The following is a 71827-nucleotide window of genomic DNA, read 5'->3' on the forward strand; positions in this document are numbered from 1 at the left end:
GTTTACTTAAACAAAACATTGCTAAATCACTCAAGCCATTTTCAGCTCTGGAAAGACTCCCCAAGTAGGATTAGCAGGAATTATTAAGTGACAACTGATTACTTGCTATTCTTTCTTTTAGAGCATTTTATTTAATTGGATTTACTCAAAAATGGGTTGGGAAAATAAAAACATTTCTCATTTCGAGAGGCCTCAGCAAATGCGCGTAAGCACATTGATTTTCATCCTCTCTCATGCTTTACATTTATTTTCTTTGACAAAACCCAGTAAGCTTCACTCACCGAATTAATGGGAAATCCCTCTCATGACGTCTAACAGACAAAGCCAGTCCTTGTCAAATCAGTCTGCCAAATCAAACTTTCTTTGTCAACAATCTAACTTTTTTGTACTGAACAGAGCATTTCCTTGCATTACTGTGCATTTCCTTGAGAATCCTGCCGTGGATACACAAGCAAGGAGTACGGGTTGTATCCTGTTTGGAGCAAGGTGCCACCAACATGCCCTTTTTCTTTGGCCACCAGAGATTAACCAAGCATCCCAGACCAGAGCCAGGTACAGAAGAGGGCAAGTCATACAATTAACATTGTCATATGCTCCCTGTCTGGCTTCAGAAGAGCTCAATCTGGGTCTAAAGATTCCATTTCAAGGCTAGATTTTATGTTAACAGACATCTACACGGTGGGGAAGGTTCCAGGAGCTGCATCTGACAATGGCTTTCTACTGGCAAAGTCCCCAGGTGGGCAGGGCATCACTAGACAAAAGACAGGTAGTGCATACATACGTGCAAATACATGTGTCAGTGTATGTACGCATGTGCGTGCACGTGTGTGTTGTGTCTGTATCTTCTGGTCTCTCCTTGTCTCTTAAAACCACAGGATTTAATCATGGAGCTCCCTCTGATGACCTTATCTCTTGGTAACATTGTAGGATTAAGTGTCCAACCTCTTTCTATTTTACAATGGGAATTAAATTTCAATATGTGAACTTTTGGGGGACACACCCAAACCATCTCTAAACCATAACATAGACTAATATTCCAGATTGTCCCTTATGTGCACTTAGCAGGTATAAAAGGCACTTTTCTGTCACTGGGACCAAACCGCCAACACTGACAGCTTAAAGGAGAGGTTTATTTGTTGCAGTGTCCGGTGGGGTCAGTACATGGTTGGCTGGCTCCAAGGCAGAAATATCATGGTGGAAAGGCCTGGTGGTGGAGAACTGCTCAGCCTGTGGCAGCTGGGAAGCAGAGAGAAAAGGAAGGAGGAGGAATGGGAACAGAACAGACCCTTCCGAGTTGCAACCCTGAAACCCACCTCCAACCACAGTCAGCCATGAACTCATCAATGAATGAATCCACTGATGACCACAGCGCCCCCGTGATCCAATCACCTTCCCCAAACCCCACTCTGAACACAGGAGCCTTTGTGAGGGGGCCAGGGGGGCATTTTAGATCTAAATTATAACAGAGGCTTCCACTGAATGAAGCCCGATGGAGAAGTTTGTCTTTCTGAAGCAACATGGGATAACAGTGGGGAAAGGGATGCGTTGCAGGAGAGAACACCATTAGCAGAGGATCTGAAAACAACGTCCTCTAACTGTTCCACCTGTGCATCCCCTGGGATGGCTAATGCCGCCTCTGCCGCAGTATCACCCCACTTTCGATGCTCCTTCTCCACTCCATTGACTTTTCTTGTTTTTCAGCTCAAGCTCAGCTTACCTTTTAATTTCTGCCTCTCTCATCTGTCACCTCCTTGATATGTAAGAGGTTCAAGAAAAGGAAGGAGGGTGCTTTGTTCCCTGCCAGGTCCCCAGAACCCAGGACACTGGCTGTGATTCACTCTGTTTCTGATAGATCATTGTCCAGTGACAGAGGAATCTGCAAACTTGCTCCTTGTCCTTAATGCCAGTAATAAGCATGTGACCAGGCTCCCTGCGGTTGCTAGGAAAACAATTCATTCACTCTAATAACATCTCCTAGAAACTCCCTTGTGCTGCTTGTTGGTTACCAGAAACTTAATCAGGCTGCTCCAACGCAAGGAGAGGTTCGGCCCGCTCCACCACAAAACTTCCTTGATCTGATCCAGAGGTAGCTGGGAGCAGGGGCCCTGGAAATTGCCCCTGAACACATGAAAGCTTGTTTTCTTCCAGATTTATTAACTTTTAAGCCTTTTCCTGTTTTCCTGTCATGGCCAAACCCACCCTTGGCAGACACTAAAGTCTGAATATTTGAAGTAGATTCCTGAGCAGTGGTTAAAACAGTTGGGACCTCAATAAATGAGTCTGAAAAATGCTAGCAAGGTGCCAACTATCCCAAAGAGAGTGCGCCCATGGGTGGCAGGTGGGCATGTCGGGGTCCCAGGGGCCTGTGGCCTCTTCTCTGCAGGAGAGCACGGTCTGCACTGGGGTGGCATTAGGACTGCGGAGGTGGTAGCTTGCTGTCATTGTGCCCAGCATGTGGACAGAAGCTTGCAGAATGCAGGGTGAAGCTTGTCTGGTTCCACCTTCAACACACGGGCACATCTGGGTGAGCGGGGTTGGGAACAGAGTCATCTCCAATGTCGTTTTCAAAAGCCCAGTTTCTCCCAGGGAAACAGGAAGAGAATACCTGGGACTTGTGTCATCTAGCTCCCCACCTTCTAGGGAGACAAGATAAATAAACCTCAGCCCAGGTCTGCATGACTTCCTAGTCTTTTAGTCCTGAACCCCCTCATTCCATTTGCTCTTCAGGTCCTGTACTGACGCCCCAAAGTCTAGGTCCCGTGAGCACCCCATGAAAGGGACTCTTTGTGTGAAAACCATCTGCCCCATGATGCTTGCCTTTTCATGCAAACTCAGCAGTTAGCTAAAAAAATAATAAACCAGCCAGACTCTATGTTTCCTGACCCACTAAAGCAATCAGTAGCTCCTTTTGACCCCACCATCAGAGACCCCAATTTCCAATCCATGGATGGACCCAGCCAATGTTAATTTATTTTAAAAATTTATTTTACTCTATTTGGTTGAGGGAAGTAGTTGCTGTGAAAACAATCACCAGTGGCCTCAAGCCATTGTTTTTGCCTTGCGTCCTCCCCATAAAGAGGACTGAACCCAGGGCCTTCCACTGAGCTCTATCCCCAGCCCTTTTTAGTTTTTATTTTGAAGCTGGATCTTGGTAAAGTTCCCCGAGCAGAATTTGAATTTGCAGTCCTCCTGCTTCAGCCTCACCGAGGACTGGGATGACAACTTGTGCCACCACATCCTCCAGCAGCTCCTTTTGAATTTCTTGGGACAGTGTGGAGCCCAGACAAGATGCAGGGTCCCTAAATGGGGCGTGTCACCTCCCCTGCCCAGCTGCTGGCCAGAGCAAAATGTTCTGTTCCCCTGGAGAGTGTGAAGTCCGCGCTGTCCACATGACCAAGCCCAGCAGCAAGAGCCAAGGGTTTATCTAGGACAACAAGGAACACAGAAACCTTTCGGCCCACAGAGCTGAATGTTTTCCTCGCTGCTTTAAGCACAAGCTGCTTTCAATAACCGGTGGGAGACTCAACGTTATACTTGTGCTTTGCCCTATGGGGGACATAGAGCCTTGCCTTGGCCACCAAGGACACAGCTTGTGAAAACAGACCTTTCCCTCCCACAGGCAGAAAGAATGGGCTGAGTCACATCATGTGTGTCAAAGAAAGGACAGGCAGAGCATGGCAGTTGGTAACAAACCCAGTGGATATCACCCCTGCCAGGCTCGGTTTGGTCAAGAAAACAATATGAATGGGTCAGTTTATTCTTAGCATCCTTAGCTTCATGTTCTGTTCTTTTCCTCCTTCTGGGCAGCATCCAAATAATCAGGACCTGGTTATGAGCACACCTGCTCCTGGGAAAAGAAGAGGAATCTATCAATCCATTTGCTGGGGTATGAATGTGCTCCTAAGTTTCATGGGTTCAAAACTTACTTTCCAAATTCATATATTGATGGTATTTATTTATTTTTGTGGCATCGGGGGATTGAACCTAAAGCTTCATGCTGAGCTATGTTGCCAGTCTGTTTTAATGCTTACTTTGAGAGATGGTCTTCCGAAGTCATTAAGTTGCCAGGGCTAGGCTTGAACTTGTGATTCTCCTGCCTCATTTTTCCCAGAGTGCTGGGATTATCTGGATGCTTTGTTCAGGTATTGCTGATATTATGAAAGTTGGGGTCTTTGGAAGGTTATTAGGGGTTTATGAGGTTATGAGAGTGAGCCTGCTCTCATGTATCACTGCCTTTATAAGAAGAAAGACCTGAGTTCATTTCCTTCTATTCTCTGGCCATGTGATACCATCCACTATGTTAGGAAGCCATCAGAAGATCCTCACCAGATATAGCCCTTGATCTTGGACTTCACAGCCTCTACAGCTCTGAGAAAAGTAACCAACACAACTACCATTCACAAAACTATCAAGAAAAATGAAATACTTACGAATTGACCTAACCAAGGAAGCGAAAGACCTCTACAATGAGCACTACAGTACTTTGAAAACTGAGATCAAAGAGAATATCAAAACATGACAAGATATATCTTGTTTCTGGGTAAGCAGAACTAATATTGTTCCAAAGCTGTTACATAGTTTTAATGCAACCCTAACAAAAATATCAACAGCATTTCTCATCAAACTAGAAAAAATAATCCCCAAATTCATAGGGAACCAGAAGGAAAGCAAAATAACAAAAGTAATCCTATTCTGCAAGAGCAAAGTAGGAGACAAAACAATCTCCAATTTCAAGATACATTATAAAAGTACAGTGGCCCGGGATATAGCTCAGTGGCACGGGGCCTAACTGTCAGTGCAAGGTTGTGACTTTGATTTCCAATACAAAAACAAAAAACTACAGTGATTAAAAACAGCATGGTTCTCACATGATAGCAGACATGTAGATCATCAGAACAGGGTAGAAGATGCAGAAACAATCCCAGACATATTTAGCAATCTGCTCTTTGACAAAGAGACCAAAAAACATATACTCCTAAAGATAGCCTCTTTTACAAATGGTGCTAGGAAAACTGGCTAGCCACATGCAAAATACTGAATCTAGACCTATACCTCTCAACACCACTAAGCTAAAATAAAAATGAATCAAAACTTACATGTGTAAGAAACAGATAGACAGGAAAATCACAAGTTTGAGACCAACCTAGACGTCTTACTGAGACCATGTCTGCAAATAATACTTTAAAAGGTTTGAGGATGTGGCTCGGTGGAAGTAGATTCCTGTATCAATACCAGTGCCCCCTCCCCAAGATCAAAAGGACCAAGTCTTTGAACTAAGGAATGAACGTCTAAGGAATGGGTTTCCTCAGCTGGTTTATAGGAGATTGGGAAAGTACCAAGATTCATGGATGTTCCAGCGGGCCTTTCCTGGAAGCCACAGGAATCCCCCCCAGTGTTATCTTCACCTCATTGGGTTAGCTGATTGTATGTCACAAGTTCCTGACTCAGTCTGAGTCTCTGGTCTGCTGAAGTTCCTCTATGGTGATGACATTCCAAAGGGCTGAAGACTATCACAAGCTTTCGTCGTACAAATATCTACGCAGCAGCTCAGAGGCTGACATTGACTTCCTATCTATTATAGAATGAAATATGTGAATGTATGAACGAGCTAAAGCCCTGACTTTGGGCAGCTCCCTATCTCCTCAGAGCGGCAGGGAGACACCACACCTGGGGACACCCTGAGCCTTATCCTTTAACACTAGAGGGTGGGGTGTGGCGGAGCTTATGCTAGGAGGAAATCTGGCCCAACTCAGGACAGGGCAGGGATCTTCAAATGACAGATGCACCCCTATTTCCCCAGGACGCTGCCAGCAAGATGGGTTCATGAGAATCCATTTCCAAGTCTCAGTGCTCCAGGGTTTCGTCTGATGCCACCCTTCCACAGTGACCCTTCCACAGAGAGCCTTCTTCAGCCCCACTTAAGTGGCTGAAAGGGCATTACTACAAGCCCTGTTATGGAGCATTTTTTGAGGTGAAAACAAGTTCTTTTGGGGCTGGGGTGTAGCTCAGTGGTGGTGTTTACCTAGCAAACACAAGGCCCTGGGTTCAATCTTTAGCACCACAAAAAAGAAAAGCAAAAGCCTGTGGTCTCAAAGTGTCAGTGCGTGAAGCCGTCTCTCCAACATGAGGACACTGTTAAGGGCAGAGACTGGCCAGTGTAGATGTGCTAGGAATTCTCACCAACAGCTCAAGGTGACACTTTCTGGGATCGGGGACTGGAACAACCCCACTCCTGTGTCAAACAACAAGTAGTGCACCCTCAATCTGAACTGAGGGAGACACCAGACAAAGTCAACTGAAGAGCATTCTTCAGCTAATAGGGCTGTACCTTTCCGAAAGCATCGAGCTCCCAAAAGACAAAGAAGGGCACCTGTGTCCTGCATCTTCTGGAGACATAGCATCCTAGCAGGATGCTATGGGCAGTCCTTGATTAGATCCTGGAAAAGTAACTGTGAGGACATTACCATAGCCATCATTGACATTTGAATGTGGACCAGAGACTAGATAATAGTGATTTTTTAAAAATTTATTAATTAAAATATTTCTGTATGTTTTGAATTCTGGAGTCAAACCACGATCCTCCTGCATGCTAGATAAACACTGTACCACTGAGCTATATCCAAAGCACTTTGAAAAATATTTTTTTGAGACAGGGTGTCACTAAGATGCCCAAGTTATCCTTGAACATGTACTCCTACCCCAGTCTCCTGGGTAGCTGGAATGACAGGGATGTGCCACCATGCCTGGATATACAATAGCTATTATACATTATCACACCTATTACATATTAAGCATTTTATATTTATGTGTATGGAGGGGGCTTATGTATAGCTGAGACTGGTTTAAAAATCTCACATTCCTTGGCTCCAGAGATCATGAGGTGCTCCTCCTCCAATAGCAGGAATTGTGCATCATATGCCTGGCTTGCCCTATAGCAATGTTCTTTGTTTGTCATGGGGATGAAAACCAGGGCCTCCTGGGTGTTAGGCAAGGGCTTTGACCCTGACCTACACCCTTAGCATTGGTCACCTTTTAGTATTGAATTTGTTGACTTTGATTATCCTGTTGTAGTTTGAAAAAGAATAGCTGATCTCAGGAAATTCACATCCAAGTATTTCGGATGGAGGGTGTAATGTCTCCGAGACTGTCCCAGTGATTCAGAAAGAAGCCAGCATGCACAGTGGTCATAAATACAGTGAGACTGATGGGGCAAATAAGGAAAAATATAACACATTGCGAGTTCTTGAATTATTCTTCCAACTTTCTCCTTCTTTATTTTCTCCTCTTCCTCCTTCTCTTTCTCCTTTCCCTCCTCCTTTTTCTCAACCCTTTTGTTCTTCTGTGATGCTGGCGATGGAACCCAGGGCCTGGTACATGGCAGTTAAATGGTAAACTTGATATTATATCAAAAGAGAACTTTGAAGGGCTAGGATGTATTCAGAGACACAGCACTTGCCCAGCACGCACCAGGTCTTGGATTCAACCTCCAGCACCACAAAACGAAAAACAAAACAAAATGAAAGTTCCACATAAACACACGAGGGATTCTAGGTATATTTTCAATTATTCTGTTTTTTGTATACCTTCCTTAATAAACACCCACCTTTTATAATGAAGAATTAATAATCACACATACTTTTCAGACAGAATATTTGTTAGGGATATTGATTCTCTGAAGTATAACTAGAACAATTTCAGGTATTCTATCAAAAATGCCAGGATGCATGGATTATCTGGGCATGGTGGCAGGTGCCTACATCACAATACTCCAGGAGGCTGAGGCAAGAATGTCAAAAGCTTAAATCCAGCCTGGGCACCTTAGCAAGACCTTGTTTTGAGAAAGAGTAAGTAAGTAAGTAAGTGCTGAGAGAGTAGCTGAATGCAAAGGCCCTAGCTTTAATCGCCAGTGCAACAAAACTGCATGCCTTAAAGTTTAACATAAACTTTTATCTAATTCTCTTATGGTCATTTTTATCAAGTACCCTCTGGACTGAGTAGAGCTCAAATAACTCAGGGAATATGAGGACCACAACACCATCTTCGGTCCCTCCAAGGTGCAGGGTCCCCAAGGGATGCTCTGGTTCAGCTCCTCATTCCACAGCCTGGTCCCCCTTGGGTGGCCCCTGCTCCCTGAAAGCAATGCACAGAGCTCTCCTGCCAAATCCCTATGCATAGCACCATATTGGCAAGCAAGCCCCAGGCTGATCACCAGGACACGGACACACAGTTTTACCACTGATTTGCTGTAGGACAAGTCTCGTGGTATCCTCTGAAGAGTGATTCTCAAAGTGGGGTCCAAAGATAATCAATGTTGTTGTTATCATCATCATCATCATCATCATCCTGGTGAATGCAGATTCTCAGGCCCCATTGCAGATCTAATGAGAAATTTGGGGAATGGGGTGGAGCAATCTGCCTGCACCAGGGGAGCTCTGAGTCAGCGGTACAACAGTCTCCTTGAGAGCTTTGTTCCAAACCAGAGATCAGTTTGAGCATTAAGTGAGATAGGGCACGTCCCAGGAGCTAGACAGAGTCAACAAGCCGCTGTGGCAGTGACATCACTCAGCCTCTGCCTCACTGTTCTTCGGACACTGCACTCTGTTACTCAAGAATGGAGAGGAATCTTCCTGCACACACACCCCCCCCCATGCCCATCTCTGGCTTCAGATCCCCACATTCCATGTCACAATGTTGGCCTGACCACCAGCTCTTGTCCCTCCTGGACCCAAGGCCAGCATCCCTTTCCCACCTACGCTCTCCTATCCAGGAAGGGGACTCCTTCCCTCTGGTTTTCCAGGGTCTGTCCCTTTTGGAGTCTTGTGACAGAGGAAATTTCAATTCAAAGTTGAATTTCTGAGGCCGACATGGTGGTGAATCCCTGTAATCTCATCACTCAGGAGGCTGAGGCAGGAGGAACACCTCAAGTGTGAGGCCAGCCTTAGCTACACAGATGGATCCTGTCTCAGAAAAAAAAGTTCTGAAGGCCAGTATGGCCATGAGGGCTAATCCACAGGTGCTTTTGTTGAGTGGAATTTGTGTCCTTTGGAAATGGAGCAGAGACTGTTTCTCAAAATCTTGTTCTCACATGCATCCCAAAATTGTCTCTTAATTCAAAAAGTTTAGAAGGAAAAAAAGTAAAAAAAGAAAAAAAAGAATTCTCTTGTTTTGCTGATCTCCAGTTTCAGAGATCAGCAAAGACTGCTTAGATCAATAAAGTAGGAGCTATGAGGTCAGACTCCCAGATTTAGGAGGGATGAGAGAAGGCAAGGTGAGTGACCAGATACCGGGAATGACCCCCAGCCCGGCCTGATCCCTCTGCTCACCTAGAGGCAGTTCCCCAACTTTATCCCCTGATCGGGTGGGGTACACGGAGCTCATCCTTCCTCCAACGCTGCCAAAGCCACCAAGTGGGGTACTCCCTGCCAGCTAGATTTGGGGAGACCCCTGAGCCTGCAGCCCCAGTCCCCTGGACAAGGGTGCAACAGACCAACCCAGCAGTCCGTCCACTCCTAAATGACAGCTAACCTTTTTTTTCCTTAAGCCGTCAAATTCAATATTTACAAAAGCACAATTCAGTAGTGACCACACCAGGAACAATTAACTTTTCATTTCTGTCCCAAACAAGAAAATGTAGGCTATGCTTTCCTCTGAAAAAGCGAACGTGAAGTGGAATAAAAACATAGATAAACAGAAATTTTAAAGCAACATCGCCTGCTGCCAGCGGCCCCCGCCGCCTCGGGTTAACACAAAGCCCACTTTGGCCAGCGCTGTGAGGCGCGCGTCTGCAGCCCTGTAACTTTAAACCTGGCCTGAGATCATCGCTTTGGCGCCAGCCAAACAGAGCCGGGGGCGGGCCCAGCGGCCGGGGGGCGGGGGGCCGAGACCACCTCACGCCCACCGCTCCCCGCCCCGTCGCGTCGCCGGGATAAATGCAGGGTTCGTTCCTGGTGGCCGCCGCAGAGTTTGCTCCGCGCGCGCTCTGGGCCGTGCAGCTGGGCGCCTCTGCTGCGCGCTGACTCCCCCCCCCCTACACCCCCGACGCGTGTCCCCGGGCCGGGCCTGCGGTCGCCGATCTTCTCCCCTGCGCCCACCCTGTCCCGAGCCGGAGCTGCTGGCCTCCCGGAGAACCAGCCGGCCGGAAAGATGTGGGCGACTCCGGTGCTGCTCTGGATCTTGGGCAGCGCGTCGCTCTGGGTCCCGGCACAGCCAGGTAAGCGCCCGCGCTGGCGACTGGCGCCTGCGGTTGCTGGAAGGGGGACCCGCGAGCCAGCGAGCCGAGACTTGCAGGACCGCCCGGTCGGCGTCTGAAGTTGCCCGGGAGAGCGCCGGGGAGCTGGGAGGGGCGCGCGCCCGCGGAGGAGGGGGAAGAGCCTGCGGCTCAGCCGGCGCGGGGTTCCGAGGTGGCGGCAGCGTGTGTGCTGCAGGAGGGCCCTGGAGGGCGAGGAGCAGAGGGGCCTCCCTGGCAGGTGGTGGGAGACGGCGGGGAGGACAACCGAGATCCTGAGGGACGTCAGGCCGGCGGGGCAGGGGCCGGTTCCCTGATCTGGAGGCTTGGATCGCCCTCGTGTGCCAGCTGGGACACGCTTAGCGCGCTACTCGGGACAGGCGGAAGGAGGACAGAGTGTGGGAAGGCTTTGGTTTTGCGCGTGGAGAATTGTGTGTCCGTTTCTGTCTGTCTGTCTGTCTTCCCTCCTTCCCTCGAAGTGTTCAAGCGCTTGCCATGGTACCCAGAGCCTCCAGCGAGCTCGGCGAGCGCCCAGCCCTGAGCTCCACCCCAGGCCTGGAGGATCCTTTAAGAACACTTAGCTTCTGTGGGTCGACAGCCCTGCGTTGAACTTGGCCAGCATCAGTGACTGGATTCATGTGGGCTACTCCTCAGAATTCTGGCTGATTCCCTCTGGTGATGAGGCCGCCAGCCACACCTTCCTTTCCCCTGGGAACTCTGCTTTCTCTCTCATCTCTTGCCTCTGTCTGCCCAGTCGTGGTGGGTGGTCTCCATGAACATTTATGAATATTTTATTTCTTTTGGTGCAGTATTTATATCTGTTTCCAGAGGAATATAAGCTCTAGAGGCCCAGGTACCTCTAGCCTTGACTGTTGAACTGTACTAATGCCTGATAGTAGTAGTTGCTCATTAAGTACTGGTTGACCAGATTGCAAACCAGCTAGTGGTAGCCTGGGACCTGGAGGTCGCTGAACTTTGGCCTGTGAGGTAAAGACTTGAGGGTCCAAATAAACCCAAGCCAGGAGGACTCAGGCTTAGAGTTTGCTGGTGGGGTGAAGCTAACCTAGGCTTTGATAATTCCTTGCAGGTAAGAACCCTTAGCCTTAGGGTTAGTATATGGGTGTTCCTCAAAGTCTGACTGAGCCTCCTGGACAGAGACCTCAGGCTATTCACAGCAGGCAGTCCTATTTCGCAACTTCTCTGTAAGTTCTGTGTTTCAATTCCATTTCCGTTTTGTTTTGGCGAGACTGCACGTTTTGTGCTCACCACTGTGAGGTGGAGGAGGCCCCTACCTGAGCCACATCACAGCTGCTGGGCGGTGTCCTGTCTTCCCCGGGGCAGGCTTTTGCTGTAATTATTTTACACTCAGTCCTGAAAGTCCAAGTTACTGGAAAAGGAAGTGTGGAATCTGGATTGGAGCTGTGTTGCTACAGAAAGAAGGCTGCCCAGGGCAGCCAGCCTGGGGGGGCCTGCAGGCTGAGCTGGGGGCTGCTGCTGGCCCAGAGCTGGGACCCAGTGGGGTTTTTGTCTGAGAATAATGAGCCAGGCAATTTGAATATGGATGAATAACTTCATTGAGCTGAGCTTTTGTTGGCTTCTGCCAGGGAGCCAGGCTGGGGGGCAATTATGGTGATGAATTTTATTATCCTTCTCTTAAGATCCAGCACCCTACTGAGTTTGCGTCTAGTGCTATAATCTGGCTGGGTTTTATAATCTGGTCCCTGGTGTCCTGCCTTTGGGTGTCAGTGGATTCAGAGGAGGACTGTCCTCCACACATCTGGCATTTTCTTCAACTGTCGGACCACACCCCTGCTCTGAACTTTCATACTGGAAGGCCTGCCTGCCAGTTTATTTTGCAAAATTCTGCAAGCTGCCGCTCTTCTGCAAACCATGCATGCTTTTCCCGGATCAGTCCACCCAAGGATTAATCATGCAATGAACAAATTTCCCTGTGATTTCCCTGAAATTCTTGCCAGTTTCAGAGGCCCTGTGATCTTCATGAGTTACTAAGAGCTTTTGTTGCAGTTAAGGCATTTAACAGAGGTCAGGTCTGCTAGAGGCCTCAGGAGAGAGGCCTATCCCTTACATAGCTTTCAATATAGAGAGGCACATTTTGAAAATGCAAATGAGAAGGGGATCCAGAGATAGAGGGAAGGAAGAAAGAGAGGAGGGGAAAAGGAGATAAGAAGAACATGTTATGTATGTGTGCCAACCAACTCCCCGTGAGGAATGTGGTTGCTGTGTATTGCAAACATGTAATAATAAAAATAAACTTGTTTTAAAGGTGACCAAGCAGGGGACTACTGAGACTAGATGTGGTCAAATAGAACTGAACTGTGCCTCCCCCCCCCCCCATTCTGTGAAGTGAGCAGCATGCGATGGGCTGTACCAGGGAATTTTAAAGACCCCAAGCCTAGACAGGCCTGCTGGTGGCCCTGCCATGCAAGAAGAGCATTACCTCCCTTTCATTCCCGTCCCCCACCATGCACAGGGAATGTCACCCACTATTTCATTTAATTCTCACAACGTTCGTAAATTATACACTATTATCTCAGAGTGGGATTCAAAAATGGGTCTGACTCCAAACCTCAGGCCCCGAGACTATGCTCTTCTGCCATGAAGGAAAAAAAGATTGAACTTGAAACTAAAGGCCAGCCTGACCATAAACCTCTTAAAAGCAGGGAAACCAAAATTTCCTAAAGATGTCTAATCTCCTTTAATGTAGGTACTGAGCATAGGATTTTTCTAAGACTGAAATTGTCACGGCACATTAAAACAGAATTCATTAATTCCTTTCATAAACAGGTTTCGGGTGTTTCCCAGTTCCTAGTATGTCCCTCCATGTGGGACGTGAACCACTCACACTTTGAAGAGAGACACACCTGGCTTTAAGGGCACTCTGCAGTCCTCACCAACGTGACAATGAACCTGTACCCTAAATTCCAGTGGCTTATTGCAATATTTGTCATATTTCTGGCTTCTGAGAGCTGGCATACCAGGTTGTAACTTGCAGAGGTATTCCGGGGGAGGTGAGGTATTCTGGGGGAGGCAGAGAACACTCAGATGCCAGGTCACCCTGGTGGAACTCTCAGGCTTTGCCCTGTGGCTCTCTGCAGGGATGCCTTGCCCTCCCCACACCCTGGAGCCTCAAGCAGTCTTCTGTGGGATTTCTGAGGCCAAAAGTGCAGTAAGAGATTTGTCTTTTGTATGTTTTCAGCAAGGGTGCAAGCTCTCTGTGGGGTTTTCAATTCTTTTCCTACTGATTTCTTGAAATTGCCAGGGGCGGGGATGGGGTGGGGACTGATTAGGGATGTAATCCAAGGGATGCAAATTAAATCCAGTTCAGGAACAACTGTGGTTCCGCCCAGTGCACCCCCAGCAGGAACTCGAGCAGCTGTTTCCTCTCCACTTTTCTAACTCGGGCACCCATCCCTCAGCCTGTCCTCAGCCCGCCGCCGCATGACCAACCAGCTTTTTTGAGCTTCAACAGGAAGAGGGAGCTGGGCTTACCTTTGTGTTAGTCTCAATGAGTGAGTCAAGGTGAAGTCTTATGAGCGTGGCCAACTCATCCACTTACTGGTAAAGAAGCAGAAAATGAACCCGTTAAGACAGTGCAAAGTCCAGTGCAGTGTGAAAGAAACAGAAACCTATTGAAAAGGGAATTCCTTTTCCACCAAAGGAAGATGTACTCCTGAGCTCTGGCCAGAGAAGCAGAGCTACCAAATGCCCTGGCAGAAGAGAGAGAACCCCCCTGGGGCATGTTGGGGCACACAGGGCCATCTTCAGGCTGGCAGCTTGCAGGAGCACGCCCATGTGTGGCGTGTAAGTGACAGAACAGGGAAGGGGAACCTGGATTTGTAAGCAGCAGTGGTGAGGACAGGGCACTTCCCACAGTTCAACAGTCTCCATCCAGGAGAATCAGACACAGCAAACATAAGAAAGGCTTGGTTGGACCCAGTGGGCAGTGTCCTCCCTGGCATCTAGAAAGGGAGGCGAAAGGAACAGGATTTGACGACCTTAAAGGGGGCTCTGCCCGGGAAATTCATTTATTTAATGAGTACTTATGGAGCTCCACCCAGCAGGAGCAGCTGCTGGGTGGTCAGGAAATGGGGAGCAAGGTGGCCGCTATCCCTGCTTAGTGCTAGTGTGAAAGATCTGGTGGCCAGGGCAGGGTGAGGGGTGGGATCTGATCCCGGTCAAGGTGGTTCCGTGAGAATTAGTCTAAAAACTCAGCCCAAACAGCCGCTCAGGAGTTTCTGTTTGTTTCATTTTGTTTTGTTTTTAATTTTGCTTTGGGGAAGGGATGCCTTGTATAGCAAATACACGTATAAGCACAAGAAAACTACTTCTTGTTCTAAGTTCTTTGGGTTTTTTCCCCCCTTTGGCATCTTGTGGGTTTGGTTCAACTGAAACTTTCATCTGAGTCCATTACTCTATAATGAGATTAAATGGGAATGTGAAAGCCAGGAAAACTAGGTTGTAAATGAGAAGCGTTACAGCATTTAGATTTACTGGGTGTCCAGAGTGTGTCAGCTGCTCACAAACCCTGTTCCATCCACCCCTCAAAACAAACCAGACAGGCAGGAATGATTGATAGATGAGTTGAGAGGCTTAGTGAGATGTGCTAATTTACACAGGGACACAGAGCTGCTAAGTCACTACAGTGACAATAGCGAGGCTCAAAGCCAGGCAGCTCAAACCTAGAACCTGTGTCCCTAACCACCCAGCTAGACAACCACCTATGCTGCTAAAGACATCAGAGAAGCCAGCCAGCTGATTGCTCCAAGTACTTCTTACAGGGTAACAGCACGTGTTGTCACAGGCATAGTGTTTCTCATTCTGACTTTGTTACGAGTACAGTTCTCATGGATTATATAGGCCCCTGCTGCTAGCAGTTATTGTGGGCCACCGTTGCAGTCCCTGGACACATTTACAGAGCACGGGTTATTGAGAGTTTCAGAGTTAGCTGGGCAGGGTGGCACATGCCTGTAATCCTAGTACTCTGAGAAGCTGAAGCAGGTGCATCACAAGTTTGAGTCTAGCCTGAGCAAAATAGTAAGACTTTATCTCAAAATAAAAATTGAAACAGGACTAGGGATGTAGCTCAGTGCGTAGCTCGAGTTCAATTTCTATAACTGAAAAAAAAAAACACAAAAAATAGCATTTTTAGAGCCAAAGGGCAAAGGGATAGAGAGAAGGGAGTTAATAGGTACAGGAAAGCAGTCGGATAGGAGGAGAAACTTGTAATATCCGATAGCACAGTAAAATTAACTATGGTTGACAGCTAATCACATACATTAAGGTAGCTAGTAGAGAGGATTGTGTCCAAGACAATGAAAGGATGCATTGGAGGCGATGTATACACAGTAGTCCTGGTCATTATGTGTTAGATACACAAAATGTATGTAAGTATGTGCCACTCAACACAAAAACAAAAAACAAGGAGATGAAGTGAGATGCCAGGGAGAGAGAGATTTTGTGACTGAGAGCAGCTGGAAAAGGCACTTGGTGTTGGCTGGAAGAGATAGTGGGGGGCTGGCAGGGACAAGGCGCCCTGGAGAGAAATCCAGGCAGCAGAAACTGAGGAAACCCATGGAAATGAGACCAGTCTGGAGCTTTATGTGGGAAGACGCAAGTGCTTTGAGGACTGGGTGGACTGGTGACGGCTGGCTGGAGGCGGGGTGTGCGGTGAGGTGCAGTAGGAACTTGGGGAGACGCAGGCATCCATCGAAGGGAGAGTCCCCAGGGCATGGGGGGCACCATTGCCAGGAGAAAATGGATGAGAATCCGTGCACAGTAGTTTGTGGGACTGGTGTGGGGCGTGAAATCCGCAGCTAAAGAGAATGTGGGGCCACACTGAGAGACTAAACTTCAGGCATACGAGCCTGCAGGGTTTGTAACTTAGCATTTCCCGATTTCCGTATGCCCTTGCCTCACTTCCAGATTTCGTATTACTCGCCTCTTACTGTACTCATCATTGTATTGAAATGGTTTTATTGGGAAGTAGTTCGCAGACTGTGATGTTCAAAGTGACTCATTAGATATGACGTAGGCACAGAGTTAGGCAACCATCCCACCATCAACTTTAGAAGGTGTCCATCTTTCTCCAGAGCCCAGACTGTTAGTGGTCAGTCCCCACCCCCCACCACCACCCCAACCCCCAGGCAACTAGTACTCAGCTTTCTGTGTCTGTGGATCTCTCCATGCTGAGCATTTGTATCAATGGAATCACATACCCTGCATCCTTGTGCTCCTCTTCTTTAAGGTATCACCATATTTTCAAGGTTCACCCACACTGTAGCATGTAGGATTTTTTTTCTTGTTAGCCATTCCCCAACTGGTGGACAATTTGGGTCGTTTCCACTTGGGGCTATTGTGAGTAATTCTGCTATCAATTCTGAAAGTCCTCTCTCACGAGGGTCTTTACTAGGTATGATCAAAATTACCGTGAACGCTTAAGCCCAGGACCACCCAACAGAAAGCAGGCTGGAAAAACTTTAAGATGTGTCCTGTCTGCTGGTCATGTGCAACTTCTGGCTCTTTCCCAGAGTTAAAATTACCATAAAAGGTAAAAGTTTTGAATTAATTGAGGACAATGAGGCAGCCAGGACAGGGTTAGTAAAGACACCTGTGAATAATGACTGCCAGAGCTGCTTCAGGACGAGGCAAGAGCAGTTGGCATCAATGAGTTCAATGCAGGGGAACTGGTAGCATTGTGTCTTTTACTAATTTAAAAATTTAAGTATTCACTGTATTTTTCTGCCACACCTCCTATAACTAGGAGTCGAATTACTGGTTCATAGATGGTAACTCTAGGCTTAACCTTTTTTTTTTAAACTCTTGAACTAAGCGATAGCCCCATCCTTTTCTTTGTCTTTTTATTTTGAGACAGAATCTGGCTAAGTTTCCCAGAATGGGCTCAAACTTGTGATTTTCCTGCCTCAGCCTCCCAAGCAGCTGTGACTACAAGCATGCACCACCGCACCTAACTCCACACGATCTTGACTTGAGGCTGAGCAGTAAGCTTTGAAATCACGAAGTGTGGGACCTCTTTACTTTTTTTTGCTTTGATAAAATTCCTTTGATTGTTCTAATTATTTGTGAATCTGTTGCCCCCTCAAGAAGAGAGCGCTTAAAAGATGACAAGGAGCCCGGGGATGTAGCTCAGTGGCAAAGAACAGAAGCCCTAGGGTCCATGCACAGCACCACAAAAACAAACAAAAGAAAACACCTAATAAGGGCACGGTCAGCACTGGCAGGAAGAACGGAGGCAGATGTTCTGTGTCAGGCAGGTAGGCATTTATGTGCTGTTCTAGGTTCAGCGAGTTTGGGGTTAGCCGTGAGCCATCCAGCTGGCTAGATCTTAGGATTACACGGGAGATCGATACACTAAAAGAGCCCCCGAGATAAGTCCCAGGGGTGAGGTTTGCTGCCTGCATTTTCCCTGTGTATCAGAAGAAAGCCAGCAAGCAACAATCAGGAGAAATCTCCTGGCCACCGCCAGCTGTTTTTAAAAATCTAACACAGCATAGTACAGCAAGGGACAAACAGGCACATTCTGCGCATTCCTGCAGGCCTCGTCCTCCTGGGCTCACAGCTGGGCTGTCTGCACCGCCCTGTGGACTATGAGGTCAGATCCAAAGGGGCTTCTCCTTCACTCTTGCAAAATCAAAGCCTGCTCAGCTGGCGGTTGAGGGGACCAGAAGCTTAGATTCTCTTGGTTTCAGGGCAGGTAGCAAGGGCTTCCTAAACACCCCACCACCCCACAGCAAGGCTCTGCTGTAGGATGGTGACCCTGAAACAGGTTTCCACCAGTCCTCCCCAGAAGGAAGTGGGGTTTTATGCACCAGTCTGGCCATCATTGAGCTCCCGGGAGGTGTGATCTCAATCCACAGAACTGTGGGTCTCATTTCCTCTTTTTTAGAGAACAAGCCGCTCTTAGCCAAGAGCACATTTTGCCTAGTTGAGTAATCAATCAGCAGCCTCGAGGAAGACCAGCTTATGCTGGGATGAGAGTGAGTTGATTCACTTCTGTGGGGCCTGCAAGGATAAATATCATTATCCATCCGTTTTTCCTGTCAGCCCGCAGACACGGTGCCTGGGGCTGGTTATAGCACAAGGGCGTGGTGCCCAAGAGAAGCTACATTTGCTGGTGGGGAGTAAAATGCAACAAAGAACAAAGCTGTCACCGTGTTCCATGCTGCCTCCGTGTGGTGCTTTCTTCCAGCTCCTTGGGAAGGCTTTAAATGACAGGAATTTACCTGGGTGGATACGTTCGGGGGGCACCGATGTCGCTAGAAGATGAACTCGCAGATGCCCTTGGGAGCCCAGCTTTGGGCTCCTGCAGAAGCCACAGAGCAGCCTTGGTTTACTTAAAAGAGTAGAGAGGTCTGTGAGAGGAAGCTAGGCAAGAGTGTCCAACACGCATGAAGGCTTCGGGGCCAGATGGACCCTGGCCATTGCTTTGCCCCACAGGCATTTTGCCTCTGACCCTCAGCATCCCCATCTGAAAACAGGAGGTCCGTGCTGGTTTGCAAGTTTTGTTAGGCCGAGGAAGAGAATATGGGACCACATGTTACACATTCTCCTACAAAGTAATTGACAAGTGGCCATCATTAAAACCTCCCCTCGTGGGAGGACCCCTGTGGAGAAGAAATGCTAAATTTGTGAAGGGTACACAGGAGATCTAAGTTTCTTCCCCTTCAAAGCAGAGGGAAAGGATATTATATGGTATTATTTGGAGGCTTGGTATTACGTCTTATGGAGCTTTGTCCTGTCTTTTCTCCCTGCCTAGTGACTTATTGTGACTTCTTGGTGTTGAAATGAAATGGAGTTTTAAATAGTCATTGGCCCCCTTTTCTTTTTTCCCCTTGTATTGATGCTGGGGATCCAGCCCAGGACCCGTGATGCTGAGCACTCCCACCACCCCTGAGCTGTACTCTCTGGCCCTGTTTGTCATCCTGTTTTGCCCATGTGCAACTGCAGAACCTTTTCAAATGCTGTCCTCAACTTTGGGAGATAACCAGAGCGTCCCCCTGATCCAGAGCCCAGAGAAAACTTCAGGGCACGGAGGGCAGCTGCCTCCTGCTCTGAAGCCACAGGGATATTGCTCCGGACTGTAATGTTTCAGATTTCTCCAGAAGAGCCAGTGAAATTTGTCTGATCTCAGCTTTGATTGGCTTCCCTTAAATGTTATGGACGAGGTACGCATCCAGCTGCCAGCAGTGTATCGTAAAGTTTAGTCACCTTGTGGGACTTAGCCTGCGTGGGTGGACAGGACCTGTCACAGTTAGTGGGCGCGTTGTTGCTTGTTAGAAATCAAACAGCAAGGTAGCAGAGTTTATCCTCACAGGTCAACTGTTCCACCATGCCACCAGTTTCATTCGAGAAGGGCTCTGCCAGCCCCAGTGGGAAATCAGGCCAGTAGATAGTCTCAGGAAAGTTAGGGTCCAAGGAGTAATTCCAGGGAAATTCTCCAGTTGTCTCTATGTGTGCTTACACAGTCACTCAATGAATGTCTGCTACATATGTACCAAGGCACCAGACACTGGCAGAAAGGGACAATATGGGCTCTAGATGGCACTATGAGCACCTGGAGGAAAACTGAGTGCACTTCTGTGAGTGCCCAAGGTAGCAGGGCCAACCAAGGCTTCTTAGGAGTTGCCTGGATCCATCAAGAGTCCCTCAGGTTTTTCTAGGGCCAAACATTTGATCCAGTAAGCAACTTCCCAGGATGCGTGGAAGAGCTTAGGGAAAAAGAAAAAAGCTTGGCCACATTGTTGATTATGCCCAGTGACTGCCAGGAGCTGAAGGTGCACAGCCCTGGACTGGGGGGCAGCCTTCTGTGTGCAGAGGGGTTTTGGGATTTCAAAGATTTGTAGTTGCATCAATAGTCCAAAGACAGGCTCAAGACGATGCCAAGATCAGCCTCAGCGGGGTGGGGTCGGGGCTCGAAGATGGGAAATAGAGAGTAACTCTGACACTTTTGGTAACTTTTGGCACAGCAAACAGCCAAGCCGGGGACACATTTGAAATCAGATGAGGAGGGGCTGTACAGAAACTTGAGGCCCGCTGTGGCCACAGTGGGTGGCCACGAACAGAGCAGTAGAAAATGTTGGCGGGTGGAACCATTCTATCCTTTGAGGTGTGCTTATTTTCAGGGTTCTGGATACACTTTTGAGCCATGATAGAAAAACAAGATGCAGAAGCTCAAGTCTGGCAGAGGGACTGAAGTTTTTGTTTTCCACATGTTGACGTCTCTTTGCAAGCATGACTTTATCTCACGGTTCATAGGGAGTCATTTCTCTGCAGTTTCTCCTATAGGGGAAATCCAGAATTTCCTGGGGTGTCATTTTAACAAAAATCATTTGATTCTGCTCCATGGCCACAGAAAGTATTCCAAGCCCATGTAGGTACCTGCTTCAAAGGCCTGTTTGTGTGTGTGTAGACATCAGAGCAGCCTGTGGTACCCGAGAACTGGGCAACATCAAAGCCTGCTCCACACACAGGGCAGGTTTTCTGTGAGGACCCTAAGAGTGGCTGAGCTTGCAATATTTTTAGTTTTAAAATTAACTTTACTATTTCCATATACAGTGCTTTGGAAACTGCTTCTGGAAGTGTCTGATTCTGTAGCTGCTGGTCAGCAGAAATTAGCATAGAAGGAACTTGACATAAAAAATGATCAGAGCCCAGAAGCTGTTGACCTAAACTTTAGCTAAAGGATTTTGCACCCCTACTCCCACCCCAGTAGTGAGCACTGAACACTCTGAGCTGCATTGCAAAGCTCTTTTTCTTTTTTAGAACAAGGTCTCACTTGGTCACTCAGTTACCCGGGCTGGGCTCAAACTTGCCATCCTCTTGCTGGGGCTCCCAGAGTGCTGAGATTACAGGGGTGCCTGGACAACTCTTACGCATCTTGTGATCTGGACATAGAGAAGTTCTCTATCATGGTTCAGACTGAAAGGGGAGAGGCAAGAATACAAAGAATAAGCACCCCCCCAAAAAATACTTGCGAAGATGTACAAAACACTTTTTCATGAACTCCAAATATCATCGGGTACTAACAGAGGAAAACACTACGCAGAAGAACAAGATCCTCCTGCTATTTGTGTGCTTCACAAGCTTGGGTTTGGCAAGGAAAATGTATATGAGGAACTGTGACAGGGTATCCGCCACTCTCCTCTGCTCAGATGTGATTGGCTTCTTAAATCCAGCGGTGCAAAGAGCTCCAGAGCTGTAATACCTTAATTACATTGATGGAAAGAGAAGACATGGGACTAGAGAAAAAGAGATGGCAGAGAAAAAGACAGGAGGACCAAAGCCTTCAGCACAGAAGCTTGACCTGTACAGAGCGCGGGGGATCGAAGAAGGAGAGGGAAGCTGAAATTATGAATGTGTGTTTGTTTCATAATCACTAACTAAATCAGTAGTTCCTTAATTTACGGGTCTTCCTAAGGTGTACTGTACAGTGCCGGGTTGTTAGGTCATTTAAAGACATCAGGTTCATCTGTTTGCTGAGCTAGAAATACAGTATGTACTTTCACTTTTTAAATGGAACAGCTGTGCTGAATATTTCTTTATCGTTAACGCCTCAAGTAGTAAAATAAGCTTCATATATTTAAAAAAAATCTTCTGATCAAACACATGAAATCCTCCTTGGTAAAGGATTCTATCAGTCAAGGGCTGATGCTTTGCTGCATACAGTCATCCCTCCCTACGCGGTTGCCAGAGGCTGTAGTGATGGTGGATTCGTGAATTCTTAGCCCTGGGCTTGTGCATTTATCTGTGACCTTCCGAGGGTAGTGATTTCCAGTGCTTCCCAGCTGTCACCTGCCTAGTTCTTTCCCTCCCTACTGCGTCAGGCACCACCGGCTCTCACCTGGGCAGACAGTCTACCAGGTCTCACTACTTCCTTCTGATCCTAGTGGTCTATTCCCATGACTCTGGGGTGCTCAGATAAAGTCACTCCCCTACTCCACACCTCTGGTTTCCATTCCTGTGCAATGAAATTGTTCCTTGTGCAGCTCTCAAAACTGGCCCCCCAAACCTCCCCGACTTACCACGCTGTGGGACCATCCTGTGGGACAGGCACTGAGTGATACAGGTTGTGGGAGGTGCTAAGTACCCAGGGGACTGGGTGAAGCCTCCCCAAAAAGCATCCACTGAACCGGGATCTGAAGGGGACAATGAAACCCCATGTTAATATTTTCCTTTGCGTATCCTGAGCCCCCAACCCAGCCCACAGTCCTCAAGTTCCCCAGAACAGAGGCTGCCTTGTTCCTTCTGTCCCTAGTGCTCACAATGTCTCCCAGCACATAGCAGGTGCTCAGTAAATATTTGGAAAGTAAATTCAAGTACTGGGCGCTGGAGACAAAGAGGTGGACTGGGGCTCTGGCCTGTTTCTTGCTTGCTGTGCTGGGGATGGAACCCAGGGCCTTGCACAGCGGTGAGCAGTGCTCCCCAGCCTCAGGGCTTCAGGCTTGGTCTTGGCTACTGATTTCCTTTGCTCAGCCCAGAAGTCAGCTGCCACCCAAACAAGGGCATCTTCCACAGCAAATCACACCTCCTTCTCATCCACTGCTCTGGACAGCTTGGACAGAGTTTTCTCACGAGGGGGTCCATTTGAGAAAGTTGAGTCAGTGGTCACTAATAAGACTGGAAGATGCTAGCGAGATGAGATTTCTTGAGAGGCGTGAGTTGCTGAAGGAAGCAACCATTTCTGACAAGTGGAATATCATTTATGGAAGACGAGGATGAGGGTAGAGGTAAGAGAGAAAGGCTGTTAAGAACCCAAAGCGGCAGCCTCAAGGGTTTTTGGCCCCAAATTGCCAGAAGAGTACATGTCAGAGAGCAGTGCTCAGGTCCTAGTTCTGCATCACCTTTTGCTTCTGTGTCACGGAGTCCACAGCCCATGGTCAGAGCACTTGGCTGCCATCAAGGTGACCCAGGTGAACTGGCAAATCATTTCACTCCAATCTTGGTAAAGAAAACATTATTCCGTGCGGTACAATAGGGCACACTCATAAGCCCAGCATTGGGGGAGGCTGAGGCAGAAGGATTGAAAGTTCAAGTCCACTCTGGATGATTTAGCAAGACTTGTCTCAAAATAAAAATAAGAAAGGATTGGGTGTGCAGCGCAGTGTGAACCCCGGAGTTCAGTCCTGAGTACCACTGAGGGAGGGAGGGAGAGTCCCAGTGAGATGTATATGGAAACAGTAAGGAGAACTGTTTGAAGGTTTTGATAACAAGGGATATCACCAAAGGAGAAAGATCAGATTCAACTCTGAACGCAAGGACAAGTCAAGGAACAGAAAGGGGGGTCAGTGGGTCAGTGGGTCAGTGGGTCAGTGGGTCAGCACATGTCTATAAGGAAGCCCCAAGTGGGGCTGCTGCTAACGTATCCTAATGAGTCTTCCAAAGTGAGCCTAGGGCCTGGGAGACCATGCAGGATGCAGAACTTGCTCAGATGCTGGGGTGGAGGTAGGGGTGAGGAGTGTGGGGGAATCTCCCTTGCCTCACTCTGCAGAGCTCCTGGCAGTGCTGGGCTTCAGAGGGATGGACCCGGGAGCTCAGGGTGAGGGCTTACAGAGAAGATGGCTAGAGGAGACTGACCAAGATTGAACCAGAGCAGAGTCTTTGTTGACCTCGGTCTCCTCATCTGTTAAGTGGGGATGACAACACTATACAATCCACCCACCCGCTGTTGTGTGATAAAGTCGGCCAAAAGATGCAGTGTAAACCCTACATCGGCCAACAAATGTGCGAGAGGCAGTCTGGGAGTTACACCCTCCATGTGAATTTGAACTTAGAGCACTGCAGAGCCAGAACGGGGAAGACCCTGAATACTCCTCCTCCTCACTCTTGGTGCTGTTTGAGTCCTCAGCGGCAGCAGGCAGCTGCTGTGAGGAGGGGGAGGGTGAGGAGGAGGAGAAAGAAGAGGTAGAGGAGGAAGAGAAAGAAGAGGAGGAGGAGGGAGCTTGTGGAGGAGCCCAGATTTAGGAATTGAGATGCATATGTAAGGGACAATCTGTGGAAGAAGGACTTTGTCACAGTGTTTCAAAGCAGTGGAGAAAAAGGATTTACTAGGAGAATACTAATCTTGGGCGGGGCATCAAACATCAAATGACAGCCCGCCGTGTGTCATTTGTCAGTGGGGACATGTTCTGATAAACGCATCGCCAGGCGTTTTGTACTTCCCCCACACCGAGGTGGCACGGGTCCATCAATTGACACTGTGTCTCTTTTTTCTCTGCCACTGGGAACCAAACCCAGGGCCTTTGCAGTGAGCTACATTCCCAGCCCTTTTTCTTATTTTTTAATTTTGAGACAGGATCTCACTAAACAGCTCAGGCTGGACATAAACTTTTAATCCTCCTGCTTAGTCTCGTGGGGTGCTGGAATTACCGGTGTGCACCACCACACCCAGGACACAGAGAGACACAGCAAACACACAGACATGTGAGGACACTGCTTGCAATAAACTTTTTTCTTTTAATAAGTAGGATTATGCTATAAAATAATGGTATAAAGGATAGGATTATCAGTAAGTGTTATATACCTCAAATAAGTTTTGTGCTGTACTTTCATCTGGCAGGCCGTGCATAGGTTTGCATCCACCGACCTCGCCACAAACACGTGAGGAATGCATGGCACTCTGACATGATAGCTGCAGTATCACCGTTGATAAGGATTTCAGCTCCACTGTAAACTCTACTGAGACAGTAAGTGGAGCTAACTGTGTTGTCCTGCTTTATGTAGCATTCTAAACACAAGATAAAAAGAAATGTGAAACATAAGAACAAAACCCAAAGGAAAATGGGTTAATATTTATAGAGGCTGGATAAAAAGGGGCTCGAACTTAGCATCAAAGAGAGAAAATAAACCGAGTATTTGATCACCGACAGAGCATGCTCTCTGTAAAACAGATGCAAATGTCAGTGAGCAAAAACACAGCCTCAGCATCAGGTTCAAAGAATGTATTCTTAAACTGTGTAAACCAGACAAAAAAAGATGGAACCACAAGAGAAAACGCAAAGGCAGGATTCCTAAGTGCCAGGTGGAACCTCTCTCCACCACAAGTCTAGGCAATCCAAATAAAACCAAAGGATTAGCTGGGTGTGGTGGTGCATGCCTGTAATGCCAGCTTGCAAAAGACTGAGGCAGAGAGGGTTGCTGTGAGCTCATGCCAGCCTGGGTGACATAGTGAGTTCAAGGCCAGCTCAAACTGCATAGAGACAGTCTCAAAAAGACAAAATAAAATACCAAAATACCAAGAGTTAAACTCACCTTCCCTAAATTTTTATTAAGAACTTGAGACTGATATAACTACGATAAATTCTGTTGGATCTTATATTTTCAAATATTATGAGAAACATCATCCAATAAGTGCATATAAACTTGAATAATTTCTTTAGTGATATTAAACTTTCATGCAAAGATAAAAATCATTCCTAATTAGCACTTTCTTTCTTTCTTTTTTTGTGGGGTGGTACTAAGGATCGAACTCATGACCTCATGCTTGCCTGGCAGGCACTTGTGCCTGCTGAGCTAAATCCCTGGCCTTATACTTAACACTTTCATATGAATAAATATTGCTGAAGTTCTTTACTTTCCAAATTAAGGCCCTTAAGGTAAAATTCATTTGTCAAATTATCCTCCACATAGTTTATATTTTTAGCCTAGCTTTTTAATGGAATAATCACAGAATGTTTCCAAGTAAAGGAAAATAGGTTTCTGCCAAATTTGGAAACTTCCATCCATTCTAACCCCCATGCTGAAGGAGCCCAGGCTGAGGCTGGGTGAGCCATAGAGTTCAGGGCTGCAGAGCTCCCAGCACTGTGGGTCTTCCCTCTGCACTTGGATGTGCATGTATGTGCATGTGTGCACTCGGATGAGCAATCTGTGCAAGTGTGTGCACAGCATGCCTCTGTGCATTCGTGTGTGCTTGTGTGTGCATCTGAGGAGGACATGTGAGTTTGAAGACATCAAACATGCTTTGCGTCTCGTGAGTTAAGGGGGAAAAAATCGTCAAATGCTGGCTGGAAAGAAGGCAGCTGGCCTGGGAGGAACTCTTCAGGAAAGTCTTGGCCAAATAGTAAGAGGACAATGGAGGATCTCTTAGTAAAGATCAACTTTCCCAGGGAGCGAAAGAAAGGCAGAGCAGTGGGACAAAAGACATGCATCTTAATCCTGACTGTCATTCATAAAACACCCTTTGTCTATTCAGAGCCATTTTAGTGCTTGGCTCTGTGGCCAAGGGCAGAAAAGCACAAGAAGGAATTTTTATCAAATTACACTTTCAATGAACTGAGCTTTCCATGAAAGAATTCAAACCCACTTCATCACTTCATTCAGAACTTTTTTTGAATTGTTTTAACTGAGAGATGCCCCCTAGGAAGTGATTTTGCTGAATGGCTCCAGAAAACAATTTTTTTTTTTTTTTTAGATTGGTGACTTGTTAACTTAGTTGAAATCAGGGAGGAAGAAAAGAAAATAGGATGTTAAGGGGTTTTTTTTGTACAAATTACTTGCCTGGCAGAAGCATATTTTCCCTTGAGCTCAATAAACATGCTAAACATATGCCTATTCTACAGGGTCATAAATCCTTGTGGGACCAGTCTCTGCCCTTCCCCCACCACAACAAATGACCAGTAGGGCAAGCCATTTGCATGCACTGAGTGATTCTCATTTCAAGCCTTCCCAAGATTAAAAAAAGAGGAATGTGTATACTTATTCAAAGCTATTGATCCAGCTACTGGATAATGATTCTAGATGCTGAGAGAGGGCTCATGAAATAAGCAGGCTTCCTCTGGAGGCGTCATCCCTCCAGGCGTCAGCAGAGAAGTTACGGTCAAAATATTTATTAGCAGTGCCTCTGGCTGAGCTGTCTAAGCAGAGGGAAAATACAGCATCTTAGGAAAGGACTGGATTGCTAATTGAACACTGCGTAGATTTAGACGCACATCTGCTCTTTAATTACACAAAGATGTCACCAAGCACCCCTCCTTCCTGCTCCTGGGATGCAGATGCTGTTTATTTTGCAATTGTGTGTTGTCATGGAATTTCCAGAGCCACTTGAGTCTGCAAAGGAGGCCCATGGCCAGTGAGTCAGAATGCTAACTCATGCCAAGGATTATCTGGTAAAGGCAGAGGTGATGGTTGGGCACTGTCACAAGAGTTGGGATCTTTGCAAAATAGGTGGGAGAGGACAGTGGTTCTGCTCTCTCTTTGTCTTAGTCAATTTTCTGATCCTGTAACCAGGTACTCGAGACTGGGAAATTTATAGCATTGATATCTATTACCCTTATGGTTCTGGAGGCCAGAAAGCCCAAGGACATGGCACCGGCATCTACCAAAGGCCTCCTTGCTGTGTCCTACTATGGCAGAGGACATCACATGGCAAAACTGAGCAGGTGTCTCCATTCAAATCTCCCTTCATTCTTACTAAGCCACTAGTCAGTCCCTTCATGGGGCCTCACCCCAGTGACCTCATCTAATCACTTCCCAAAGGGCCCACCTTCAGTTACCTTCCACACAGGAATTTGGAGGTTGATACCTGGGAGAACATATCCAAAACAATACCATCCTCCCATGATAGAATCCAACCTGCTGTCAACCTTGGCCACCAGTCCCCTTGTCCCACCAGAAACCTGTGTCATTGGCATCACCCTGTCATTCACCAAAGTGTTAATGCAGAAAAGCCAGAGCAAGGGATAGTGATGTCTCATTTAGTTCTCAGAAAGAGAATTCTGTGGGTACCTTTACACTGACCGCCTAGTAACAGTAATCCCAACTGTGACATACGAAGTCGAACTGCATCTATGAGGTCTGTGGTCAGAGCCACTGGTTCCACATGTCTACAAGGCAGCAGTCTCAACATTAAGTGGAGAAATAGCTTTACTTATTTATTTTTCTAAGTGAACCCAGAGCCTTGGTTTTAAAATAATAGAAACTTTGCTTTCAGACCTTGTGATTCAGTAGGTTTGCATGCAGCCTAGCAATAGGCTAGATTTCTTGTAGCCAAGAAATTTCCAAGAACTTGTTGAGCCCTAAATGGGGTTCTGTCACCCCAAATGCATTAGTTCATCCTATGAAATGGCTCCAGGAAAAATCAAATTGTCTCTTGGAGTGGACACTCCTGTCGGGCCTTGCCTGGGGTCCTGGGAGGGCAGGGCTGGCTGCTTCACTGTTTGTGTTTCCGTTTTCCTGTGCTGTGCAGTGGAGACAACCAGGTGCTCACGTGTGCCAGATGTCACAAGGACAGCTGTTTGGTTGTTGACACTGCAGTAAGGCAGAAAATATTAAGTAAAATCCCCCCAATTAGTGGTCCCTCTTTTTTCTTCAGCCAGTGTTCCTGGGCTGGAAGATATTGTGACGCCAGGTGTAGACATTGGCAAGGTGAACCCAGGCAAAGAAGACCACTTGACAACCGTGAGTGGCTCTGCAGTGCCACAGCCATCTCCTCATGTGACAGCTTGGGTGAGTATTCAGCAGGAGAAGGATTTGCTCCAAAGATCTGCGATCACGTGTAAGCATGGGAGGTATAATAGCATCATATTATAAAACCAGTGTGAGCCACCGTGCAGAGGACCCATTGTGTGGCTCACAACAAAAGCAGTTTCCTGATTTTCTCTGGCGAACAGGCAGCTACTGTGCGGATTTTAGGTGATGCTGGGCTCAAAGACCAGGACTTCACAAACTAGTAAGGAGCCAGGTTTTTAAGTTCTAACCTGCAGCACGAATTTTAATACAATAAAAAAAGTCTTCATATTGTGACGATGTGATTGCTCTAAGTTCCTAAATATGTATTCTGATCAGAGTGACATCAAACATGAACCACACTTATAAAAACCATGGAATCTAAATAAACACATTTCCTACCCACTGAGTTGTTACTGATATATGGCTTAAGCAGCTGCTGTAGCCTATGATCTGTTATTTAATAGGTGCAAAATGAATGCCCAGGTGCTGGGAGGGAGGAAGGAGGTAAGTGAGCCACACCCTTGGGGGTCCTTTGGGGGTTCATAATTCTTGGGTAATGAACACATGTTCCTGCTTGCCCTATGCACCCCTCCCCCATTGCTCATCTGTCTTCGCTCTATGGGCCTTTCTATCCTTAACACACCACGCTTGATGCAACTTAGGTTTTCTTTTTCTCTGCCCAGAACACTCCCCATCCTCCCTTGGCTGACTTTCATGGTCATCAAATTCAATATTATCTCATAGAGATTTCACTGAAATAATCCTGCCCCCTTCAGCCCTGGGGTTGACAACCTACCCCAAAGACTCAGCCCACCAACTATTTTTATAAACTTTTCCTGGAACTCAGCAATGGAGATTTGGTTGAAAACTGTGTAGCAACATTTGTACTGTAAGAGCAGAATTAAATTAGCTACAGCGTGCAGAGCTGAAGATACTTACCTTTTTTGCCTTTCCTGAAAAAGTTTGTCCAGTGTAGTTGATATTTTCTTCGCAGCATTGAAAGCCATTAAAATTTACCTTCTGAGCTGGGTCCAGTGGCACATAGCTGTATTTCTAGAAACTCGGAAGGCTGAGGCAAGAGGATTGCAAGTTCAAGCTATCGTGGGCAACTTGGTGACCCTGTATCTCAAAATGAAAAATAGAAAAGGCTGTGGATATAGCTCAGTGGTTGAGCACCCTTTGGTTCAATCCCTAGTACTTGAGTTCAATCCCATCACTGTGAAACAAAACAAAATGTTATCTCTGTGTGTGTTTAACATGCTGCGTTTTGGTTTTGTTTGTTTGTTTGTTTTTTGTCTTTTTGAGACAGGGTCTGCAGTTCAGGCTGGCCTTGAGCTCACTTTGTAGCCCAGGCTGGTCTCAAACTCACAACAATCCTCCTGCCTCAGCCTCCCGAATGCTGGGATTACGGCGTGAGCCTCCACGCCCAGCTAACATGCTATGTTTTTCTGCCTTCCTGCCCAGCTCCCCCATCAGCTTCTAGAAGTTACTCATGTTCCACGAGCTTGGGACAACCACAAGGGCCCCTAGAAAATGCTCGGTGACATATTTTTTAAAATTGTATTATTTTGGCAAAAACCACTGAAGTAAAATTTACCATCTTAACAATTTTGAAGTGTGCATTTCAGTTGTGTTACATATATTCACATTGTTAAACAGATCTTTGGAATTTTTGTCCTGTAAAACTGAAATTTTGCACATATTAAATAACAGCTCCTCATTGGTCTCTTCCTATTGGCCCTGGGGACTCCATTCTGTTTTACCTTGTCAGCGGAATCCTACAGAATTCATTCTTTTGTGAATGGCTTGTGCAGCATCATGGCCTCAAGGTGCAGTGCTGTTGCCCGTGTCCTGTCTTCCTTAGGCTGGATCCTGTTCCACTGGGTGTATGCACCATTTTTAATTATCCGTGCAGCCATCCAAGCCCACTTGGGTTTCTTTTTCCACCTCATGGCAATTGTTCATGAATACAGCTGCAAGGAAGCAGGCTCCTAACTTGTGTATGCAAGTATCTGTCTTATACTCTGCTTTGAATTCCTTGGGGTTTACATCTAGAAGTCGGATTGCCCCAACATAAAGTAATTTTATGTTTATGATTTTGAAGAACTATCCTTCTGTCCATAGCAGCTACGCCACTTTACTGTCCCATGAGCAGGGCACGAGGGTTTCCGTTTCCCTCTCCAGCAATTGCTATTTCCTTGGGCTTTTTAAATAGTGGCCATTGTACTAGAAGTGAGGCAGTAGCTTGTGGTTTTGATTTGCGTTTCTCTGGTTAGTGATGCAGAGTGTCCTGTCACATGCTTCTTGGCCATTTGTGTGTCATCTTTTTTTGTTTTGTTTTGTTTTGTTTTTTGAGACAGGGTTTTGTTATAACCTAAGCCCCCCTAACTATCCTAAGGTCTGTTCTAAGGTATAAGCCCACCTGCTGCTTCCCCTCCCCTTCTCCCTTCAAATTTAACTAGGTTAAGTTTTAACTTCCTAAAGGCCATAAAACAAAGGCCTGAGGTAATAGTTCCTCTTCCCTACCCGGTAGCCCGTCACAAATTGTGTTAATTGCATTTGATTGTACATTCTTCACAAAAATAGCTTCCTTTGTATCACAGTAATATCTGCAACTTGGCCTTACTGTAAATGTGTGTTTTCCTTTCCCTCTGGGCAAAGGATTGATATGTTAATCAATGCTCTCCTCTGTAAGGAATTGTAAAATCTTACCTAATTGATATGTTAACCATTGTTGCCCTCTACAAATAGAACAGTTGTGGTGCTAAAGTAAGGTAACTAAGGTAGTTAATTGCTGTTAGACCTCTCTATTCTTTGCTAAGAAAAACAAGATTTCTTCTTATCTAAACTTGCTAGTATGCAGGGAGACTTGCAATTGCCGTTTCTGCTTTGTAGTGTGTCACACCCCCATCCCCCTCCTTACATTGTGTGACCAGCAGCTGTTTGTGGATTTACAAGATAAAAAGTCCTGACTTTTAGCTGTGAGGTGCACAGTCTCCAAATTGGCTCCCAGACACTCGTCACCAGGCCTGGATTTTACCTAATAAAGCCTTTGCTTCCCAAATTTTAATTTCTTGCTTTCTTGGATTTTATACCGGTGTCCGAGTTATCACAGTTTTAGTAGGCAGTTCAGGCTGGCCTTGAACTCTTTTGTAGCCCAGGATGACCTGGAACACGTGGTGATCCTCCTGCCTCAGCCTCCCAGTTGCTAAGATTATAAGCATGTACTCCACTATGCGTTATCTTTAGGGGACTGTCATTTGAAGTCCTTTGCCCAGTTCATCATTGAGTTATTTGAGTTTTTTGTTGCTCAATTGCAGGTACCTCATCCCAAGTGTCTCCCCCGTCCTGTAGGTTGCCTTTCTGTTCTACGGATTGTGTCCTTTGATACATACAAGCCTTTAAGTTTAATTTGTCCCATTGATTGTTTGCTTTTGTCCCATGTGCTCACTGGCTTATTAAATCTTACCTTGGCATGAACTTTAGAGTTAACAGAACCAATTGTTTAGAATCCTCAAAGTGCTTTGTGTCTTTTAGTATGCTGGTGAGTAATTGACAGCTAGAAGCCTTTAGAATGAGTTCTGAAGAACACAGCTGGATTAGAAGGTCCTGACTTCCGCTCCCACACACCCAACATCCAGGAAGAGGAGAGGTGGTCAAGGCACTAACAGTTAAATTCATGTTCATCAACTTTAGCCAGTGATGTAATCAGCCATGCACGAGTGAAAACCCGGAAGGACCGGGTTCAGAAAGCTTCTGGGTAGCTGAACTCATGGAAGGTCCTGGAGGTTTATGCGCTCAGAGAGGGTACAGAAGCTCTGCACCTTTTCCAAACGACCTTACCCTGTGCCTCATTTCACCTGCATCTTGGTAATGTCCTCTGTCCTCAAACAGTAAGCATTAAAAAACCAAAACCACCCCCAAGTCCCACTCTGAAACAGATGGCTCTGAGTTGGGGCAAACTATCAGATCTCTCTAAGCCTCTTTCCTACGGTGGGATGAACAATTGGATCGACTTCTGGAGGCTGTCGTCAGGTGAGCACTCAGGAAGGCCAGCTGCATGCTCCCCAAGGGAGGCTCATAAAGCTGGATCCAGTTATCTGCCGGAGAAATGTTAGAGGGGAAAGATGCTTTCATGTTCAAGGGAGAGGAAGACTGGAAGCCCACTAGTGTTCCCAGAAGTGCCAGGAAGTCAGCAAGCCAAGAGCGTGAAATTCCTCTCTAGGGTTGACCTCAGTTCATCCCCTCCCCACCCTAGTTGTGTCTTTTTGTTGCGTTTCTTGCTTCTACTTTGAATTGATGCCACGATGGCATTTCTTTATGCTACTTTGTATCTATTTTTAAGTCAGAGTGCAAACTTTAAAACCCTGGACTTTGTTTCTCTTTTGCCTCATTTACATCTCTAATAGGTGCCACCAAGTACAGAACATACAACACATACTGGTTTTGAGGATGTGTTAACCCCGGGAAGCTCAACCCATCGTCACCAGAAAAGCCAGGCGACCACAGCTTCACCTATGGTGACCAGTACCACATCAGGTAAAAAGCCCAGTCGCCCCAATAAGGGTTGCTCAATTTTGCAAAATCTGTGTATTCCCCAAGTCCATGAGCAAATATGTTAATCAATAGAGAATGCAATGGAATGCAAGAGTGAATTCTGAACCATATGATGGGTTCAAAGTTTGATTTTTGAGTTGTGAAATTAAATATGCCCCCCAGTTTTGGGGGGCAGCTGGAAATACTCTCTCCACTTGCTTGACACCTAGCGATAATGTTACACTTACCTACAAGGGTAGTAGCTGCTGATGCTTTGTTGCTGGCCCTACATTAAGAACTTTGTGTTGATACCCAACTGCGTGAAACTCAGCTGACATACGGAAGTCTTAATGTACTCCACACTGATATTTACCATCTTACATTAAGTGCCTGGGACAAGGTTGCTTAACCAGGATCTGGGGCTGATTTGTGATCTAGAGTTAGCACCTGCACTGAGCAAAAGAACAAGAGAACTTGCTAATATCAAGAAGAGAATGATCAATAAATGTGATCATTGTAAATGCATTTCAGAATTTTAGAGAAAGACTCACTTGTAACATGAGTTGACAGCTAATTAGCAACAGAAAATAAATTCTTCCATGTTAAGTACTTTTTCTATGGTACCAAACATCCTCATTTTATTCCCTCAAAATATTTCTCAGTTCTCATTACTCTCTGTTCTTGTTTCTGAACCCACATGTTACAGAAAAGCATGATTTAGGACACATTCCCACTTCACATTTCACTCTGCCAAGACTTTTCACGTGTGAGTTAAAATGTCATTACAGCTGGGCCTCAGCTTGGTCACCCTGGAGGTTGAGGGAAGAGGATTCTAAATTCAAGGCTAGCCTGGGCCACTTAGCAAGACCTCATCTCAAAATAAACAATAAAGAGGAGTAGGAAAGTTACTCAGTGTTAGAGTGCTTGCCTAGCATGTGTAAGGCCCTGGGTTCAATGTCTAATGCTTAAAAATAAAAAGTCATTACACTTTATTTTACAGGAGTAACTTTTTAGGGCAGTAGATTCCACGCTTTCCATGAAACGCTCGAGTGTGATGATCACATACATGATCATCACATGTATGACGCATGCTCATAATCACAGTATAATCAGGAGGGAGCGTGCAGTGCAGGATTAATAAGCTTCAGTCACTGACAGATGTCTACAAATTTACTCAATTTTCAGTAATGTGTTTTGTAACTGATGGTGTCCTTGATAATGTCTGTGGTATATTTTGAGCTCGTAATTAGCAGCCATCAGTTCAAGACATGATAGGCAAATGACTGACCTAAGCTCTGCTGGTCATTGGCTTCCAGGAATGACATGTTAAGTGTTGATTTGATGATGCTGCTGCTCTGAGAAGGTCCAAACCCAGCAGCCTCTCCACCGTTCTGCCGTCCAGTTGTGCTCCATATAAGTGCTCCACAGCCATGGATTTCGTCAGTGCAGGGAGAGCTGGAGTCTGGGCCTCCACCCTGGGGCCATTTGGAAAGGCACCTTTCTTAGGAAGAGTCTTGGTACAGAGGAATATTTTGTAGATGGTTGTCTAGTGCATTGGGAAAAACCAACCCCAAACTCAATCTCAGATTGTTTTTCCTATTCATAGCACAAGTCACTTCTGATGGGAGATATATGAGGGGTCCTCCCACTCCAGCACCAAGCAAGACACCAGCTGGGTATCCCCTCATCCAACTGGATTCCTGCTCTATCCAGGGCCAGTGTCAGATCCCATAATCGAAGGCTCAGTGCCCAAACCTTCAGATGCCAACTTTGAACCCCAGATGATTCTGTTCCTACTTCTGACCAACAAGCAACAAATCAGGGTTGTCACACCACCTCTTTGGGGTCACTTAATTTGCAGAGTAGTTCAAAGAGCAACACATTTACCCATTTATTATAAAGACTATTCTAATGATACCAATGAAGAAACGGATAGGACAAGGAATGGAGGAAGAGGTGTAGTTTCCATGCTCGTCCAGGAACCTTCCTGTATCTTGCCATGGGAAGGTCCCTGAACCCAGTTCCTTTGGGTTTTTATGGGGACTTCCTTGCACAGGCCAGATTAAAACATGTACAACCATATCAAAATGTGCCAGAGCAAAATGACGTAATTTAATGTGAATATACAGGCTGAGAGAAGCCAACAGGGTCTGTCTGCTCAGATCCTTCTTGACTCTTCCGTGCAGCAACCCTTCCTCCAGGCCTGGGGCAGGGCCCCTCAGGAGTGAGAAGGGTCATATGCCTGGAACAGGGAGAGAGAAGGGCAGAGAATTTCTTTATGACGAAAGAAAGGCAGGCAAAGATTTAAGTTTCTGTGAACCACCTTGGAGAGAAGAAATTCTAGTTTCAGTTGCCTTTGAGAGGGAGTTATGGGCCAGAAACTGTGACAGAAAACCAAAGGAAAAAAATCAGAATATCACGGCCAGTTTTAGTTTTAATTAGGAAAGGTGTTGAATATCTAAGGATATTTTGCAAGCTGTGAACTCAGATTCTCTCCAGTTTCTCATTAAATCAAGGTATCTTGGTTTCTCCATCTGTCAGCTCACTAAACAGCCACTATTGAATGGAGTTAAGGACTCAGCTTAGAAAGAGATTAACTGGAGAAATGAAAATGTCTTCTATTTCAAATTAGGAATGGTGTAGAATTACCTAAAAGAAACTCAGGGCAGAGAACAGTCACACTACGACTACTGACTGCAGACAAAAATCCTCCAGTGCGTATGGCAGAAACACCTAGGGGTGGTCTCTTCTCAGGCTTAGCCGAGCATACTGCTGCCCTGAAGTCTGGATTTGGGTACCAACAAAGCAGGGAATGCATAGCATGACGTGAATCACAGCTCTGCTACCTCTCTCCAACCCAGAGCATTGCTTTCAAAGTGGGAAACAGATCTCATCTCCATTCGTAAACTTTTCATGGTCTTGGTCTTGGACTAAGATTACACAGTTCTGGCTTCTTTTGCTACCATAATCTGACCAAGTATTTCACATCTCTCTGGCTTAGTGTACAGAAATCCTATGAACCCATGGATGTGTTTGTAAATTTAATAATAGTTACAACGACTATACCCTGTGGGAGCTTGGTTAACCAACTCCCACCCAATTTATTTAAGAGATTGTCCTCTGGGCATATGCCTACAGTAATTCACCCTTGGCCTATTGTGAAATTATTAAATTTATTAAATGATAATAATTAGCAAATTTGTGAAATCCTAATAATTCTGTCATCTTTTCACAGGGAATATAACTCAGTCAACACAGATAGCCGTTGGCAAAGGTAGGCAAGGTTTTGGTATTAATGTATTCCTATGAGAGCTGAAAAGAAAGTCTTCTTTGAACCTAAGCTTGAGATGAGTTGCATGCTTTTTCTAGGTTTCTCCCAATCTCAATGTGTCTCTGTCTCTGTCCCTCTCGGCCTCCGTTTTCTCCTGCCTTCTGGAAAGGGAACTCCCTGTATTTGAACAGAAGCAGAGCTGGGGGTGTAGCTCAGCAGTAGCCTCGCATGCACAAGACCCCGTCCTCACATCTCAACACTACAAAGATAAAATAAATTTAAAATAAAATAAAATACTAGCCAGCGCTTCTCCACTTGTGAGCTAAATTCCAATGGATGTGACATGTTTGCTATGTGAGTAGGCAGTGCCATTGTTTTGGTGACATCTGCTATGTGTTTCCTAACCAAGTCTCGATGCTTTTATTCCTCCCCATTCAGATAGTTTGTCAGCGGGGACCCTGGCTGGAATTGTCTTTGGGATCTTATTTGCCTTCGCCTTTCTCGGTTGCATCCTGTTTCTATTTGTACGGAAAATATCCAAATGATTCTTGTAAGTAAATTCACCTACATAACCACGTATGGCGGCACACATGTATAATCCTGGGACTCTGGAAGGCTGAGGCAGGAAGATGGCAAATGTAAGCCCAGTCTGGGCAGTTTAGCAAGACCTTGTCACAAAATTAAAAGATAGAATAAAGACAAAGAATGGAACTCAGTGCAAAGGTCCTAGGTTCAATCGCCAATATACAAGAGAAAAGAAAAAAAGACCTATATGCTGCATGAGTGAAGGCAGTCACACCCCAAACTCAAAACTGTGAGTTTTTTAAGAGTAACTTTATTAGTATAAGTTAGATATCCCGTAACGATCACATTCATCATAGGTGAGTCGTACCTGTATATGAGGTATTTTCATTCTTTTTTCCCTTTCTCTTCCCCTCCCTCCTACCCCTCTTCCCTTCCTTATTTACAAGGCTTTGTTTCCATTTTATCCTTCTTTTCTGACTGTTTTCTTTTTCCTTCCTTCTCTACTTCTCCCCTTCCCTAGTTCCCTTTTCCTTTTGAACAATTTCTTCCTGTTTCACAATTTCTGTTATACATTTTGGTTCTTATTCACACTTTCAGTTTCTTACACCAGGAGGGACAATTCAATATTTGCACAACATGTATCCAATTTAATTCACTTAAGTGGTCTCAAGGTCCATCTATTTAGCTATAAATGTCTCACATTTATCCTTCTTTATGGCTGAGTAGTACTCCATTGTAGAACAATTGAACTCAACACTTAAAACTGGTGGACGCTTTCAATAAAGTTCATAATCAACAGCTTGTCGCCCCCAGAAATAAATGCCAAATGTAGCTCTTAAATGGACTTCTATCGAGATCTGACTAAATCTGATCTCTTCTTGATTCTCCAACTAATCAAACGTGAAAGAAAACCCAAAAGAATTTTAACTTGATGCCTAATTCTCCTACTTCCAGCCACCTGAAGTGAGTGGCTTTGGAAAATCTCCTGTCCAGAGCCAGCCCTGTATTCTGAAGGGGGACGGATTCCGTGGCGATGGAGGAATCCTCAGCAGCTCCCCGCTTCTGCCCCTGTCCTGCATGCTCCACCTGCCTGACCATCATTTGTGAGCTCCCACCTCACGGATGGATGCGGAAAAGGAATAAAGGAATACGTTCTCCTTAGGAAACTTCCTGAGGGATCCAGACTAGGAAATTCACACTCAGAGGAAAACATTTTCTTAGGATGGAGAGGAAGGGAAAGGACAGGTGACACACAGCCAGGAGGTGAGGGATGTGTTTGAGACATGCGGCAGACAGGTGATGTTTGGAAAAGCCCAGGAGTCTAACTCTGGCCATGTGCATCCTCGGGAGGGAGGGAGGCGGCACGGGCTGGGGGATGGGAGAGAAAGGCACAAAGCTCTGGAATCGGAAGACTTAGAGAGGAGGACGGTGGAGACAGTGACTCACACGGCTACTTTTCACAATGCCAGTGAAAAAAGCAGTGGTTCCCTTTCTGTTTTCACAGGTCCTAGGGGTTGGAGGATCGAGTCCTCTGCCAACGTGTTTGGCAGAAGAGTGTGTGGCTTCCCCTGCTCCCTGTCCCCCAGCTCGTGGGAGAAGATGACCCGTGGACCACTCACACAAGCCCCTCAGAATCCATGGGGATTCTCCCTCCTGCCAAAAGCAGCCGAAGGAAAGATAATTCACACGACTCGACTCCTCCAAGCATCTGCCTTTTCAAGACATTTTTAACTGTACATTTGAGAGACTATCTTTTAAACACAAAGCACATGGAAAAGGAGACGGAAGTATAAACTGATTTGTCCCCAAGACAATAGCATTCAATCGATGTTAGTGACTGCTCATGTCTTACTCATGTCTTCGTTCTGTTTTTGTTCAAATGCAGTGGAATCTGGAAATGTTTATATCCGTGGAGACTGTGGTCCTGAGCTCTGCCAGACTTTGTAATTCCCGATCTTTTGAAATGTACACATCCCACTCTAGTTTGGTCTGCTTTTTACAACCTGATTGGGTATGAACAAGCTTGGATAATTACGATAAGCAGCTGCTTTTAGGGGGAATCCAGATAGGTTTAATACATTTTAGTTCACAAACAGGAAGTCTGTACTTTGAGGAAGATATTTTGTTTCTGGCAAAAAGGTTACCAAGCAACGTCTAGGCCAGTGATAACTGCATGACTCAAAAGATGTGTTTGCTGGGTATGGTGGCGTACACCTGTAATCCCGGGACTCAAGAGGCTGAGGCAGGATGATCCTGTGAGTTTGAGGCCAGCCTGAACTGCATAGCAAGACCCTATCTCAAAAAGACAAAAAAAAAAGTGTTCCTACCTGCCCTCTCTGCTTCCTTCAACTATTAGTGAAAGCAAAGGGGCAGTGTTTTTGCTCCCCTGGGACACAAATGTTGACTCTTTGTCCTGGCATGTGGCGATCACAGTCCCACATACCCAGGAAATTGCTGGATACCCCACGGTACTAGACAGTCAACTGTTCTAGAAACCACGAACCATGCTGGATCCCCAGGCAGAAAGAAGCCCCGTCTATGTGAGCCTTCGGTGGGGAAACTGCCTCCAAGGAACGATAAGCAGGACAAAAATAATCTTGCACAAGTTTGTTTTTTTTTAAACAGCTGGATTTAAAGATATGATTTAAAAATAAAAGACATTCTTGGTGTTTATGACATCCTGAATATTTCACTGGGATCACATTGAAAAAATCAAAATAAAGGGGCACAAGGGATCTGGTTGGTCCCAGCACAATGTAGCGTGGTGCTTCTCTTCCCGTAGACACACTGGCTTTTTTTTTTCCTACACAAAACCTTTTTTTATGTGGACCAGATGCTCTGTCATGATTGTGGTTGTGCAATCCTGATATCCTCCAAACTCAAAAGTTCATAAAACAGGAAAAAGTAAACGATCCGTTGGAAGCACAGCCCATCCACCCCACTTCCCCCGCCCCAATGTGTTTTTTGTTTTGTTTTGTTTTTTGTTTTTTTTTTCAGTACTTTGGGGATGTTATTTTAAACAGTGTATCCCTGGGTTCTTCCAATCCCACTGGCCCGCCAGGCTCCACACTTGAATCAGCTGAGTGAGAGAAGTGAGTTAAAAGGGGCCATGTGAGTTTTAACAGCTTTCCTTTCTTCAAGCAGATAACCTGCCCGGGAGTCAGGAATCGTGGTCCATTGCTTTCCCATCCCTCTTTACAGCTCTCACTGTGAAAAGTTAAGAGGCCCAGCCCAAATCATACACTGGACTCAGAGCCTGCTGGAGCAGGGTTGTGGGTTTCTGGGCCACACCCATGTTGGTGCTAAATGCAATGTAGACATTTTCAAATAAAACAACTGATTATGTACAAGAATGGGTTGGATGCTTGGATGGCAGTCTCCGCGGAGTCTCAGTCACATTTGAAAACATCTCCAGATGACCTCTGCCTGTTGGTGAATTATCCATGGTTATAGGAAGTTCCACCATAGGAAAGAAGGACCTGCCACCTAGGTCTCTGCCAAAGAAAATAGGGTGGAAAATGAGTGTACCTAAGGACATTTTTGCCCTCTTTGGTCCCAAAAGGTTAGCAGGGTTTGCTTGCACTAGAGAGAAGAGTCAAATGGGGAAGCAGTTTCCTCTTGCTACTTTGCTGATAATATCAGGGGTCTAGAGCTTAGCTATCCAAGGAGGGAAGAGCCCCTGGGAGGGACCCCAACTATCCACAGGCCTGGGCAGCAGTGTCTCCTCCAGAACCCTGTTGCAAGGATGTCTTGATGCTTTTTGCCCATCCTGCCCCTGCCTGGCTGGGGAAGGAAGACCCTGGGGGCAGCCATCCATGCCTCCCACCCCACAGCTGCATGGGGGCTTTCCTTGTCAAGGTCGGGGTTCTAGGCAACACTCTCCACTTGGAAAGTTAGGTGCGGCTGGCAGTTACCATCTTTCCTCCCTCTGAGTACATTATCCTAAATTGAAATGCCTAAGGGTTCAGGTTTTACACTGGTGTTCAGAGTTGAGATATTTACAAGAGTTTGCCAGTTGAACAGCTCCAATCCAAAAATCCAAAACACTCATAATCAAAACTGAGCATCGTGCCGGCTCTCAAAGAGTTGTGAATTTTGGAGATTTTAAGATTTTAGAGTAGGGATACTCAGTCTTGTATGAGGTTTTGTTAGAGCAGCAATAAACTTCTTTATCCTTTTTAAGAACTTCCTTGAGATTGATCAGAAAATGACCTGACCATGCCTGCGGGGAGGGAAGGGTTCCTCTGCTACGGCAAGAATGGACTTCTATACACCCCCTACAAAGGAGGGACTGACGGCTGCCAAAGGTAATCCCAAATAAATGACTCTGTCCGTCCAGGCCTTCTTCGGGGACATCTTGGGAGCAGACAGTGCTGAGGCTGTATGAAAGCCTTTTTACCTCTATCTTTTAGCCAGAGGACGAATTGAAAACCAGAACTTAGTTCTGCCTCGTGCATCCTTTCCACAAATCAGCTTTAAAAGACGCGGAAAAAATAATTTCATCCTTTGCTGACACCTTCTTCATTTTAGTTCAGATTTATCTGGTCATCGGGGCATGAAGATGCTTGTGACAAATTCATGAATGGGGAATACACTTTTGCTTTTTATATTTATTTATTTTTGAGAAAATCTCTCTATGCAATTCAGGCTGGCCTTGAACTCACTGTGTGGCTCAGGCTCACACTTGTGGCAATCCTCTTGCCTCAGCCTCCCTTGTGCTGGGATTACAGGTATGCCTCACCATACCTGGCCGTGATACGTGTTTTGATGTTAAAATTTTCTGTTTTACTAGCTAGACATCCAGTGAAAAATGAGGGAAGAATTTCCCTGAAATTTAGCTGGATCTTGGCACAATGCTAGAAATATAATCACACACCTGTGGCCTGTATGAGGGGCGAGGCTCCTGAAATACTGAGTGTCTCTCGTCCTTCCTGAAGTTTAAAATCAGGTTAGACAGCCAGTCATGGTGACACACAACTGTAATCCTGCCACCCTGAGGCTGAAGCAGTGGATCACTATGAGTTCAAAACCAACCTGGGCTACATAGCGAGACCTGGTCTCAAAAAAAGAGTTTTGTTTTAAGTTTTTAAAAAATCATGTTACAATGCATAGCAGATCCTCAGTTTTTATACTTATGTATTTATTTTGGTACCAGGGATTGAACTCATGATCTCGAGCTTGCCAGGCAGACGCTTGTGCCGCTGAGCTAAATCTCCAAGTTCTGCTCCTCAGTTTTTAAACTGATAAACGTAAACAATCTGACTGTGGTTGCAGGTCATCGAGGCACAATGAACTTAAAATCTTGTAGCTGGAGAATGAAGACTGTGCCACTGGTGTGAAGAAAGTCGTATTTTTGCCTATGGTCCCAGGTCACGTGGTTATGCCTGCTACAGGTGATGTTGCCGGCCTGAGCTCCCCGGACATTGTGACTCAGCACCTCTGCTCTCTCTGAGATCACTTCAGAAGACACCAGGGCAAAGAAAGCACTGCACGCTCTCTTTCTGCAGCCCAGGGCTCCAGGCCGCAGCACAGACACTCCAGCGCATGGTCCTTAGAAGGACTTCTCTTTCACATTTTTCTTCCCTACCTCTTTCATTGTTACTCTTCTCACGGGTGCAAATCTTTGAAGAAAGAATCATATCATGCCAGTCTCAGGGAGAAGCCAGGAAATGTTTCCAGAATCCTGGCTACTACCTCAATGCTCCCGAAATAATAAAAAGGTCTGAAATAGGTGCTCAAATAACCCAAGCCACCTGCAGTGCCGTGTGTGGCCTCAGGCAGGTGTAGGAAGGTTCTGGCAGCAGGGAGACCTTGCTCCCCACCTTGGCTCCCCACCCACACGCCTTTGCAGGTCCTGAGCCTGTGGGTGGCACAGGCCTGGCTGGAAGGGGTTGTTTGTCCAGCAAGATCCAGAAACAAACAATACTCACTTGGGTGGATGACACGTTTGAGGCTGCCGATGGGCTTTCATGGTCATCTCTTCATTGACTCATCCATCATTCAGCAAGCATTTAGTCAGGCCTGTCCTGAGCATCAATAAGAGCCACACATTGTAGTGGGGGACAGATGAGGCACAAAACACAGTCAGTCGTGGAGCGTGTGGAACAGCAGGGGAAGGTGGCTTCGAAGGGAAAGTGCAAGTCAGGAAGAGCAGGACCGAGAAGAGCAGTAGCATTGAGTGTGAGCACATTCATTAGGTGCGTGTGCTGGGAATTGAACCCAGGGCTTTGACACACAAGGCAAGCTCTCCACTGCTAACCTGTATGCTCAGGCTTTTTTATTTTTTGTTTTGAGACAGCCTCACTAAGTCACCCACACTGCCACTGATCTTGTGATTGCACTGCCTGAGCCTCCCAAGTAGCTGAAATCACAGGCGTGTGCCACCACACCGGGCTTAGCAATGTTTTTGACAGTCAAGGGAATAACCCAAACGAGTTTGTGGACAAGCATTCATGGAAAGGGCACATCAAAGACCCATGGCAGGAGAACCACTGGCATGTTTTAAGGAGGGCTCAGAAGATGCGAGAGGCGGAGTGGCGTTGGGAAGAAGAATCCATAATCTGACTTCCGTTTCAAGAAAATTGGTCTTGGCTGAGCTACTTGGGAAACTGGGCAGGAGGAGCATTTGAGCCCAGGAGTTCAAGGGCAGCCTGGACAACATAAGAAAACATGTCTCTTCTGGTTAGGAACTGGCGATTAAAAGGCTGGTGTGTCATCCAGTGAGATGAGTCCTCGAGGTTTAGACAACGATGACAGCAGTGGATGGGAGAGAGGTGGTCTGCTTCTGGTGATAGTTTTTGAGAATGGAAGTATCTGATGGATTGGATGTGGGATCCAAGGAAGGCAGAGAAGGCAAGATGTTGCTAAGGACCTTGGCCTGAGCACCTAGGAGGATGGAGTTCCCGTCAGTCACTAGGAGAAGGTGATGGATGCTGCAGCTTGGAGAGGGCAAAACAAGGGTTTGCATGGAGCAAGCAGAACCAGGGATGTGTGCAGAGATGTCTTGCCACATAGAGGGGCAAGCAGGCAGCTGGGCATGGGAGTCTGGAGCCTAAGTCAAAGATCTGGCTGGTGACGTAATTCGGAGTTTTCAGAACCTAACCACCATGATACTGATGAGCCCGTAGGTCCGTGGGCACAGATGGCCAAGTCCACATCCCTGAGCTCTTGTGTTATTTGAGAATAAGAAGCCACCTGTGGTGGCACAATCCTAGAATCCCAGAACTTGGGAAGCTGAGGCAGGAGGATCATTGCAAATTCAAGACCAGAAAGTGATTTCAAGACTAGCTAGAGCTGCATAGTGAGACTCTGTGTCAAAAAAAAAAAAAAAAAAAAAAAAAAAAAAAAGAATAAGAGCCAGAAATCTGCAGAGATATCCTCAAAGGGGTCATCAACCATGACGTAAATGAGATACATTTCCAGATTACCTTTCCTTTTCTTCACCCCTGAACCTGGTAAGAACCTTCTGACTAGTAACCCGACCACCCGAGTAGCTTAATCCTGGGATGAGAGTGCCTTTGAAAATGGACACGGACGTACCCAACACTGGAACTGGGCAGCACTTGTTGCGAATGTTAAACCCGCTGTTTGGGGTACAACGTTGTATCTGCAGACCAGATCTTGAACAACGACAATCACACTGAGTTTCCCTTGGGCTGGACTCAGCTCTCCACACTAGCAGACCTTAGGTGACTTAGCTGCTCGTTGTTCCTTCCTCAGTGGCTTCTGTCTTTACCAACCGATGAGCAAATTCTCTGCTCTGAGCATCTGTCCTCTGCTTCCTGGCTTCTGCTTATTTGTAGTATTCACTAACTCACGATTTAAACAGCACATGTGTCAGGAGGGCCCCGCCTTGTCTCAGTGGCCTCTAGTGTCTTCTCAGCTTTAGGCATTGTTACCAGCAGCTGATTCACTCTGTATTTCTGAGACTTCTGGTGTCTAAAGGAGCTGTGTCCACCTATCTAGTTACCATGGTCTTTATTGATCAGAGCTTCCTGTGCCAGTCCAAAGGTCACCAAATACTATGGGTACCCATTCCCCTAAGTCATTACCCATTCCTTGGTGGCAAGGTGTGTTAGTTAACTTTCTCACTGCTGGGTCAAAATACCACAACTCTAAAAGAGGAGTTTACTTTGGCTCATGGTTTTCGGAGGGTTCAGTCAATGGTTTGTTGGTTCCAAGGCAGAAACAGCATGGCGGAAGGGCATAGCAGGGGAAAGCTGCCATTCCATGGCAGCCAGGAAACAGAAAGAGAAGGGAGGATCCAAGGAGGGAGATGTTCCCTCCAAAGGCAGGCCCCCAGTACCACCCTTCTTCCAACCAGGCCCCAGGGCCCAACAGCACATTCAACTATGAACTCATTCATGGATTGGTCATTGATGAATATAGTGTCTTGGTGATTCAATCACCTTCCAAAGATCCAACCTACAAACACAGGACACTTTTGGAATGGTGTTGAAGGGAAGAACACCTGAAAATGTTTGGAAAACATTACTTACAGCACACTTGTTATCCACTTGAAAAGCAAATAAAGAATCCTTAGTGCCCACCTAAATTGCAGCAACTGCTAATAATTAGCAGCAATTACGCCAACACACTTTTTACTTAGCACTACAATCTCATTTACTCTGACAGCTCGTGAAGTTATCCCCATTTTACAGATGAAGAAATTAAGGTGCAAACAGTTGCCTAAAACTACAGAGTTACACAACCCTTGGAGCCCAACTAGTGTGCAAGTGTCTTGGCTTATCCTTGGTCCCGTTTCATTCAGTGGGCATTGCATCTTTAAAATTAGTGCTGCTTTTTTTGTTTGTTTGTTTGTTTTGTTTGTTTTTTTAGTTTTTTGAGAAAGAGTCTCCCTAGATAGCCCAGGCTGGCCTGGAATTCACGGTGATCCTCCTGCCTTAGCCTCCCTGATTGCTGGGATTATAGACAAGTGCCACCATGCCCAGCTAATGGCAGTGCATTTGGAAGACATACTTTCTTTAGTCAATAGAAGATAGGAAACCTATTTTTTATTATGAAAAATGTTTATTAGTGCATATTGATTATACAGAATATTGGGTTTCATTGTAGCATTACTATACATGCATGTTACATACTTCGAAGGTATCTGTCTTTCCTCTCACCCTTCCTTCCCTGCTCCGCCATCCCTTTCATCATCTCTAATATCCCCCTTCTACACTCATGGCATATCCCCCAATCCTGACTCCACATATTGAAAATATGCAATATGTATCTTTCTGAGTCCAGCTTATTTTGCTAACATGATGACCTCCAGTTCCATTGATTTTCCTACAAATGACTGGTTTTCTTTATGGTGGAAAAATACCGCCTTGTGTATATACTCCATTCATACACTGACAGGCACCTAGGCTGACACCCGGCTAGTGTGAGTTGTGTCACAATCATTTTCAACAGATAGGAAAAATAAGAGCAAGGGCAGTGCTCCGTATAACCACCAGACAGCGCTAGCAAATCCGCACATTGCTTCCTATTTTCTATATAATTCTCCTCGAGAAATAAAGATGTGCATACGGTCCCTGGAGTGCCCTTCTGACACAGTCTTCTCCTTCTGTCCTTCCCTGAGAGACCATTCTCCTGAACTGGATACATTTCAGCTTGAAACATGCACGTTTCTCTACAATTTTTATGTCACCTGCGTGCATCCATAATGAAGATATAGAACTACTGTGTGTGCCTGCATCTTTTATATACATTCTGCTTCTGAACTTTATCCTGGCTGAGGCTCATTGGAACACTAGGCTGGGACTACACCACCATTTGTATGCTTTTCCCTGTCAATGGATTATTTAAGTGTAGGGTTTGGGGTTTTTTTGTTTTTTTGCTTGTTTATTTGTTTGTTTGGTCTTTTTGAGACAGGGTCTCACTATGCATTTTAGGCTAGACTGAAACTCATAGATCAGGGAGGCCTCAAACTTGCAGTGATCCTCCTGCCTCATCTCCTGCGTGCTAGGATTACAGGCATGTGCCATCACGCCCAACTTCTTAATTTTTTTTAAAAAGCAGGAATTTGTCACCTAGGAAAAATAAAAATGAGTTTATTCTTTGGATATTTAAATATCCAGACTTGACTAGGAGTTATTGTATACCCATCTTGTTAGCTTAATGCTCATGGAAAGAACTTCTAAATTAGTTGGATTTAAATGGCAATAACTTCATAACAATCTTTTTTCTCTGTCATATATTTTCCTTCAGATGATCACTGACCTGAATTTTTCCATATGAAAGCTTTTCGTTAAAACATGTTTTTTATTTCTTTATAAAGAGACATTAGTGCTTCAATCTAAATTCCATAAAAATGCATTCAGAACTAGTTAATTATTTCTAATGAAATACAGCTGAAGTTTAAAATTAGCATTTGTTTTTAAGGTACAAGATGTTATATTCAGAAGATGAAAGAGATTTTCTTAGTGTGTGGAAGAAAAAGAATTTAAAGATGTGAAATTGACTCTTCTAAAGATCAGAGTCCAAAAGCTTAGGGGGAAGATGTCAAGATGGAAAGACTTCATAACAGGCCCTTTCTTTTACAAAAAAGAGGTGTTAGGTACACAAAATTAAGGGGTTTTTTCTCTCTGAAATAAGAAATATACTTGATATTGAAAGGGAGTTTCTTCATATACTTTTTCAACATCTCTATCAGAAAGCAACTTGAGGCCATTCTCCCCACAGTGGGTTGAGTTGAGGCCCACGGGAGGGTGCTGTGTATGGGAGAGAGTCTTCGGGGGTGTAACTGAGTCAACAATCTCACAATCAGATCATCTGGAATTGATTTTCATAAATCCAAAACCATGTGTTCTTATGAAAAGAAGAGTGATCCAGAGGCACGGATCACTTGGAGACAGAGGCAGGGATGGGAGTGATGTGACCACAAGGTAAGGATCTCCTGGAGCCAACAGAAGCAGCCAGAAGATGCTAGAAGTTTCCCCTGGAGTCTTCAGAGAGAGATGGCCCTGCCCACACCTTGATTCCAAACTTACACCTCCAGAACTGGGAGAGAATCACTTCCAGCCGTGCGCACCCACCCAATTTGTGCTTATTAGTCAGGGCTGCCCCGGGAAGTGAACACGCCCTTCAGCTAACCCAGCCCATTCCAGATGGACAGCAACTCTGACCTTCAGCCATTCCCTTCACCCTTCTGAACAATGGGCTGGCAGCCACCATGCTTCCTTTGTGAGAGACAGATGTTGCTAGACCTTCCCTTGATGCCATTCTGATTTGTCATTCACATGGGAGGAATCTTTGATGACAGAATTACAGCTGAGAACAATGGGCAGAAGATGCAGGCCTGCCATGACCTGTGGGATGTCCCCCTGCTCACCGCTCTGCCCCCTGGGGTGGTGACTCACCCCGAGCTGCCTCCCTCACTCACCATGAGGGGTCAGGAATGCTTCCGTGGAAAGCAGAGGCCCACCAGGAGGCGAAATGGTTCTAATCCTTAATAAGAATGAACCTTTAAGCTGTGGGTAGAGGAGGAAGAAGCTGGGTGAGGCCCAGGAGCAGCTTTCTTTGTAGAGCTTTAAAGTCTAGGGTGACTGTGGCAAAGGTAAGTTTTTACCCTCTTCCACTTCACCTCCGTTCTTGGGCCCCAGCGTCAGCAGCGGTCCAGTGTGGGCAGACCAGTGTATTTCCTCTATTCCTTTATCTGTAAATCAGAAATAATAAGGCATATAAGTAATAAGGCGGTGCACACTTGTCATCCTAGGTACTCAGGAAGCTAAAGAAGGAGGATCAAAATTTGAAGCTACTGAGTTCAGTCCCTGGTACAAAAAAAAAAAAAAAAATTGAGTCTGGCTTGGGCAGCTTAGCAAGACACTGTCCTGAAATTTAAAATAAAAGTTGTGGTAGTTTCTTTCTGGCACATTTGTTAAGTTTTCAAAGGCGTCTGACTCTACCACATACATTGTAAGGAGCTAGCAAAAGCTTACAGACTGAAATATCTCTCTTGAGCTTTTTTTGTATCACATATTGACTCTCACAATCTATCTCATAAGTTTAAGTCCTGGAGCACCTGGACCAGGGCCGCCCCTCCTCGCCCTGGTGAGTGGCTGTGGGCGTGGCGGGCTCCTGCAGCCCGGGACAAGAGCCACCTGAGTGTACTGGGGCCCGTGCCTTGCTGGGACCTGGAGCGCCGGAAACCAAGCAGCCCTTCCCGCACTGGTGAGCGGTTCTGGGCCTGCCGGCAAGTGGGCTGAGAATCAAACATCACATATCCCCCCACCTCGTTAGCAAGGGGGGGCCAGTGATCTGGACATCCCTTGAGAGGTTGCCCATAGGCAATATAGCAAATAGGGGGAAATTCCTTCTACCATCTTTTTGAAGGCAAATACTTTTATCCCTGTTTTGCTTTGTTCTAATTAATGATGTTATTTTAGTCTGTTTTGTTGAACTTCAATATACATGAAAGTATGGACAGCTATTTTGAAGAGAACTAGAGACTCCATGACAGCCATTCGTGACTTCCCTATTGTCTGGATTTGAAGACCTAAAACGCCTTCCTCATTCTGTTTGGATCAGTTTTATACTATGTTGTTTTGTATGAATTCTCTGTATGCAAAGACATGGACAACTATTTGGAGCAAAACAAGAGACAATATGATACAGTGAAGATCTCAGGTCATCTAGCTTTGAAATTTATATCTCTTATATGCTTTCTTATGTCCTATTTTGTTCTTTTATTTTTTGTCTTTTTTTCCTTTTTATCAGTACTGGGGATTGAACTCATGACTGCCTGCTTGCAAGGCAGGTGCTTTTGCTGCTGAGCTAAATCCCCAGCGGTTCTTTTGTTGTGTTCAATTTAAAAAAAATTTTTTAAACAAATTTAAAATAAAAAATTAAAAATGGTGTAGCTTAGTGGTAGAGTGTCCCTGGGTTCAATCCTTAGTGAGAGAGAAAGGAAAGAAGAGGAGGAGGAGGAGGAAAAGGAAGAGGAGGAAGAGCAGCAGCAGTGGAGGACGAGGAGGAGAGAAGAGGAAGAGGAAGGAGAACAGGAGGAAGAAGAAGAGAAAGAAAAAATGAAGAATAAGAGGAGGGGATGAGAGAGGAGGGAAAAGAAATAACCTCCCTGTCCAGCCAGGCTCCAGGGCTGTCTCTGGAGCAAGCAGGCAGCGTCTGTGAAAGTGTCCTGTGCTCTGCGAAGCTATGCAGGATGGCAGTAGGACCCACTGGTGGTATGCACTCACCGTGCCCGGGCACGGCACATAATCCTCAGGACACCCCGAAGGGGGGATCTTGGTGCCCTTCTCAGGTGAGCAGACCCAGTGGTGGCATAGCTCAATTCCTGACAGCCACCAAATAGGCAGTGATGCTACCCCTCCATGGCAGTCACTCTCTATTGTGCCCCAAACTGAAGGTATTGTTTGCACTTGGTACCACATGTGGCCAAGAGAAACGCATTTTTCTTGGAAGACCCAAGAATCCCAGGAACGCTATCCATGATGGAGAATTCCAGATGGTGGAAAACATTCTTGACAGAGACCACTATAGCCCCTGAGAGTTTGGCACAAGATTCCATCAGCTTTCTGCACGCACCTTGAGGACCACGTCCCAGACTGGGGACAGTCTCCATTTCTGTCCAATCCACGGCTGCCACCTCTTTAAAGTCAAGTCACTGCTATTGTGAATGTGGATCCTGCAGCTTCAGGTGCCGTAGCGGAAGCACAGACTCGTGTCCCTGCTTGACCACGGGGTACATGGTGAGGATATTGCACACACCTGAGATCTTGAAGTCTGGTGGCGCTCTGGGTTCTTCCTGCTTTCCTTATTTGGTAGCATGATATGACTCCTCCAGGGAAGGGCTGGCAAAGGAGGGAGTGTGGGCCGAGAGGAAAGGAGGAAGCTCTGGGCGGAGCTCTCATTTTGCCGGGTGTTATAGTCCGACTTTACACAGAAAACATTTAATAAAGGACACAAAATTCATAGAATTATTTTATAATATTCACACCACATCAAATGTAAAAGAAGTATGGGAGATCTGCCCACGCACTAGAGACCCAAAGAATCCAGCTGAGGGTCTGAATCCCACGGCAATGTCTTGCACGAATCCAGCTGGAGGTCCAGAGCCCATGACAATGTCCTCCATGAGTCCAGCTGGAGTCCTAAAGCCCATGGCAATGTCTCATGCAAGTCTGTACCAAGGCTTTGCACTGGGAAGGCCTAAAGGTCAGTGGTGGAAGCTACAAAGTCTGGGCCAGCAGGCTGAGGGATCTGCACTGGAGCCAGGAAGCGATGCTCGAAGCAAGGACCAGAGCTCCCCCAAAGAGAACTGAGCTCCTCTGATGATGAACTGACTTCACATCTGGAAAGCCAGTGTAGCAAGCTGCTCCAGGAGGATCAATAACACACCACCTTCCCCTCCAGTTCTCTTTTTATGCTGCTGGCAACAATCCTCAGGTGGACTTTCCAAACCCAGCACCACGCTGACTCAGTTCAGCTGGGTGTTACAAGTTGACCACTAGTTAATCCATCACACTGGGTTTGGGCTCGGGTTCCAGTTCATTCATTGATGTGGATGATGTGTAACTCACAGGGGGTCAGGCCTTCCTCAGTGACCCAGCCCTGCATTCATCAGCTCCTGTCACTCCCAGGCCACCATGAGGAGTCACTGTGGGTTATAAAGGACTGACTCAGGGCTGAATCGGTGAACCAGAAGATGCAGAGGGGACGCACAGCCGGGGCAGCACAGGATGGAGGGGAGTAATGATGAGGATTCAAATCACAATCCGTGCCTGCCTCCAGCCACTGCCTGAGCCCACTCAGTCAGCAAAACCTGTGTCAGCCAGGCTTTGGTCTCCTGTGCTTCTGTGGATTTAGGCAGCAGACCAAACTCCCTGCTCAGGCACAAACAGTTGGGTAAAAGTATAAAGTCCCCATGCAACCTCCTTGCTTGTAAGTTCTTCAGACTGAATACAGCAAGAGTTATAGCCCTGCACAAATCACTTCTGAGGATATTTTAATAGGCCAGATTCCATTTCTAGTTCGTGTGTTTTCTGTTATAAGTATCGAGGGATTGAGGTACCCAAGTGTCCTGCACATAAAGGAGGGAGCATGTTAAGAAAAACTGGTGAGTTTTGCTTTTGTGTTTGTCTCGCAGTGCTGGGGTTTGACCCTCAACCTCAGACCTGGTGTTTTTTACTCAATCAGATAAGTCCTCCACATTGGATAAAGAGGGAACATGTTTAGAATCTCAATCCCTGGCAGTTTTGTTTTTTGTGGTATTTTTTGTTTGTTTGTTTTTGGCAGTAGGATTAGGAGCTAAATCCAAGCTCCATGTGCTACCAAAGCACTCCACCAGTGAGCTACAACCCCAGTGGGTTTGAAAGGATTTGGTGTGAGACAGGTTCTCATACAGTTACCTAGCCTGACCTCAAGTGTGATCTTCCTGCTTCAGCCTCCCAAGTAGTTGGAATGACAGGCATTGGCCACCATGTCCAGATTTTTTGGATTTTGGTGCTAGGCAGTGAAGCCACGGCGCTGTGTGCACAGCAGGCAAGCACTCTACTCCGCTGGAGCTGTATTTGCAGGTCTTTCTTCTCCCTCCCCCACCACTGGTTTGACAGAACCCTCCTGCTTTTGCCTGAGTGACTGGGATTACAGGTGTGTGATACCATGTCTGGCTCCTAGTACTGCAGACACCTTGCTATGGAAAGGCCGTGGAGGGCAAAGATCTTGTAGAGGGAAAGCCCCAAGTCCTTTAAGACTTCACGGTAGATCAATTTACAGCACCAGTAGGGAAGCCCTGGCAGCTGCCACTGGGTCTGGAATGCAGTTTAGCCAAGAAAGCAAGAGGAGCAATTAGAGCTTGGACAAAGGAGACTGTGATAGCCTTTCCTGTGTAGAGTTCTCATTGGCTGAACTTGAGCTAGCAAAGCAATGGGAACAGATGGAACTTGTCCCAGGAATCAGGTGGCAGCCCCCACCTCCCGCATGAGAACTCATCGCTTATCAGGAGCCATCTGTGCTGGGAAAGCCAACCTATGTGACAAGTTCTCTGCAGGACTCAGACAGTCAGAGTTTTCATCTCTTTTGGCAGCCACTGGTCTTCTCTAAGCACAAGCTCACACCCCAACCCAGGCCCTGGACAAGTAGAGACAAATGTGCCTGGGACAATGTCTCAGGCTTCTTTTCTCTCCATGTCCAAAAGTCCATTTAACTGACCCCATCTTTTGTCTCTCTCCCCTTCCTCCCAGCCATCCTTTGCACCTCAATTTAAGTGGCAAATGCTAGTAGGACACGCTTGTCACAGCCCGTGCTGCAGGTGTCAGCAGGTTGGGCTCCGTTCAGAAGCTCCAGGGAGACTCCTCCTTGCCTCTTCCAGTTTCTGGAGGCTGTCAGTGCTCCTTGGCTTGTGGCTGCATCCCTCCAAACCCTACTTCTGCCTTCACGTGGCTTTTCTTCTCTGTGTCAGTCTCTTCTGTGTCTGTCCCCTACTCCCCCTGCTTCTGTCTTACTAGGATTCATTTGATTGCATTTAGGGCTCACTCACATAATTGAGGACCAGTGCCTCCTAGCCAGTCCTTACCTTAACCACATCCTTTGGTTTGTATAAGAATGTGTACAGCTTCCAAGGTTTCAGGTGTACACATGTACTCGGGAGGCCACCACTGAGCCCACTGTAATTTGTTTTTTATATACTGCTAAGGATGGAATCCAGGACCTCACTCATCCTAGACAAGTGCTCTGCCACTGAGATACAGCCCCAGCCCAGCCCACTGTAATTCTTAAACATCAGGAACTGTTTGTCTTTTCCCATTATAGCCCTTGAGGATGGAGTTCCCAGGATACTAAGTTCTTCCAGTGTGTTTCTGTTGAAAGGTTGTTGCCTTAGTAGACATTATGGTGGTGGTTCTAATGTGGCGGAAGGCCAAAGCAGGAACGCCTATCACTTCCTGCTTCTTCCTCAGCCTTAATTGCAACTCTCCTTGTTTGCATGCAAAGAAAAGTCCAGTCAGCTTCTCGTGCCTCATCAATGCCTGCTCTAAGCATCACCCTCTGTTGGAGGTTATATGTATATCCCATGCCACGTTCTTGGGCAGAGGTGGCTAGACTGTCTATGGTCATAGACTCCTCTCCATGTCCTTGGAACAAAGGATATTTTTACTTTATATTCTCTCTTATTGTACTGAAAACTCTTTCATCTATGAGCTGACAAAGGCCTCAGATCACTCTGTGTGGGCAAGTTAAGTGTCAGCCTGTTTTCTGTTGCTATAACTGAATACCACAAGCCAAAAGGTTTATAATGGTAAGAGGTTCATTTGGCTCACAGTTTTGGAGCCTGATCAGTCCATGAGCATGGTGTCCTCTCCTGTTCAGCATCTGGTAAAAACTTTCCTGCAGGGTCATGACTAGCCAGAGATTATGGCCCAGGGGCAAGCTGGCCAGAGAGAACTCAGTATTATAATAAAAGCAATCCAACAATGCCCCATCAATCCATGCAAGTATAAATCCATTCATGAGGGCAGAGTCCTCATAATACAATCAGTTTCCAAAGGCTCTGCTTCTCAACACTGCTGCTTTAGGGGCCAAATTTCCGATGCTTGACCCAGGGGAGAGCATTTGACCCATAGCAGTTAGGTCCCACAGCTTATATAGAATTCTCCTGTTCTGTCTTTTTGGCACCATTTTTATTATCCCCAAGTTTTGGGTATCCAACAATCCTACATGGTGAGGAACTGAGGAACCCCTCCACTCCAGGCCACACTCTTTGCTGAACTTTGTTGATTTGGGTGTATTTGTAAAGACTCCACATCTGACCAGGCTCACCGCCAGGTGGTAGTGGGGAACCTACGGCATGCATATTCCTGTGCTTTTCTTTTAAGACAAAAGATGTTAATGTATGAGTTTTTTTAATTTAAAAAAACAATAAAACAAGACAATTTTAAGACGAGATGATAGAAAATTAATGATGGTTATTAGACTGTATATCATTGTCTTCAAAATAGTTGCTCAGATTACCAGATCTAGGCATGCAAAACTGATCAATTTAAGCACTAACTGTTCCTTTCAATGAACTAATAGGATGAGTAGTACAATTGTATTAGCTACCATATATATATATATATATGATTCTTCTTTTCTCCTTTCCTCCACTACTGAGTTTTTTTTTTCCTAAACTAGAACCTCAATACCCAGGTTTAATTGCAGTATTGGCACTTTGCAATAAGTAAGTGGGTTGCAGTAGTAGTTTGAGCATTCATCTCTAACAGGTTTGAAATCACTTCCATAGGGACTAGATTAGTGTGTCTTAGCAGCAGCCTCTGTACAACAAGTTTTCAGAGATTTTAAGGCTTGAGGTGCACTGGCATGGCTGAGTCACTAGCTTCCAGCTCTAACATGCAGCTGAAATGATTTAAACCCTGTACCTGATCTTTACAGAATTCCTTCAATGACGTGGGTTTACCCTTCCTGTCCTGCCCCCCTCCAAATTGTCCCCACCTTCCCGACGTATATAAGGACTCTCATCTCCACTCAACCCCAATTATCTTCAGGAAAGCTCTTCATGCTAATCAATTTTCTTCCTTAAAATAAGCCTGGTTTGCAAAGAGGTTCACATGAAGACTTCTCATGGAAACTAAGCCCCAGGATGTGAGGCAGGCCACCACTGCACCATAGATACTGCTCATGTTTCTTGACTGTGATCATTTAAGGATAGAGAAGCAAGAAGCAGCACCCCCAGTGTCTGCAAGGAAAGGGAGTGGTAGAGAGAGTGAATACAGAGTCTGTTCATGGATTTGCAAACCTCAGGCAGGGGCCACCACACAAATAACTCATTTGACATGAGTGATGAGCTCCTTGTGGAGAAACACCATCCAGCTTAAACTTCCATCTGGAAGCAAGTCAATGAAGGTGGACATTTACAAGGTAGACAGCCCACTCTTTGATGGCTTTAAGAAGACTGAAAGCTGTGTTCAATATTACAAACAACCAGTGGAATTTTATCTCAAGTGGTAATTTGAGAAAACACAACTTTGCATCCAAATATCACAGTCCAAGGAGGTATCTCAAAATCTCTTTTATTGGTGAGTGTGTAATGTATTCTGGCACAACACTGAACTTAATGTTGAACTTGGACTTAATATTCTGGGCTCTCTGGCTAATATTTTCATGTTTAATTTTATAGTGTATGTTTCACACATCATAGTTACATTTATCTGGGCGGATTGGTACCCGAACATAGCACATCTTGATCATTTTGGACCTCCCTTCCCTCTCACCCTCTGCTTTCTCCATCTCCAACAAGTCTGTCACTGGCTGGTATTTTTTTTTAATTTTAAAAAGGTAAAACAGAAAACAAGATAGAAATGATACAGAATTTCAAAAAATAATAGGAATTACTTTATTATATACTGTTATCTTAGAAGTAAAATTTTTCAGGTTACAAGCTTTAGACACAATAAATGATCAAACAATCAAACAATGAAATCACAAACTACTCTTTTAGATGAACTAACAGAGATTAGTACTATAGCTGTCTATCTTGTATATCTGTACATATATATGTGTACCTGTATATATATATAATCTTCCCTTCTTCCTTCCATCTTTTTCCCCTTTACAGGAGGGTCATACCATTTAATTATTGGAGAAGAAAATATAGATCTTGACTTGTAGGAATCAAATTACTACATTGTAAAGAACAGGAGACCTAAGTCCAGGACATGCAGTTTACTTATCAGGAAGCAAGTGAGGATGTCCCATCAACACTTATCTTCAGCCCACCATCATTTGTCCTGGAAAGCTGTAGTTTCTTTTCAGTTTTAAGTGGTAGAAATGGAATCTGGATACTCTACTCCTAGCAAACATGCTGGCTGGCAGGAGAACGTCTTAGGACTGCAGTGAGGACCTATTTCCTGCCTCGAGCAATCTCAGAGTAGTCACCTGTTTCTGGAGAAAGCAGAACTGTGAAGTAAACCTCATGTGTGCATTCAAAAATACTGACTCACCACTTACGTGCCAGTCACTGAGGTAAGTACTGGAAATTGAGTGGTAAATAATAAAAACTTGCTCCTGTCTGTCGCAGGAAGGAGGAGACTGATTTAAAAGTCACCCTGGTAACCAGGCAATGTAGTTGACTAAGTGCATTGAAGGAGATAAAAGTTCAGGACAGTGCCATAGAATTTGCGCTGTTATATAACAAAACACCTGAGACTGGGTAATTCATAAGAACAGAAACTTACATTCTTACAGCCTGGAAGCTACAAAGTCCAAAATCAAGGCACTAGCAGATTTACTAGTGAGAGCTACTGTCTATTCACAAGGTGGCATCTTGTCACTGTGTCTTTACATAGTAGAAGGCAGAAAGGGAAAAGGGACAAAGACCTGGTCCTTGCATGGCAGAAGACATAGAAGGACCACAGAGCTCTCTGGTGCCTCTTTTGAAAATACATTAGTCTCATTCTTAATCATTTCCCCTAAATTAGTCACCCGCTTACTCACCTGCCCTAAATTAGTCACCCACTTACTCACCTTCAGTTAGGACTGAAGTTCTAACATGAATTTAGGAGTAGGAAGAGACAGGAAAGCTTGTTTGGGGAGCCATAGAGGCTCCCCAAGGACATGTTTAGACTAGGTCTCAGGAACTAGTAAGAGTAGCCAGGCAAAACTGCAGAGAGAAGCATCCCCTGTAGGAAGCAACCAAGGAAGACCATCATGATTGGATGCAAGGGAGAGAGGCAGGAGAGGAGGGGCTGGCTACTGGAAAGGACCAAGACATTTCCAGTCTTGCGGCATGTTGGAGACTTGGGTCAGGAAATGGAAACATGACTAGGGCTTTTCCTAGGGATGCCTAATGATCCTACTTCTGCCACTGAGCCTTGCTAACATCCATTTGACCCTCTCTCATTGGTCCTCCAGTCTGTTGTTTGTTGTTGTTGTTTGTTATCTGTAATACTGGAGATTGAACCAAGGGGGCGCTGAATGATTTCCCAACTCCCCAGCCCCCCTTTTTTGCTTTATTTTTTTGAGGCAAGGTCTCCCTAGGTTGCCCTGATGGCCTCAAAATTGCATCCTTCCTGCCTTAGCCTCCTGTGTAGCTGGAATTACCAGCTTGCACCTCATGCCTGGTTCCAAGTTCCTGTGTGTCCTTCTAACAAGGGAAAACATCTCGATGGAACAGCAACACATTTCTAAAAGGATAGGATTGTTGGTTGGTGATGGCAAAAGCTGGTGCCCGGAAGATGTCCATTTGTTTTTGGTGACAGATCATCGTGTGCTCTGAGTTATCCACACCACACACTGCTTCTCCAGCAATAACACTGGGGGAGTTCAGGAGAAGCAATTTGTGGCCTGGCAGCATTGCTGTGGGGTTGAATGTTGGATAAAATTCAGTTCATCCATCACTACTCCAAAGAGACTCCCTTTGAATAGAGCTTAGCATCTCCAACTTTGCACTGAATGCAGGGAACTCAAACAAATATTTGCATATGTTGACTTTCCTGAATTTGTCAGATGACTTTTCCCACTATCTATGACTGATGCTAATTTTTCATCAGCACAAATATAGTTTTCTTATTTCTGAAAATGCAATCAGGAAATGGAAATGAGGCCATAGTTTCAACTGAACTGTTGCTCTGGAAAATTACAGCATTTCACACTGCTACCGGGACAGTCAGCAGTGGGTTGGGACAACGTCATCAACAAATCAATTAGAGTTGTAGTAAAAGGAGCTTAATATCAACAGCAATCATTAGGTCACCAAGCTAGGCTGCCAAAATGGGAAGATGGCCACCAGGGCTGAGCTGGAGGATGCTGGGACTGTGTACTTGGCTCCCAGCTCAGCTGATGACAGACTGCAAACATCAAGAGTGAATACCACAGGATGCAGCCAGTGAGAATGGCCTGACCCATAAGGAGACACTGCACTGTCTGGCCACTGTCACTGTCTAGACGTCTCATTTATGGAAAGAGCAGGCAATCCATGGTTAACTTCCCAACCTTATTGTCTCCAGGTGATCTGTATAATTCTTTTGTGGGTCTCGTTCTTCCTCCTACCAATGGATTTAGAGCAGGCATGGGAACTCATCCTGAGTACTGAAAAAAAAGAGGTCTGACAAAGGAGTCTTCTGGGAAAGGGTTCTCATTCCTAAAAAGAGGCTGGTTTCTTCTTGTGAAAAGTCTATTTCTGTATGTGCAGCTTGAAAATATACAGTCATCTTATATCCAGCCATAAGATTGAAGCTCAATCAAGACAGAGGAGGTGAGAGAGAAAAAGACACAGCCATCACATACTGAGCCTGCAGCTAGCTTATCTGTGACTTTCTTGTTATGTATGATTACTGATTCCCTTATGTTTAAGTCATTTTGAACATACATTCTCCTTTGAAGTTGAAGACATGGTGACCAATAGCTCTCTTTAAATTATTTATTGCTTCCATAAGTGGCTTAAATAAGGATGAATCAGTTCAACCAACATGGTATGGGCAGAACATGCAAAGGTTGCAGCCATGACCTCAAGGCAAGTTTGGATAGGTTTTCACTTAGTCAACTGATGCAAGCTGGGAAAGAGGAACTTTGGGGCATTCTGCAGACAAGCCCCACATACTTCTTAGAGATTCCTAGATTAAGCTTTGCAATCAGACTGACCTGGGAAGTATTCTGTGGGTAGTAGCTGAAGCTAGAGATCAATGTGTGGGGCTAAAGCAGGCCAGCCTGGAAAACATGGAAAGCCTGAGACAAGCCACATAAAAAAGCTGTTCCACCTCTGAGAATGTAAGATACCCAGGTGAGCCAGGAAAACAAGTTACTAGGCAGAGGGGTTGAAATTGCAGTCAACTTCCCAAGTGTATAAATAAGTGCACCGTGGTGGTTGAGCAGTTCATTTTCCTCCCAGCCACAGGGCTCCACCTAACCTCAGCTTTTGTATATTGTCTCTTATCTTTATTTCTCCACCCTCTCATCACTCTTCCCCTGGACACTTCAAGAGCTGTGCTGGACACAGCAGATACTGGCTCTTTCTCTTGCTTTTGTCAGGTGCCTGAACAAGGAGATTCATCTCTCAGAAACTCAACTCCTTCATCCCCATTTCCTTACTGAATTGTTTCCACAATGCAGTGTCATACTTGTACATGTAGGGCATAACACTGGGTTACAATAACCCATCCCATACTTTTCCACCGTAAAATTTTACTTTAGTATAATAGTAGCTGGCTGTGCAACCCAGTAGCTGTGATGGGGATACAGGAAGAAGTCTCTGTGTTTACTCACTTGGTACAAAGGGAATGTTGTGTGCACATGTGCAAAAGTGTCAAACCAGGAAATTTACCCCCATAATGTTTCATTTAACAGGTTTTGTCTATGTTTACCCGAGCATCACACTGGGTAAAACATACCCACATATTTTTCTGTTATATACACATATATTTTGCCATAATGGAATGTGGATGTGACTCACAGTAGCTTTGCCTAGGGAAAGTGCATTCACCCACTTGGCAGATGAATGGCAAGATTTAGCCAGGTGTTCCAAAGCAGCAACAGGTGAGTTTTACCCATGAAAACACTCACTGCTGAATTTCCGTGCATTTAGGTTTGTAGTTTTTAAGTTTTCTTTTGATTTTTCTGGTAGAGACAGATCAGTTCAGTATCAGAGCACATGAAATACCAGATTTGCAAGTTTTGGAGGAGACCAAAAAGTGAATTATCAGATTGCTCACGCTATGGGTGATGAAAATGATAGTGAGTCTGATGTTGGCCATGTGAGCCGAAGTTCTTGTGACAGTGACCTGGAGCAACAACTGACCAATACAGACACAGCAAATGCAGACCTCCCTGATTCAGATGATGAAGAAAACGGCCATGTGAGTACATACCAGCTAGTTGGAATGGTGCAAAATGGTTATGCAACCAAACAAAATGGCCCAATGTTACAACTGGGTCCAAAAATATAGTAAGAATCTTGACGGGCTGAAACATATTGGACCAAATGCCAGTACTGCCATTGTATGTTGGAAATTGTTCATAACACATGAAATGCTACAAGATATGAAACACACAAACGCTAAGATACAAGTAAAATGTTCTACGTGCACCAATAGCCATACTCAATGTATGTGAGCCATACTCACCTGTCATGGTTTATGTTGGTTTTAGAGAACATGAACCCATACTGGACATACAGTAGGCCACAAGTTTCATTCTCTTATGTCACTGGGATGGAAGCATTCTACAGCCCAACCAAAAGAAGAGCAGATGCTGTTCATGAGTTATGCAGCAACTATGATGTCACTCCAAACACAAACATTGGCCAATGGTTGTGTATTAACTCAATCCTAAACACATGTGGCATAAATGATTTGATAGTTTACAAAAAAATAACAATTGTAGAGCCAGGCATGGTGGCACATGTCTGTAATCCCAGCTACAAAGTGAGCTCAAGGCCAGCCTGAACTGCATAGCAAGACCCTGTCTCAAAAACACCACACACACACAAATTGTAAAATACCACAGAGAAATTTTCTTAGAGGACTGGGACTGAAATTCAAAAGAAATTATTTATAACAGAGGAAAACCAAAGTGTTTCTTCCTAGGGAACTACACACAAAAAACTGTGGAGCACACTGATGAGCTGGCACAGGAACAGGCAGGTGCAGCATCACAAAGACCTGCTATAACAAATAGGAAGACAAAAAAGATGTCAACTGTGGCCTACAAAAAAGGACAGGAAAACAACACATATGTGCCATCAGTGCAAGCAGGGCTTGTGTATGGAATATGCCTTTTTCATGTGTGCAGATTGCTGTGATGTGACAGAAATTGGAAATTGTTCGTAACACATGAAATGCTACAAGGGCTTTTGTATGGAATATTTCTGTGGTGGACTTCTGTTTGTATTTACATTGTAGTTCACATAGGTTTTTATTTCTGGTGTTATCTGTTAGGTTTTGCAAGGAAGCACACAGCTGATGTGAAAATGTTGCTGTGCATTCTAAGCACTCATTGCATATTTGATATTTGATTTTATTAATACATTATTTTACTGCCAAGTGCATGCTGTACAGTATGATGGGGAAGACCTAATAAAACAGGAAGATGGGAGAGGTGACAAGAATGGCCTGTCACACAGTAAAGGAAACACATGTGCTGTCTTGTAAGCAAGACACGTGTATAGAACATGCGGTTGTCAGGTGTGAAGACTGACTTAGTTGTGACAACTACAGCAGAGATTATTATTGTTGTAGAGGTCTGTCATATAGGACATCATAGTTCATATAGGAATCTATTCCTGGTGTCATCTTTTAGGTTTTGTAAGCAAGTACACAGCTGATGTGATGTGAAAATGTCTATGCTTAGTCTAAAATGCAGAATACATATTAAGAATTTACTGCTTTATTTTATGGATATTTTATATTCCTGTTAACTAAACACATAATATAATAGGAACCTCTTGACAAAACAGCAAGACTAGCAAGATGTCAAGTATATCCTACACAGAGACCAGGAAAGCAGAACACACACACGCTGTAGTGTCAGCAATGCATGTGGTCCTCCACACTTATTAACTTATAATACACATGCAATATTTCAGAATTACAATGTCAGTATTGCTACTAACAAAAAGGCTATGTGGTGAAGTGTAAAGTTTTTTTGCAGCCTCTCTTTTGACCTTAGAATATAGTCCACTAACCATGTATACTCCAAGGATTTTATTTTGAAATCAACTTGAAATAACCCTTTTATCTTTTGGTTACACTGTCAATTTGATACATAATTTAATACTTGTTTTGATGTCTAGTTTTAGGAGTGCTTCCCTTTCCCTCTTTTTGATTTAATTTGATTTTTTGAATATATAAAATATTTAAATGGGATGGGGATATAGCTCAGTGGCACAAGCGTTTGCCTGGCAAGCACAATGTCCTGAGTTCAATTCCAAAGTCAAAAATGTACAGCAGAATTCATCTAGAGAGGTCTCATTTCATTCCCCTTTTCCTGTCACTGATATATTTTCTTTTGTTTTCATCTGCAGAGGCTGTAGAGACAGGGTCTCACTTTGTAGTACAGGCTGATTTTGAATTCACTGTGTAGCCTAGGCTGGCCTCAAACTCATGGCGATCCTCTTGCCTCGGCCTCCAAACTTCTGGAATTCTGGGATGCTTCACCATGGCTGGCTTGATTCATCGTTCTGGTTAAGTTTTGAAAGCATGATGACCAGGTGTGGTGGTATATCCTTTATCCCAGCACTTGGGAGGCTGAGGCAGGCAGATCACTATGAGTTCAAGGCCAGCCTGGGCTACACAGTGAGTGAGTGAGTTTAAGGCCAGCCTGGATTTTGTCTCAAAAAACGAACAAACAAAAAAGTATCAAATGTTTCTATGTGTTCATATTTCTCTTCTTTACTCAAATAGCACACTATATACATGGCCGTGTAGGTGATACTTTCTTTTCTTTTACCAAGTTTTGGATATTATTCCTGTTAATAATGCAAAATTCTATGCCTTAGCACTAAAAAGAGCACACCAGATAAGTTCTTATAACCTTGAACCTTTCTGATGACTGACTCAGGGTAAAACAAGGCTCGGCCAATCACACATAACCAACTAGCTGCTGGGTTATACAGCCAGGGGACTCCCATCAGACCACACCCAATTAAGGCAATGTAGCCAATCAGATAATTATTCTGCCTTGTTCTATGGAAGCTCACTGGTACTGTTGAGTGGAGTTCTCAGAATCTTCACTAAAGATTCTTTTATTTATTTTTGTTGTGGTCGTTCTTTTTTGAGACTGAATCTTCCTAAGTAGTGCAGGCTGGCCTTGACCTGCTTCTGTGGCCCAGGCTGGCCTTGAATTCAAGATAATACTTCTGCCAAACTCCTGCTTCAGCCACCCAAGTGCTGGGATTATGGGCATGCACCACCGCACCCAGAAAAAATTCTTCACCGGAGTAAAAAAAACTCTTTTAACCTTAAAGATTATTTGCTAGACTGGGGATGCAGCTCATTGGTAAAGCACTTGCCGGGCACCCACAAGGTGGGTGCTAGGTTCGATCCCTAGCATTGCCACCACCACCACCACCAACAGGTCGTTTGCCTTTTGTTTTCTGTGAACCATAACTTTCATCTCTTAGAGAGCCTCTTTTCAGCTTTTAGGAGCTCTCTATGAATTATTTATAAGTGGAAAATGTTTTTCACAGTTTATTATTTGTCTCTTGCTTTATGGTATTTTCATCGCTAAAAAGGTTTTGTTGTTGTTCTTTGATAGTTGAATCTATCACCTTTTTTACTAAGCCTAGATTTTAAGTCACAATTAATAGTTTACAAACAAATGTACACATTTTTCTGGTTGTTACATAGTTTAATTAATATGATTTGGATCATTGAAAAACAGTGTGGCAATTTCTTTAAAAACTAGAAGTAGAACTATTATATGCTCCCACAATTCTTCTCCTGAGTATATATCCCAAGGCAATGAAATCATTATTCCAGAGGGTTACTTGGGGTGTGGTGATGTATACCTGTAATTCCAACACACGGGAAGCTGAGGCAGGAGGGTCATCGGATTAAGGCCAGCCTGGGCACAGGGATACATAGCAAGTTCAAGGCCAGGCTGGGCTATGTATCAAGACCCTGTCTCAAAACAAAACAAAAACAATGCATAACTATTATATCCCAATAAAAATCTAAATTAAACACCCAATGTAGTGCTAGTTAAAAATAAAATGTAGATCTTGGATGCAAATGGAAGTAAATGTGCCATATATTTTCAGGTGCTGATAGAATTTTTTCCTTTTTTTACAGATCCTTCTGATTGATTGTGCATTTAAATCAGTTAGTTGAAATATTAAGGTTCTGGTCATTCCCAGTTAAAGTAAAAACAACTATTGAAATTTTTCAGCATCTCATGGTCCTCAGGCTGGAAGTCAAGGATTTTCTGAGCATTACACAGCAATGCGGCAGAAGCTGTCCTTACCTTTGTCTAGCCGTGGGGCATTGGAGTTTTCTAACTGTATTCCTGCTGATGTCAGGAAGGGTAAGTTATTCCCTTCAGCCCGGCTGGCAAGACCATGTTCTTCTACGTCCAGGCATAACTGGGGACAGAAGAATCTAATGATTTCTGCTGACAAACACGACTGCCCACCGGTGTTGTGAAGGTTTCCCCCTTAGATTATTGTCTGTCCTGTACCTCCATCAAGTGAACCATTCTGAACTACTTTTAGAGATGATGTCCCTGACACTCCAGATAAACAGATTAAAAGTACACAAATCATAACATTTCTGGTGTATTTCAATGGCTTTAAAGTGGAATTTGTAATGATGATAGTACAATATAGTGACACTCAACTTGTGAAAATTTCTTAAGTACTTTAAAGGGTGTGTGTGTATGTGTATATATATATATATATAAAATATATATATATATGAATGAAATTATCGGTATAATTTTACCGATATAAGCCTTTTGTTTGTGCTTTTCTTTGCTCAAAGAGCTACTACTTCTTTACCTGTTGAAGATATCAGAAGTGATTTATAGGAGATAGGATTAGTAGTGCATGAACTTCTGCATTATTTTCCAGTACTGGTAAACACATTTCTTCAGCTTTACAGCAGTGTTTTCAGTGGCCTCTGTAAGGTGCCTGAGTGTCACCATGGACTCCCATGAAGATGATCTACCAAGGGAAAAGCACAACTTCCATCTTTGCCTGATTAGTAGTGTACTCTCTAGTCCACGGGTCCTCAGCCCCAGAGCCACGGACTGGGGTGGATCTGTGGCCTGCTAGGAACTGGGCCACACAGTAGAAGGCAAGCAGCAGGCGAAATAGAAGCTTCATGTGTATTCACAGCCACTCCCCAGTGCTTGCATCACTGCCTAAGCTCCACCTCCTATCAGGTCAGCAAAACCTTAGATTCTCATAGGAACACAATGTGAACTGCGTATGCAAAAGACCTAGATTTCAGGCTCTTTGAAGGGTCCTGAAATAATGCCCACCTCTATTCCCTCCCATCCCTCTCTGCAGAAAAACTGTCTTCCTAGAAACCAGACCCTGATGTTGTAAAGCTTGGGAACTGTTACTCTAGTCAACCAAAGCAGCTATAGCGTTAAAATTAAACAACTGTTACTTATGACCCATAAACTGATGGTTATTTCAAAACAGCAATCCAGGGATAAGGAGGCATGAGTGGCAGGGTAGAAACAGCCCCACAAAGGGTCATGAGAAAGCAAGTAATGATAAATGGCAGGGGTATAATAAGTAACAGATATACAATAGAGCATCTGTATGTCAAAAACTAGTTCTTTTTAAAAACATGACAACATCATCATTGGTTTGCTAACTCCTGTGATTCAAATAAAAACACAGAGAGAGAGAATTCACAATTAACTAGCACAAAGAATAAAATCAGGGATATTACTATAGGGATCACAACCGTTATAAGATATTAAAAAGAGTTGTGTGACAATAAATTTGAAAATGTAAACAGAACAGATAAATTCTTAGATAAAAATGACTTAGCAAACTAATTTGAGAAGAACTCTTGAAAATTTCTACCACCAATAAAAAATAGAATCTGGTAACAAAAATATTTTATTAAGAATTCCAGACTCAGTGACTTTACTAGGTGATATTTACCAAACACTCAGACAAGACATTGTTCTAGTGTCTCACACATTTAGCAGGCAGGAGGAGATTGTCAAACTCTCTGTTATGAGGTTAGCATAATTTTGATCTATACCCCAAGGAGATAGCCAAAAAAAAGTAATCAGCCAGCTTCACTCAGAAGCATGAAGGCAAAAACCCCCACAACATAAGAGTGACAGATAATATAAAGTGGGGAAAATGGAGCAGATGCATTTTATTTATATCGAGAGTTCCAACATATCTGCTGTTATAATTACTATTCAACACTGTAAGGGACTCCAGGAGAACACAGTAATACAAGAAAAGGAAAATAGAAAGTGGATCAGAAAATTATGAATGTGGAACAGAAGAAGAGAAAGCACTGTGAGCTTGGCAGATTATAGACTAATAAATTTATGTGTACATCCCATAACTACATCATGGATAAATGTTACAATGTGAAATAAAAAGTAAGTGCTGGCTGGCTGGCTGGCTGGGATGCCCATTTAGGGAGGACTTCAGTAACACAGATTTGGTGTTTGGATATTTTTGTCTTTAAAATCTCTAGCTCTGCCCGCCCCCCATGCCATTTATGAAAGAAAGTAGATGCAGGTGGATGTGATAAGTGAAATCAGGAAATCCTCGTGTGTAAGGAGACAGTAAAGGTCACCCCATTGGAAAGGAATCTGCCGGCTGCTCTGCGTTCCATTCCCGCCTGGGCGGGAGTTCAGGGCTGCTTCCTCGGAACGCTGAGCCAGATGGTGGAAGTGGCATGGGGCCTCCGTCAGAGAGGAAGGAACCTCAGGGTAATTCCAGGCATACCAAACAGCGTCCTAGCACCTAGTAAAAACTAACAAAGATATTACTGCCAGGAAAGAGCAGAGTTTGTCCTAAGAGGATCTTAGCATCTCAATTTCTCAGCCTCTTATTAGGTACCTTCCGGAGCACATCCTTTTTATTGTCTTGGCTTACGTAGTACAGACATCTTTATTTCCACCGCTGAGAGATGCTGGCTAGCTGAGAAACCACGGAGCAGCTGGCAGGACACAATTGGAGCCCTGGGAAGATTGCCTGCGGTGGGGCTGGATGAAGAAAACAATTTAAAAAGTCCTGTGTTTGGGAATAACCACTCTCCCATCTGCACGACCTTCACTGGGCAGGTGGGTGTGTCACAGTTGCTCAGTGTTTCCTCTTCACCTGGCCCCAAGGGATCTCTAGCTATCCTTGATGGCAGTCAGGAACTGCCAGACCCCAGCTCATTGATCACGTCTAACTCACTGATGGAAAATCTGCAATTTCAGACAGAGTCCCCAGTCACAGCCCAGGAACGCCTTGCTGGGTCTATGCAGACAGAGAACAAAGGCCTCTACAGAGAACGTGGCATTGGTAGCTCTAGGCCCGCTTTGCCACTAGCAACGCAGCCCACTTTGCGGCTGTTGGCACACCCACTGAGTCTAACAAGTCCTCACAAGTCCAGAGTGTGTAACTCATGAAGATTAGGAGACAGGGTTAGACTGGAATCCCCAGGTACCTTTTACAGCTATAGAGAAAGAAATCAAAAAAAGGCACCTCTGTTTCCAAGGAAGGGTTCCTTTGGAGCTAAACTCTCAGGAATAAGAATTATCTTGCTAAAGTTAAAACTTACAACTTGCAAGATCACTACCAAAGAATAAAAACTTGACTGGTAGAGTATTTTGTTCCATAGCATTTCTCAAGGTCTAATACATATTTCAAAAAGACGCATACAGACCTGCAGTGTCCCATGTTTGTGTTAAGAAACTATACATTTGTGAGTAGATAGATATATTTATGAAATCTGAATTAAGCCATGGAGTTCTTTTGGTGTCTGAATGGTAATTGGCTCTAAGACAACTAGCAAAACTTTCTAAACAATGTCTCTTGATACTATATTAGTTAACATTGTGGGGTGACTTACAGTTCATTTGAGAAAAACATTTTTCTGCTTTGCTTTTGGTTTAGTTTTGCCTTGAATGTGCTAGGCACGCAATGAGCTACAACCCCAGCCTTTTTAAATTTTGAGTCAGAATCTCACTCAATTGCCCAGGCTGACCTGGAACTTGTAATCCCCCTGCCTCTGCCCCTTGAGTAGCTGAAGTTTCAGGCGTGCACTGCCATACATGTCCGCTCTCCCTGCATCGCACCAAGAGCTCACTGCTGAGAGCTGTTCATGCTCACCTTGACCTCCCGGCCAAGGGAGCCTTTGACAGTTTTCTTAACTGAGAAGATGCTCACCTTCTCATTATCGTCTGGAGAAGGTCATTCTCTGCAGCATTTTGCTGCATGTGAGATTTACCTCCCCCTCCCATTTACGCAACTCATATGGACTCATGGAAAGTTATGTGATACTTTGGTTTATATTAATGTGCTGCTGACACTCTCAGCCTGGGAGACTTTGGAGCTGGCCTGTATGTGTCCCCTTACACACATCCTCATCACACTTCTATTCTTTATTTGAATGCTTTCTTACTTTTTGGCACTACAAGATGCTTCAGTCCCACCTTGTAAATTTCTTAGTTGGCCATTAAAAGTTTGAGTCGATCAAGTGAACTGCTATGAAGTTACACTTTGTGTTTTTATAGTGCTCCATTTTGATATGTGAGCCTTCTTTTTGGATGGAGTTGGAAATCCTCTGCAGTATGACTTGAAAACTCCTGCCTCAGCCTCCCAAGTGCTGAGATTACAGGTGTGTGCCACCATACCCGGCTTATTATAATAATAATTAGACACAATTAACCCTAGCAGGTCACTACAGCTAAGTGACTAGTGATGGTTTCGTCATGCTAATTCCATTGCACCCAGTAAATAGATGACATGATATCTCAACATCACACTCACTATATTCCATATCCTACATCTATCCAATCTTTCTGGGAAAGTACAGATATGAAACCTTTGCATAGTGTGTAGATGACAATCCTAGTGAGAGCGTACTATTCGTTATGGAGTTTTCTTCCACGTTGGAGAAAAATGAGAGGGGAAGACTTTGATGATTTGGTGTCATCTCGCGAGATTTCCCAGCCTCTGCAATGTCATTGACTTTGGGCTCTGACTGCTTCCCTGCCACAGGGGCTGACCTGTCATCATGGCACATTTGGCAGCATCCGTGTCTCCAGGCTAAATCAGATGCTCATAGCGCTCCCCAAGTTGTGATCACCCAAATGTCTGCAGCCACTGCCAAGTGTCCCCGGAGAGGAACCAAGGGGAGTGAAATGGTCCCCACTTGCAAATCATTGCTCCGTCCAGAGACCAAGATAAATTCTCCCTGTGCAGCGGGGCCATGGAAAGGAGGGTCAGAAGTCTCAGAGTGGGCAGCTGTGCCCTCCTCATGTCATCCGATCAGATTGGCTTTGATTCCCTGGGCGGGGTGAGTCAGATGAGTCCTTGAAGGGGCATTTGAGAGACCTGGAAAATGCTATCACATAGACTGGAGGGTTGTGGGGTTCCATTCACAGAAACATCTCACCTAGGTTAACTGTGTGGTCCTGGCTGGTTTCCAGCGCAGGTGACTGCAGTGTACCATCCCAGTTTCCATCAGACGTGATGCATTAAAAAATACAAAAACTTTCTGTTCCACTGTGCATGACAAGAAGATTGCTCTTCTTAGTTTCCAGGGCTGCGTTGTGGGATATTAATGAGGATGAAAAGGACAGCTTGGGTTTTCTCTTTTCTGCTCTGCCCGGTACATGTTCGAGATTCTTGGAGAGGCAGCTCCTTGAAATCGTCTTGCCAAAAGAGAAACGCAAATTGGCCAGGAGCGCACCAGTCGCAGAAGGTTTCTTCTGATGAAGACCAGTCCTAACTGACTTGGAGCCCAAGCAGCAACAAGGTGTCCAAACCCCGCAGAAGGACCTGGAGGCTTTGGGTCAGTAACTTCCCCCAGCTCGCCTGCCACCCCCTCCAGGTCTCTGAGCTGTTGCTTGTCTTACACTATTTTTCCTATCTTTACTCAATCCTTCTCACCACCTAAAGTGCAAACCTCGGAGACCCACCCCGCGCTCAGCTGTGGAGTAAATGGGGCAAGCCCACCAGGTCTGCCTGTGGGGTTCAGCCAGGCCGAGCTAGATTTTAGCCTTTAAAGTCCTCAGCCCAAGCAATCTGTTAGTCCCCAGTAGGACAGTGGGACACCCTAACTTCTTGAAAGCAACCTCGATATCTCAGTTCTCCCCTAGCACATCTTATAGCATCTAGGACAAGGCATGAGTTTACATTTTTCATTTAAAAAATAAAAAGTATGCCTGAATGCAACGGAAAGTAACCGCAATTCTCCAGGGTTGCCACGAGGGGGCACTTTCTCCCACAAATAAAGCACTGCGTGTAAAGGAACAACGTTCAGATTAGGGCGATCAAGTTCAAATGGCTCAGTCACCGGCTGCCTGGCCTAGGAGCAAGAAAGATGTGGTAAAAACCGGTGTTGTTTCTGTCTCTAACAGCAAAAAATACAATACAATACAATAAAATAAACCAGCTACGACAACTATTGCTTATGCCATCCTCCAATCTTGGTGCCACCACTGTCCTGTCTTTTCCTGGTCTTTGTAGCCTGGGTGAATAGTTTGGGGTCACAAAATTGTGTCAGACTTCAAAAGATCATGATCTTTCCAGTGCTTTTATCGTCAAGTAGTAATTTTATTTTTGGTACTTGGGATTGAACTCAGGACCTCACGTTTACCAAGCAGGTGCTTGTGCCGCTGAGCTAAACCCCCGGCCATATAATAATTCTGAAGAGCCAAGAAATGAGGAAGTTGCAGACTTCCCTGGATGGGGCACCTGGCAATAGAAGATGGGGTTGGAACTCATAAAGGAGAACTTGATCAGGGTCCGTAACGGAGCAAGGGAGGACTGGAGGCTTGGGGCCATCACTTCAAACCACACAGGCCAACGGGAGACAGTGGGACGTGCTGGGGAGGTAAGGACACCCAGGCCTCCTTACTTTCCAGTTCTGGATGGTAGAGAGGGCAGCCATTATTGCTCACCCTGCCAGGGAGCTCAGCACAGGAAGCAGATGTGATCTGGGCAGTATTCAAAGCTGTTCAGCATGAGCACTAGCCAGGGAATCCTTAGGGAAACCTGGGGGGCAGTGCCAGGTGGGATGCAGCTGTCCAGGCTCCAAGCCACCTGTCAATGCCACCTGTCAAAAAAAAAACAAAGCCAACTCAAAGCACAGTCAGAACTAAAATACCCAGAGGCCCCATAGAAAAAGCACATCTGC

General features: G+C 45.2%; 1 protein-coding gene and 1 non-coding gene across 2 annotated transcripts; both read left to right on the forward strand.

Moving 5' to 3' along the window:
• Nucleotides 1-9817: 9817 nt before the first annotated feature.
• Pdpn (podoplanin) lies at nucleotides 9818-39792 on the forward strand. The gene is made up of 6 exons (XM_013154175.3): nucleotides 9818-10210; nucleotides 28569-28702; nucleotides 33115-33244; nucleotides 36477-36515; nucleotides 36951-37062; nucleotides 38542-39792. The coding sequence occupies exons 1-5, from the start codon at nucleotides 10144-10146 to the stop codon at nucleotides 37055-37057; spliced, it is 477 nt and encodes a 158-aa protein (XP_013009629.3). The 5' UTR covers nucleotides 9818-10143; the 3' UTR covers nucleotides 37058-37062; nucleotides 38542-39792.
• A 9102-nt stretch (nucleotides 39793-48894) lies between these two features.
• LOC111757230 (small nucleolar RNA SNORA12) lies at nucleotides 48895-49040 on the forward strand. Its single transcript, XR_002791607.1, has one exon. It is a non-coding gene; the product is annotated as a small nucleolar RNA SNORA12 (small nucleolar RNA).
• The last annotated feature ends 22787 nt before the right edge of the window (nucleotides 49041-71827 follow it).

Source organism: Cavia porcellus, unplaced genomic scaffold (genome assembly GCF_034190915.1).
Source record: "Cavia porcellus strain 051 isolate PalLab524CR breed Dunkin Hartley unplaced genomic scaffold, mCavPor4.1 scaffold_25, whole genome shotgun sequence".
Classification (NCBI taxonomy): domain Eukaryota; kingdom Metazoa; phylum Chordata; class Mammalia; order Rodentia; family Caviidae; genus Cavia; species Cavia porcellus.

Bases quoted from the DNA above. Each gene is read 5' to 3' on its own strand.
- Pdpn (XM_013154175.3), top strand. From the start codon at position 10,144: ATGTGGGCGACTCCGGTGCTGCTCTGGATCTTGGGCAGCGCGTCGCTC. The intron at 10,211-28,568 runs GTAAGCGCCCGC...TTTTTTCTTCAG, and splicing joins CTGGGTCCCGGCACAGCCAG to CCAGTGTTCCTGGGCTGGAA. The intron at 33,245-36,476 runs GTAAAAAGCCCA...ATCTTTTCACAG, and splicing joins GGTGACCAGTACCACATCAG to GGAATATAACTCAGTCAACA.